Below are 63708 nucleotides of genomic sequence, written 5' to 3'. Positions count from 1 at the left end.
TCTTCCTTTATTCCATTCTCATCACTTACTAGAGTTCCATCTCGACATCGTATATCTTTCATTCCATTTATCACCTCTCTAGTACTGATAGCGCTATGATAAGATTTATTGTTCTGGTCACCAATTTTCAACCAATGCAACTTTGATCGTTGCTTGAGGAAGCTCTCCTCTAATCCTGCTACAAACTCCCATCGTGTAAGGGCTACATTCTCAGCTTCCAAATGCTCAGGGGATGGAGAATATAGGTTTAATTCATGTTTCTTGCAGAGATCTTCATGGGCTTCTCGAGATTTTTTAACCAGATTTCCCATCTTTTCCTTCGCTAGAGTCCGTATCCGAGGCTTTAAGTTTTTAAGCTTCTTCGAAAATCTGTAGAGAGATGACGTTGAGAGGAAGATATCTTCTGTATTTTTCCAAAAGTCCTTAACCATTGGCAAGAACTCGCCAAGAGTGGTAACTGCATTGACAAACTTAAACGGCTGATTTTGGTTTTGGTTGTTTGATTGAAACCCGTGTGAAAGAAGAAAGAGTTCCAAGACTGGTGGGAACTATGTTTCGAGATTGGTCGATCTTAACGAACTATGAGCATCATAGGTTGGGAAAGATCTGGATATTTGGAGAAATAATGTGAGGCTTACTCCTTTCTTTAAAAGTAGTCAGCTGGTCACATGTGCCATTAAACTAGAAGCGATGCAAGAGGAGTTTTTTTGCTCCTTCGTCTACGCATCTCATCTAGATGAATGAAGGAAGGAATTGTGGAGAGATCTTTGTGATCATCACAACTCTCCGATAATTCGCTCAAAGCCTCTGATAATAATGGGTGGTTTTAATGAGACGTTAGACATGTCGGAGCACTCAAATTTTGATAGCTCGCCGACGATAACAGCTGGGATGAGAAGGTTCCAAGACACAGTAAATCATTGCTTTTTGTATGATATGGCTTATCATGGGCCTCTTTTCACCTGGAGTAATAAAAGGGGAGCTGATCTTATATCAAAGAAGCTGGATCGTGCTCTTGTGAATGAAGTGTGGAATCAAAATTACCCCCACACTTACTCTGTTTTTGAAGCTGGTGGCTGTTCTGATCACTTACGGTGCTGTATCCAAATGACAGCTCCGAATACTCAGACCAAACGGAAGCCATTTAAGTACATTGTACAGTTAAGATTAATGTGAATAACAAACTTTGTTTCGTTAATCATCTTCTCTAAATCTCAGTTTCTACATCTTGAGTTTGAGCTTGAATCTGATCTTAATATGGTATCAGAGCACTCAATTTGATCTTCCACTTCATCATGAGTGTTCCAATGATGCAGATTTCGCGATTTGTGATCTCGTTGCTTATCGCCATTGTTGATCTCGTTCGAGGTGTTTTTAGCTGTTTCTTCTTCGTTTTCCTTTTCCTTTCTCTTTGATTGACCTTTGCGAACGATTTCTTTTGTTTTTTGGATCGTTTCGTTCTTCTTTTTGGTTTCGGAATCTTGATTTGTCGATGGCGACTCCTGATTCTGAACCTCTTTCTCGTGGTGCGACGGCAAATCTTCCCGATCCTTCGCGATTTCAGGTGGATCAGTATGAGAATCCTTATTATCTTCATAATACTGATCATCCGAATCTTGTTCTTGTATCGGATCGATTGACTATGGCTTCGGAGTTTCATTCTTGGAGAAGATCGGTGAGGATGGCTCTCAATGTCCGCAACAAGCTTGGATTTATCGATGGTACTATGCCTCAACCTCCTCTTACGCATCGCGATTATAGGGTATGGTCTAGATGCAATAATATTGTAGCAACTTGGTTGATCAATTCTGTGTCTAAGAAGATTGGTCAGAGTCTCTTGTTCATATCAACGGCTGAAGGGATTTGGAGTAATCTGTGTACTAGGTTTAAGCAAGATGATGCACCTAGAGTTTATGATATTGAATAGAGATTGAGTAAGATAGAACAGGGATCCATGGATGTTTCTACTTACTATACCGAGTTGGTAACGTTGTGGGAGGAACATAAGAACCATGTGGAGCTTCCTATTTTTACGTGTGGTCGTTGTGAGTGTGATGCAGCTAATCTTTGGGAGAGACTGCAGCAGCGTAGCAGAGTGACAAAGTTTCTCATGGGGTTTAATGAGTGTTATGAACAGTCAAGGCGTCATATTTTGATGTTGAAGCTCATACCAACCATTGAAAAGGCGTTCAATATTGTTACTCAAGATGAACGACAGAGGGCTATTAAGCCTTCTACAAAGGTTGATAATGTGGCGTTTCAGGCCATGGCTCATGTTGCTCCTTCAGATTCATGTTTGTCCTCCATTGAGACTAATGCTTACATTGCAGCCTACAATACTCTGTGTCAAAATCAAAGACCGATTTGTGCACACTGTGGGAAGAGTGGCCATACAGTTCAGAGATGTTTTAAGTTGATTGGGTTTCCTTCGGGTTATAAGAGCAATGGTGCTAGTTATGGATCGAAGAATCAGCAGAATCAGAAGCCTTCTCAACATCAGCAGCAGACTCGTCCTGCTCAACAGATGCATATTACTTATCTTACTGCATCTCAACAAGCAAATGCAATTGCTAATGTTCATTCTGATGTTGGAGCTTCTACATTTGCTTATGCTCAACCTGGAGCTTCTCAACTTACTAGTGGTGGTGTGCGCACAACATTACAGGAGTTCTCACCACAACAAATTCAACATTTGATATCTCAGTTTAACTCTCAGGTTCGACTTCAAGAGCCTTCGATTCATTCCTCACGTGCTACTATCACGGATCATGGTGTCATAGCTTCTACGTCTTCTTCGGGTTTTATTCCTTTTCCTTCTACCACTCTCAAATATGAGCACCATATTCTTACTTTTCGTGATCATTCCCTTTCCACCATTCCTTTTTTTCTTCCACATGATGCTTGGATAATAGATAGTGGAGCTTCTAGCCATGTATGTTTGGATATATCAATGTTTACAGAGCTTACACCAGTGCATGATGTTATGGTAACATTACCAAATGGTACTAGAGTTCCTATCATGCATACTGGCATCATTCGCTTATATGATTCATTGATATTGTACAATATGTTACAAGTTCCTAATTTTCACTTTAAGTGTTAGTAACCTTTTACAAACATTGTTTTGTGCTGCCCATTTTTTCTCAAATATTTGTTTGTTACATGAACTTACACAGGACTTGATGATTGGGAGGGGTAACCTATTTCACAATCTTTACACTCTTGAGAAGCCATCCCTTTCAACATCATCTCCTACTACTGTTTTATGTGGCTCTGTCTTGTCTGATGAGCATCTGTGGCATCTTCGTTTAGGACATCATGCACCTGCTACAAAGGATTATACCAAATATGAAGTCTTCTTCGTTGTCTTTAGAGTCTCATTGTTCTGTCTGTCCTTTAGCTAAACAAAAAAGGTTAGCTTTCATTTCAAATAACAAATTGTCGCCTAAACCATTTGATTTAGTTCATATTGATGTTTGGGGTCCTTTTAGCACTGAGTCTGTTGAAGGTTTTCGTTATTTCTTTACTCTAGTTGATGATTGTACTCGGATGACTTGGGTTTATATGTTGAGAAATAAAAGTGATGTTTCAGTCTCTTTTCCTACGTTTCTTAAGCTTGTTAACAGTCAATATAACGCCAAAGTTAAAGCTATACGTTCGGATAATGCACCAGAATTAGCTTTTAATGATCTTATCAGGAACATGGCATGATTCACTATTATTCTTGTGCATATACTCCTCAACAAAACTCTGTGGTTGAACGTAAACATCAACATTTGTTTAATGTGGCTCGTGCATTGTTATTTCAGTCAAAGGTTCCATTGAAATATTGGAGTGATTGTGTGTTAACGGCTGTGTTCTTGATCAATAAACTGTCTTCCCCATTACTTGATTTTAAATCTCCATTTAAACTTTTACTTGGAAAGAAACCGGAATATGCTATGCTTAAAATGTTTGGTTCTTTATGTTATGTTTCAACCTTATTAAAGGATAGAAATAAGTTTAGCCCGCGTGCAAAATCTTGTGTTTTCGTAGGCTATCCAGTTGGTTACAAGGGGTTTAAGGTTTTGGATTTGGAATCTCGATCAACTTCTATTTCTCGGAATGTTATTTTCCATGAATTTTGTTTTCCATTTAAAAGTGATGAGTTGACTTCGACTGTTGGTGATATGTTTCCAAATACTATTCTTCCCTTGAATGTTCCATTGCATTTTGTTGAAACATATCCTTTACCATTGCATTGTCATACTGATTGTTCACATCCTTTGAATCCTTCTGAAGTTGATACAAAAGATCATAATTCGGCTTTGCATAATGATAGTTCTTTAGGTACAAATCATACATCTATGTCTACTGCTCATGCATCATCCTCACATACTGATCATGCATCATCTACTGGTGTTGGCTATGTACCTTCTGATAGACCCAAACGACAGGTTAAGCCTCCTACCTATCTTTCGGAGTATCATTGTAACCTCTTACCATTCAATTCTTTTTCATCCTCTTCCTTTCCTACTGAGCAGAAAACCCCTTATCTAATTTCCTCTGTTTTGTCTTATGGCCGTCTTTCTCCTCATTTTCAAGCCTCTATTCTTGCTTATACTCTTGAAACTGAACCTAAGACTTTCAAGCAAGCTATGGCATCTGAGAAGTGGAAATAATCTGTGAAAGTGGAATTTGATGCTCTTGAGGAAAATAGAACTTGGGATGTTGACACCTTACCTCATGGTAAGAATGTTGTTGGTAGTAAATGGGTGCACAAGATCAAGTACAATGAAGATGGGAATCCAGAGAGGTGTAAATCTCTCTTGGTTGCTCAGGGTTATACACAGCAAGAAGGACTAGACTATGTTGATACCTTCTCTCCTGTCGCCAAACTGACGAGTGTGAAGCTTTTGCTAGCTTTGGCTTCTGCGAAAGGATGGGCATTGAATCAAATGGATGTTTCTAATGCATTTTTGCATGGAGATCTTGAAGAAGAGATATATATGAGCTTACCTCAAGGATACACACCTCCTCTTGGTACTACATTGCCTCCTAATCCTGTTTGCCGACTCCGTAAGTCATTATATGGATTAAAACAGGCATCTCGTCAATGATGCAAGAGGTTCTCTTCGGTTTTTCTTGGTGCGAATTATATTCAGTCACCAGCTGATAATACTCTCTTTGTAAAGATCAGAGCTACTTCTTTTGTAGCTGTTTTGGTGTATGTCGATGACATACTGTTTGCTAGTAACAACAATGAAGCGTTGGTGGAGTTACAGAATCTTCCGAAGTCAGAATTTAAGATCAAGGATCTTGGTGTTGCTCGGTTCTTCCTTGGTCTGGAGATTGTACGGTCGTCGAAGGGTATTGCAGTTTGTCAACGTAAGTATACATTGAACTTACTTGAAGATTCTGGTTTGTTGGGATGCAAGCCTAGTTATGTTCCTATGGATCCTACCTTTCATTTGTCAAAGGATCAAGGAGTTCCATTACAGAATGCTACTTCATACCTTACTATAACAAGACCTGACATTACTTTTGATGTACATCAGTTGAGTCAGTTTCTCTGGCTCCAACAGATATACACATGCAAGCTGCTCACAAAGTACTGCGTTACTTGAAGAATATTGATGCTTTTGGTCTCTTCTATCCAGCTGATACTGATGTGTGTCTAAACACTTTTGCTGATGCGGATTGGGCTACTTGCACGGATACTAGACACTCTGTTACTGGCTTCTGTGTTTTCTAGGGCACTTCATTGATCTCCTGGAAGTCCAAGAAACAATCTGTCGTAAGCATGAGTAGTACAAAGGCAGAATATAGGAGTATGGCGCTTGCTACATGTGAGTTGATTTGGTTGCAGCAGCTGCTTAGGGATGTTCATGTTCCGATCACCACAACAGCTAAGCTCTTCTGTGACAACAAATCGGCCATTCATATTGCCATGAATCCAGTCTTTCACGAACAGACGAAGCACATTGACATTGACTGTCACACGGTTCGTGATCAACTCAAGGCTGAACGCTTACAGACGTTACATGTTTCTACGAGCAATCAGCTTGCGGATATTCTTACGAAGGCGTTACATCCCGGTCCATTCCATTCGCTCTTACAGAGGTTCTCAATGTCAAGTCTTTATCTTCAAAAAGACACAGAAGCTAAAGACTTGAGGGGGGGGGGGACACATAAGCTAAAGACTTGAGGGGGCGTCTTAGGATAGATGGTTTACTTAACTGGTTTATTTGATAGTTAGAGACTCGGTTCACTTGTAGATAACCAGATATGTATATAAGCAACATTAGCTTACATTATACAATTAAGATTAATGTGAATAACAAACTTTCTTCCTTTAATCATCTTCTCTAAATCTCTGTTTCTACATCTTGATTTTGAGCTTGAATCTGATCTTAATAGAGCTTAAATAATGTTGGAAATAAAATTAGCAATGAACTGATTGTTTTCTTTTTCTACAGAAATGGTTGACTTTGATTTCTATGGCTTTTCCCATATAGATGTATTTCTCGAGCACTATAGTATCTGCCATTTCTACATATTCGCACATCAAATCAACCACGTCAAAGGTAAATATAGGTTTTACTGTTATTTAAGGTTCTTTCGTTCCATGACAAATCTCTAATTCTATTTCACTTATTACTGGGTTCACCTCCCTAGGGTGAATCAGTAGGTTCACCAACCAACCAACAGAAAGTTGGTATTTTATATTCAGTATTTTAAAAAAAAATAAAATAAAATATTGTCAATTTATATCATGATTTTAAAATTAAAAAAAATAAAAGTAAATTAAAAAAAGTACTAGTTGCCAAAAAAAAATTTAAAAATATTTTTAATGCCGACAGTAAAACACTAAACACTAAACCCTTGGGTAAACCCTAAACCCTTAGGTAAACCATAAACCCTTAGATAAATCATAAACTCTAAATCAAAAACACTAAACACTAAATCTCAAAAAAAACAAGCTCAAGGGTTTAATGGTTAAGATTAAGGGTTTAGTGTTTTTAAGATTTAGTGTTTAGTGTTTTTGATTCAGGGTTTATGATTTATCCAAGAGTTTATGGTTTACCCAAGGGTTTATGATTTATCCAAGGGTTTAGGGTTTAGGATTTAGGGTTTAGGGTTTTGATGACGCGTTAAAAATATTTTTTTTTTGCAACTAGTACTATTTTATTTATTTTTACTTTTTTATCTTTAGCATACTCACACCCTTGAATGATTTTGAACTGGTCCAGGTCAACTGCAGAGAAGATCGCCGTAAGTGCTTTTGAGTTGAACTTTGATGATGCCTTCTTGATCAGTCCACCTATCTTTTGGCTTTGGAGCCAGTGTTTTGTCATCAGTCATCATCGTAGGAACATACCAGCCTTCTTCCACTGCAGTCCATGCATCCTCGTCAATTCCTCTGATCAACTGCCGCATTCTTGCCTTCCAATGACCGAAGTTACCACTGTCCAGCATGATAGATTTCTGACTTCCGAATACTTCCTTCATGGTGTCCATGAAATCCGCAGGATCTCAACCTGTTAGTAGTATATGATACCACAGAGGTTTCCTGCTCTGATACCAAATGAAAGTTCAGAGACTACCAGAAACAGGAACTAAAATACGGGAAACCAAGAACGCTTTCTTGTATATTAGAAATCTGTTAAACAAACTCCCTAAATCTGTTTAATCCGAATTACTCTTAGTCACACACGACTAGAGACGGACCAATTTCTAATCTCTCGAAATAGAAGCACGAGCTGCACTAACAGGTCACTCGTCTTCCTAATGCTGGCAAGAACAACCCTCTTACTCTAGCCACCTAATATCTTAAACGTTAACCTAAATCTCCCAAAGGTAATAAGGTTAAATACCCTTAACACAATATCCTATTTTCCTAATATTGTGATAAGCCCAAATCTTCCAGATCTTCTTTGCTTCACGCCAAAGTAATATCCTGGAATCAATGAGATACCGACACGTCATCATCTCATAACTGACTTGTAACAGCAAGTTACACATCCTTCAATGCGTGTAACACATCCTCTGTTACATGATCCGACAAGCTCCTTTTCTTGAGCTTACAGACTTTGTACAGTAAGTTGCAACAAGATATCGGCCTACAGTCCTTCATCTTTACCGCTTCAGTTTTCTTTGGTATCAAGGCCAATATGGTTGAGTTAACTCCTTTTGGAAGGAACCCCTTGACAAAAAAAGACTGAACTGCCACCACAAACTCTTGACCAATGATTCCCCAAGTAGATTTATAGAACTCCGCGTTATATCCGTCCGGTCCTGGCGACTTATCGCTGGAGATAGCAAACAGTACGGCTTTGAATTCTTCTGGCGTTACTGTCTGGATCAAAGCTTGGGCGTCATGATCTGTACATCGGAAGGATAGGAGCTCCCGAAGATGCTCCACATCCATTCCTGTGAAATCTGGAGGTTGATGCTGTAGGAATTCTTTGAAAAAACTCTCAGCTTCTTCCTTTATTCCATTCTCATCACTTACTAGAGTTCCATCTCGACATCGTATATCTTTCATTCCATTTATCACCTCTCTAGTACTGATAGCGCTATGATAAGATTTATTGTTCTGGTCACCAATTTTCAACCAATGCAACTTTGATCGTTGCTTGAGGAAGCTCTCCTCTAATCCTGCTACAAACTCCCATCGTGTAAGGGCTACATTCTCAGCTTCCAAATGCTCAGGGGATGGAGAATATAGGTTTAATTCATGTTTCTTGCAGAGATCTTCATGGGCTTCTCGAGATTTTTTAACCAGATTTCCCATCTTTTCCTTCGCTAGAGTCCGTATCCGAGGCTTTAAGTTTTTAAGCTTCTTCGAAAATCTGTAGAGAGATGACGTTGAGAGGAAGATATCTTCTGTATTTTTCCAAAAGTCCTTAACCATTGGCAAGAACTCGCCAAGAGTGGTAACTGCATTGACAAACTTAAACGGCTGATTTTGGTTTTGGTTGTTTGATTGAAACCCGTGTGAAAGAAGAAAGAGTTCCAAGACTGGTGGGAACTATGTTTCGAGATTGGTCGATCTTAACGAACTATGAGCATCATAGGTTGGGAAAGATCTGGATATTTGGAGAAATAATGTGAGGCTTACTCCTTTCTTTAAAAGTAGTCAGCTGGTCACATGTGCCATTAAACTAGAAGCGATGCAAGAGGAGTTTTTTTGCTCCTTCGTCTACGCATCTCATCTAGATGAATGAAGGAAGGAATTGTGGAGAGATCTTTGTGATCATCACAACTCTCCGATAATTCGCTCAAAGCCTCTGATAATAATGGGTGGTTTTAATGAGACGTTAGACATGTCGGAGCACTCAAATTTTGATAGCTCGCCGACGATAACAGCTGGGATGAGAAGGTTCCAAGACACAGTAAATCATTGCTTTTTGTATGATATGGCTTATCATGGGCCTCTTTTCACCTGGAGTAATAAAAGGGGAGCTGATCTTATATCAAAGAAGCTGGATCGTGCTCTTGTGAATGAAGTGTGGAATCAAAATTACCCCCACACTTACTCTGTTTTTGAAGCTGGTGGCTGTTCTGATCACTTACGGTGCTGTATCCAAATGACAGCTCCGAATACTCAGACCAAACGGAAGCCATTTAAGTACATTGTACAGTTAAGATTAATGTGAATAACAAACTTTCTTTCGTTAATCATCTTCTCTAAATCTCAGTTTCTACATCTTGAGTTTGAGCTTGAATCTGATCTTAATATGGTATCAGAGCACTCAATTTGATCTTCCACTTCATCATGAGTGTTCCAATGATGCAGATTTCGCGATTTGTGATCTCGTTGCTTATCGCCATTGTTGATCTCGTTCGAGGTGTTTTTAGCTGTTTCTTCTTCGTTTTCCTTTTCCTTTCTCTTTGATTGACCTTTGCGAACGATTTCTTTTGTTTTTTGGATCGTTTCGTTCTTCTTTTTGGTTTCGGAATCTTGATTTGTCGATGGCGACTCCTGATTCTGAACCTCTTTCTCGTGGTGCGACGGCAAATCTTCCCGATCCTTCGCGATTTCAGGTGGATCAGTATGAGAATCCTTATTATCTTCATAATACTGATCATCCGAATCTTGTTCTTGTATCGGATCGATTGACTATGGCTTCGGAGTTTCATTCTTGGAGAAGATCGGTGAGGATGGCTCTCAATGTCCGCAACAAGCTTGGATTTATCGATGGTACTATGCCTCAACCTCCTCTTACGCATCGCGATTATAGGGTATGGTCTAGATGCAATAATATTGTAGCAACTTGGTTGATCAATTCTGTGTCTAAGAAGATTGGTCAGAGTCTCTTGTTCATATCAACGGCTGAAGGGATTTGGAGTAATCTGTGTACTAGGTTTAAGCAAGATGATGCACCTAGAGTTTATGATATTGAATAGAGATTGAGTAAGATAGAACAGGGATCCATGGATGTTTCTACTTACTATACCGAGTTGGTAACGTTGTGGGAGGAACATAAGAACCATGTGGAGCTTCCTATTTTTACGTGTGGTCGTTGTGAGTGTGATGCAGCTAATCTTTGGGAGAGACTGCAGCAGCGTAGCAGAGTGACAAAGTTTCTCATGGGGTTTAATGAGTGTTATGAACAGTCAAGGCGTCATATTTTGATGTTGAAGCTCATACCAACCATTGAAAAGGCGTTCAATATTGTTACTCAAGATGAACGACAGAGGGCTATTAAGCCTTCTACAAAGGTTGATAATGTGGCGTTTCAGGCCATGGCTCATGTTGCTCCTTCAGATTCATGTTTGTCCTCCATTGAGACTAATGCTTACATTGCAGCCTACAATACTCTGTGTCAAAATCAAAGACCGATTTGTGCACACTGTGGGAAGAGTGGCCATACAGTTCAGAGATGTTTTAAGTTGATTGGGTTTCCTTCGGGTTATAAGAGCAATGGTGCTAGTTATGGATCGAAGAATCAGCAGAATCAGAAGCCTTCTCAACATCAGCAGCAGACTCGTCCTGCTCAACAGATGCATATTACTTATCTTACTGCATCTCAACAAGCAAATGCAATTGCTATTGTTCATTCTGATGTTGGAGCTTCTACATTTGCTTATGCTCAACCTGGAGCTTCTCAACTTACTAGTGGTGGTGTGCGCACAACATTACAGGAGTTCTCACCACAACAAATTCAACATTTGATATCTCAGTTTAACTCTCAGGTTCGACTTCAAGAGCCTTCGATTCATTCCTCACGTGCTACTATCACGGATCATGGTGTCATAGCTTCTACGTCTTCTTCGGGTTTTATTCCTTTTCCTTCTACCACTCTCAAATATGAGCACCATATTCTTACTTTTCGTGATCATTCCCTTTCCACCATTCCTTTTTTTCTTCCACATGATGCTTGGATAATAGATAGTGGAGCTTCTAGCCATGTATGTTTGGATATATCAATGTTTACAGAGCTTACACCAGTGCATGATGTTATGGTAACATTACCAAATGGTACTAGAGTTCCTATCATGCATACTGGCATCATTCGCTTATATGATTCATTGATATTGTACAATATGTTACAAGTTCCTAATTTTCACTTTAAGTGTTAGTAACCTTTTACAAACATTGTTTTGTGCTGCCCATTTTTTCTCAAATATTTGTTTGTTACATGAACTTACACAGGACTTGATGATTGGGAGGGGTAACCTATTTCACAATCTTTACACTCTTGAGAAGCCATCCCTTTCAACATCATCTCCTACTACTGTTTTATGTGGCTCTGTCTTGTCTGATGAGCATCTGTGGCATCTTCGTTTAGGACATCATGCACCTGCTACAAAGGATTATACCAAATATGAAGTCTTCTTCGTTGTCTTTAGAGTCTCATTGTTCTGTCTGTCCTTTAGCTAAACAAAAAAGGTTAGCTTTCATTTCAAATAACAAATTGTCGCCTAAACCATTTGATTTAGTTCATATTGATGTTTGGGGTCCTTTTAGCACTGAGTCTGTTGAAGGTTTTCGTTATTTCTTTACTCTAGTTGATGATTGTACTCGGATGACTTGGGTTTATATGTTTAGAAATAAAAGTGATGTTTCAGTCTCTTTTCCTACGTTTCTTAAGCTTGTTAACAGTCAATATAACGCCAAAGTTAAAGCTATACGTTCGGATAATGCACCAGAATTAGCTTTTAATGATCTTATCAGAAACATGGCATGATTCACTATTATTCTTGTGCATATACTCCTCAACAAAACTCTGTGGTTGAACGTAAACATCAACATTTGTTTAATGTGGCTCGTGCATTGTTATTTCAGTCAAAGGTTCCATTGAAATATTGGAGTGATTGTGTGTTAACGGCTGTGTTCTTGATCAATAAACTGTCTTCCCCATTACTTGATTTTAAATCTCCATTTAAACTTTTACTTGGAAAGAAACCGGAATATGCTATGCTTAAAATGTTTGGTTCTTTATGTTATGTTTCAACCTTATTAAAGGATAGAAATAAGTTTAGCCCGCGTGCAAAATCTTGTGTTTTCGTAGGCTATCCAGTTGGTTACAAGGGGTTTAAGGTTTTGGATTTGGAATCTCGATCAATTTCTATTTCTCGGAATGTTATTTTCCATGAATTTTGTTTTCCATTTAAAAGTGATGAGTTGACTTCGACTGTTGGTGATATGTTTCCAAATACTATTCTTCCCTTGAATGTTCCATTGCATTTTGTTGAAACATATCCTTTACCATTGCATTGTCATACTGATTGTTCACATCCTTTGAATCCTTCTGAAGTTGATACAAAAGATCATAATTCGGCTTTGCATAATGATAGTTCTTTAGGTACAAATCATACATCTACGTCTACTGCTCATGCATCATCCTCACATACTGATCATGCATCATCTACTGGTGTTGGCTATGTACCTTCTGATAGACCCAAACGACAGGTTAAGCCTCCTACCTATCTTTCGGAGTATCATTGTAACCTCTTACCATTCAATTCTTTTTCATCCTCTTCCTTTCCTACTGAGCAGAAAACCCCTTATCTAATTTCCTCTGTTTTGTCTTATGGCCGTCTTTCTCCTCATTTTCAAGCCTCTATTCTTGCTTATACTCTTGAAACTGAACCTAAGACTTTCAAGCAAGCTATGGCATCTGAGAAGTGGAAATAATCTGTGAAAGTGGAATTTGATGCTCTTGAGGAAAATAGAACTTGGGATGTTGACACCTTACCTCATGGTAAGAATGTTGTTGGTAGTAAATGGGTGCACAAGATCAAGTACAATGAAGATGGGAATCCAGAGAGGTGTAAATCTCTCTTGGTTGCTCAGGGTTATACACAGCAAGAAGGACTAGACTATGTTGATACCTTCTCTCCTGTCGCCAAACTGACGAGTGTGAAGCTTTTGCTAGCTTTGGCTTCTGCGAAAGGATGGGCATTGAATCAAATGGATGTTTCTAATGCATTTTTGCATGGAGATCTTGAAGAAGAGATATATATGAGCTTACCTCAAGGATACACACCTCCTCTTGGTACTACATTGCCTCCTAATCCTGTTTGCCGACTCCGTAAGTCATTATATGGATTAAAACAGGCATCTCGTCAATGATGCAAGAGGTTCTCTTCGGTTTTTCTTGGTGCGAATTATATTCAGTCACCAGCTGATAATACTCTCTTTGTAAAGATCAGAGCTACTTCTTTTGTAGCTGTTTTGGTGTATGTCGATGACATACTGTTTGCTAGTAACAACAATGAAGCGTTGGTGGAGTTACAGAATCTTCCGAAGTCAGAATTTAAGATCAAGGATCTTGGTGTTGCTCGGTTCTTCCTTGGTCTGGAGATTGTACGGTCGTCGAAGGGTATTGCAGTTTGTCAACGTAAGTATACATTGAACTTACTTGAAGATTCTGGTTTGTTGGGATGCAAGCCTAGTTATGTTCCTATGGATCCTACCTTTCATTTGTCAAAGGATCAAGGAGTTCCATTACAGAATGCTACTTCATACCTTACTATAACAAGACCTGACATTACTTTTGATGTACATCAGTTGAGTCAGTTTCTCTGGCTCCAACAGATATACACATGCAAGCTGCTCACAAAGTACTGCGTTACTTGAAGAATATTGATGCTTTTGGTCTCTTCTATCCAGCTGATACTGATGTGTGTCTAAACACTTTTGCTGATGCGGATTGGGCTACTTGCACGGATACTAGACACTCTGTTATTGGCTTCTGTGTTTTCTAGGGCACTTCATTGATCTCCTGGAAGTCCAAGAAACAATCTGTCGTAAGCATGAGTAGTACAAAGGCAGAATATAGGAGTATGGCGCTTGCTACATGTGAGTTGATTTGGTTGCAGCAGCTGCTTAGGGATGTTCATGTTCCGATCACCACAACAGCTAAGCTCTTCTGTGACAACAAATCGGCCATTCATATTGCCATGAATCCAGTCTTTCACGAACAGACGAAGCACATTGACATTGACTGTCACACGGTTCGTGATCAACTCAAGGCTGAACGCTTACAGACGTTACATGTTTCTACGAGCAATCAGCTTGCGGATATTCTTACGAAGGCGTTACATCCCGGTCCATTCCATTCGCTCTTACAGAGGTTCTCAATGTCAAGTCTTTATCTTCAAAAAGACACAGAAGCTAAAGACTTGAGGGGGGGGGGACACATAAGCTAAAGACTTGAGGGGGCGTCTTAGGATAGATGGTTTACTTAACTGGTTTATTTGATAGTTAGAGACTCGGTTCACTTGTAGATAACCAGATATGTATATAAGCAACATTAGCTTACATTATACAATTAAGATTAATGTGAATAACAAACTTTCTTCCTTTAATCATCTTCTCTAAATCTCTGTTTCTACATCTTGATTTTGAGCTTGAATCTGATCTTAATAGAGCTTAAATAATGTTGGAAATAAAATTAGCAATGAACTGATTGTTTTCTTTTTCTACAGAAATGGTTGACTTTGATTTCTATGGCTTTTCCCATATAGATGTATTTCTCGAGCACTATAGTATCTGCCATTTCTACATATTCGCACATCAAATCAACCACGTCAAAGGTAAATATAGGTTTTACTGTTATTTAAGGTTCTTTCGTTCCATGACAAATCTCTAATTCTATTTCACTTATTACTGGGTTCACCTCCCTAGGGTGAATCAGTAGGTTCACCAACCAACCAACAGAAAGTTGGTATTTTATATTCAGTATTTTAAAAAAAAATAAAATAAAATATTGTCAATTTATATCATGATTTTAAAATTAAAAAAAATAAAAGTAAATTAAAAAAAGTACTAGTTGCCAAAAAAAAATTTAAAAATATTTTTAATGCCGACAGTAAAACACTAAACACTAAACCCTTGGGTAAACCCTAAACCCTTAGGTAAACCATAAACCCTTAGATAAATCATAAACTCTAAATCAAAAACACTAAACACTAAATCTCAAAAAAAACAAGCTCAAGGGTTTAATGGTTAAGATTAAGGGTTTAGTGTTTTTAAGATTTAGTGTTTAGTGTTTTTGATTCAGGGTTTATGATTTATCCAAGAGTTTATGGTTTGCCCAAGGGTTTATGATTTATCCAAGGGTTTAGGGTTTAGGATTTAGGGTTTAGTGTTTTGATGACGCGTTAAAAATATTTTTTTTTTGCAACTAGTACTATTTTATTTATTTTTACTTTTTTAATTTTAAAATCATGACATAAATTAATAATATTTTGTTTCTTTTTTTTAAAAAAAATATTGAATATAAAATAACGATTTCCTATTGGTTGGTGACCCAAGAATAATTTTTTGTATTTTTATTGTAGAAATCAGTTTGTATGTATCATGTTTACGTGTCCGGATCTTTATGGTCGAGTGGGAAAAAGGCAGACTTGGGATGCAAACACATTTCCAGTTCGATCCAATTGTTGTACGAAACTAAGTCAAATTGTTCATGGATATCCACACATATAAGCATTTGTTTTCGGATCATTTGTATACCCCAAAAAGCGAAAGTCTATCACTAGGTTGCACTTCGAATTGATGATTAGTATGAGTTTCTCTATAAATCTGGAATACCCTCAGATTAATTAAAAAAATTATATGCTTAACTAATTCTTTATCACTAATTAGAGTTTATAAATTAAAATAGCTAAGAACGTAATATTTTCTCAGTTTATAAATTTATTAATTGAAAGTGAATTTTATTTCTATATTTGTATTTGAAAAATATTTTTATTTAAAATAAGAAATATATAATTGTATGACATTATGTATTGAACAAACGTAAATCAAACTCAATGAAAACAAACTAAGCAAAACGATCTGAAGTAAATACCCATTTAAATTTTGTATATTATTATGTGAATGAATAACTTTACAATATTTTAAACCTATATTTATATCAGCTTCAAAACCCCCATTTCATTTTCCCTACATGAATACATACTTATCCCAAAAAAAAGATTCCTAAACCGAAAAGGTATACCGTACCCAACAGATGTTGGGCTTTTACTGGTGGATAAAGATTTAAAACAATTTCAGATGGAACATATTATATATTCTTTAAATTTTATTTATTTGTCTTTCAATTTTGCTAGAATATTTGTTTTTTTTTTTTGAAACAATTTGGTGTATAGCTCTATCATATATGTATCCTAAAATGTAAATGTCTTTTAAATATAATTCTACCTATAATACACAAATACTGTAAAATAATAAGAGAAATTAGAAAATTTTCATTTCTAATGATTGATTATGGAACCACCCCCACGCATGCAATACCAGTCGAGTCTTTCGTATGATATGTGGTCACCTCTAGATATGAATATGGATTTGACAGATTCACGAGTTTGTGTTGATCTAGGAATTCATAAACACTCTCATGTGAGTGATGTTATAGCTGCTTACAGAAGAAGGCACTGACTTGGTTTGCTGAGTCAAATTCATGATGTGATGTTGTGGATATGCAACATCACGCATGCAATACCAGTCGAGTCTTACGTAAGATATGTGGTCGCCTCTATATATGAATATGGATTTGACAGATTCACGAGTTTGTATTGATCTAGGAATTCATAATCACTCTTATGTGAGTGATGTTATAGCTGCTCACAGAAGAAGGCAATGACTTGATTTGCTGAGATAGATCATAGGTTGTTGCCAACTGACTTTGAGCATCAATAATTCCATAAATATATTCTCTTCTGTTTTTAATTTTTCCGTTGTTTCGTGCTTGTCTCTTTGCATAAGAGACATATATCTCTAATGGTTAAACTTAAATCTACCATATAAGTTATTGGCACATGTCTTAATTCAATTATTTATAACTACATCTTTTGTTCGCGCAACGCGCGGATTGTATCTTATAAATTTTTCTCTAATTATTTTGTTTACATATATTTTAAATTGTTTATAAAAATTTTGTAGCAAAAACCAAAAGATGTACAGTGATGAATTTAGTATAAGAAGATAACGACTGACATAACCTAAATTAGATTATTCTCTATCTAGAACGTAAATCTTAAATCCTAAATCATAAGTCTAACTTTTTTATTATAGATGTTTCATTATATTCAGTGTTACAACTAAAGAAGTAATTTATAAAAGAATTATTTATGGTTGATGGAATTATACTTGATTGACATGTGTTTTGTACATAGTATTTGGAAAGAAATGGTTTGAATATACTCTTTGCTTGTGTTTTGGTTTGGTTTGGTTTTTTGTAACTATCCCTTATATGTGAATAGAGTTATACATTTAATTCTAACCTTCCTTCAGTCTTATCGGATGCATGTCTCCATAGGAAGTTGGCCTTCCTCGTTGGTCATGTATTTTTCCTTTCGAACCATTTTTTTTTTAAATGAACATCAATGTAATTATGTTTTCTAAAGATAGAATCAGTATGAAAATGTAGGGAGTAGAAAATTTGCATACTGTATAGGGAGAAAATATCAAATCTACTTGTCTAACTTATATTATATATATGTATTAATAAGTAATAAATGTTGGAAGAGGTTTTAGACATCGTATAAGATGATATAAAATCATAAAGTTTTAATGTCGAAGCTGGTTGTTCACATAAACTCCTGGTTGGACTGGATAATTTTTTGTATTTTGAAAAATAAAGCTTTATATTATTAAACATTTACCCCTGAGACGTATAGTTTAGATATAGATTTGTATTAGGAATAAAAAAATGAACTACAAATAGCTTACTCTCTATATATAGGGCTGGCCCTGACCTAAAGCCGAGTGCTTTAAACACCAAATCAAATTGAAAATCTACGGGCATCGCAAATTCACATCACAATTACCAAAATTTGTATATAGTCTAGCGGTTCTGCTGTAGAATATTCGGTCTAAGGTACGCGTTCCGAATTATAAGGGGTGCCAGATATTTATTTCGCTTTAGGCAGTACAAAGTACTGGGCCAGACCTATATATATATATATATATATATATATATATATATATATATTATCTAACTAATTATATGGAAATGTGTACATACATTTTGATTTGTTTCGTGATCCTAATGATTTTCCTCGTTTCCTTAGTTGTGTATTTGTGTTTATTCCTTATATATTTTTCCTATAATTTTTATTAAAATTTTTTATTTATTTTACATTTGATTTGAATATATATATATATATATATATATATATATTATAAATGCTTATAAAAATGTAAATTGCTACACAAATTACAAATATTTTTATTTATTTATTTTTGTCCAACACATTTAAAATAGTTAGAACTCAAAATTTGTTGTTTTATATTTGTCTTAAATTATATATGCATATAGTTGTAAGAAATATAAATTTATTTTTAACTTTAAAACAACTGTTAAATTTATTACTGACTAATACTTTGTTATGGTTTTAGAGTAGGTAAATTTCTTTTTTTTTTGTTCGTCGTTAATACAAACCGCTACTTAGATATTTTTCACAACTTAAATTTCTACCAATAATTTATGTTCGTCAGTCTACTTAAAATTACCAAAATTCTTTGAAAGATACATGCATGGTTCCCAAAAAACTACCAAAATTCTTTGAAGGATACATGCATGGTTACCAACTGTAATCTAGAGATATTTTCATGGTGCAGGTGGGTTGATTTAGGACTTGATTGGTAGAGCATTAGCATTAGCACTAGCAGTATGCTATAGAAGCAGTATGCTATAGGAGTTGTATGTTTTTGCTAAACTGTTTAATAAGATGATTGGTAGAGCAGTATGAGTATGCTATTTAAAATTATTATAAAAATTAGTATATAATATATAATATATCTATTTTTAATGAATATATTTCGAATATATATATAAATATATTAGCATATAAAATTAAAAAGATATATAATTAATTTATTTTATTTAATAACTTTAAAATAATGCTTATCGAAAAATATTATTTTAAAATAAATTTTATAATTAAAATATCAATTTTTAAAAATAATATTTCACATTTAAAATAAATTAAATTAAATTATCTAAATTAAATTATATTTTAAATGTGAAATACTATTTTTTTATTAAAAAATATTTTTATTGTAAATTAATTTTAGAAATCAAAATTTTATTTTTTGGATATAAAAATAATTTTCTGATATTATTAAATAAAATAAATAAATTAATTATATATTTTCCTTAATTTTATAAATTATAAATGCAAATACTCTTCTAAAAGCTTCATATGAGAGCATTGACCATAGAGCATTTGGAGAGCATTAGCATTTAGTAAATGCTTCTTAAATGTTTTTCTAACAATTGTTGATTGGATAATGTAGAGCATAATTAATGCTAATACTCTACCAATCAAGACCTTAGTCTTTCTTTTTAATCTTTTTATTAGTTTGTTTCTTATCAGATGTTTTATTTTCTATTTAAGAATTATTCAATAATAAAATAATTCTCCATTTTTTATATCAATCAAAGTCTCTTTCTTTCCTTTCTCCACGTTGATACCATTCTTAACTACTATAATTACATTTGATCAGGTGCCGTTAAAAATACATGAGTTCTTGATTGTTGATAACCGATGTGTAAACCATGATCCGGTCCACTGTATACTGAACCACATGGTCTGTCTAAGCATCATTGTATCATAGCCCTGCAATAGTGAATACATCTTCAGTTTAGTATGAATCAAGAAATTAGGACTGCACATTTGATCAGGTGCCGTTAAAATACATGTTGTTATCCATTAACGATGCCATGAACATTAGGTATATCAGTTGCATATACGACATTGGTTTAAGAAGCATCTCCTCCTTTTTCCGCAAGCAATGTTTTCTCTGATAGTTTCACTGAACAGAGCTGGTTCTTGGCTCACCATACCGGGTTGCCGCGGTGGCCATTCCAGCTGAAGGTATTAATCTCAAATCCATCAAAAGTGATGACCTCATCAGGATTGTAAAACTTCCGCAGCAGCTCAATTACTGTTGGTTTCCCGGTTCCGCTCTCTCCAGCCAAAGATAACGTTTGAACAGAGAAAAACAAAAGAGCAGAATTTAAGTCATTGTTTGATGGGATATTAAAACCTACATACAAAATGGCTGCATAAGAAGCGAAGAGAACGAAGAAAGAAACTACGAAAAGGATACCACTAACTATGCCTTGACGCATTCTTGCTTTTGTAGAACCTTGCAGATTTCTTCAAATATGTTTTCATCAGTTTCTCCTAAGAATGAAGGAACCGTTCGTATGCTCATGTGCACATTCATCTCTTCTGGACTTGTTTCCTCGTACATTCTCCTCCTACAGTTTTTCAATATTTTCATTAGACAAAGAAAACACAGAAACTTTGGGCTGAAACTAACTCTAAAGTGGACATAAATGAACCTTAAACCACAATCCGTAGCAGCATCAGCAGAAAGCATAGCTCCAATAGCACCACTTGAGTTCTCAGTCTCTTGAACCATCCCACGTCGGATCTAAATGGAGACGGTGGAAACGATCAGAGAATTTAAGGTGTTTAGTAATTCCAACAATATAATTGGAAGTATACAAAAAAGGTCAAAAAAAAAACGCAAAGACAAATAAATACCCACAGTTGACACTTGCGACGGCCTCCTGATAGTTTTCTCATGCAATCGTCAGACTCCATAGACTTTAGTTCCAAATGTAAGCTACTGGCTGGCGATAAAGAAAAGATTGTGACAAAAGAAAAAAACTTCAACATTTTTTTTTGCCATTCATACTCAAAAAGTCTTGCAACAAAGAGATCTCAGAGTCCTCTGCTTTGAAAGTTCCTCAGCAGCATCCATACTAAAGTGATCCTACTTCTCACGATAAAAGAGCTCACTTCTTAATCATTCAACATCAGCACCTCCCAATAAGAAGGACGTTGGTGCATCATCTCCAAGCAGCGGAATATACTCTGATCCACGCACATGAACGCTAAAGCAAGCTAATACACAAAACAAACCAAATCAAGAATTACATATAATAACATAAAGCTAAGAAAAATACTGCTAAGATAATGTACCATTCTCAATTTTGATCACACTTTGAAGCATCACTTCCATCTTTGATTTCATGTCATAACTATCATCCATCTGAGGCACGACCAGCAACAGTTCCCTGTGAATCTGTCTGACAAACTGACAAATCCTCTGCGCAAACTCGACTTCACCATCTGATAAACTACCAATCGCCATCCTCATTAGCTCTCCAGTCAAATCTGCGAGCTGCACAAGTAAGCAAACATAAACTGAGATCTTTTTAACAGAGTTAAACATTAAATCAAGAGAGTCTACAACATACCCCGAGAATATAGTCAAGGATGTTGATCTACAGTGGCTCTAGAGAAGGGTCACTAAGCGGTAAAAGCGTAGAGTTAATCTCATCTAGATTAGAGAGTGTTCCGGACACGCAGAACTTATAAAACGTTGCAGCTTCAACATATTCCTGCACCTGTAAGTTAACCCACACACAATCATGTATCAGTTAAACCAAAATGGTTTTAGAAAGATGAATGATTGCTTATGATCCTCTGACAGACCCTGGGGAGTAAGCTCGCCGGAGCTTCCAAAAATCAGTGCCTTGAAGCTCTTTCATCAGCCGGGCAAAGTGTTGTTCCCTCACTGCTTCTAAATCTGTCCCTGCTTTCTCCAGATACTCTTCTTTGTTGTCTTTACTGAGTCTGCCACACATAAAAAAAAAAAACATTATCACCCAAAACAAAACAGAGCATAAGAGTTTGATGTTGTTACCTGTGAACTTGAAAGATGACTTTTTTGCTGTTCATAGTGATATCACGACTTGCCTTCACCACTCTCTCTCTCGTTTCTCATTCTACAAAAGAGACCACATTGTGAGGTTTAATAAACAAAGATACACAAAACCACTCTTAGCAGATGAAGAATCAGAGTTACCAAATTGAAAGTTCATTCCTTTAGTCTCTACCTATAAGACTCAAACCCACTCTCAGCAGAAGAAGAATCAAAGTTTCCATATCGAAAGATCGTTCCTTTAACCTTCGACCTCCTATAAGACTCAATCCCTAGACGCAAAGGTTCAATCTTTCTTGACAGGAAACAAAAACCCATAAAGCATCGAGCTTTTCTACAGGGAATAGAGGAAAGAAGACTTACGAAGTTGTTGAGATAATCAGCATATAGAGAGAAAGCATCTTTCATTGAGGATTCGGTAGTCATCGTCCTTGCTTTCTTAACCAGTTGCTCAGCACCAGTCTCTGCAGCTACACAAACATCCAAACCCTCAAATCATACATAATATGGTGTTGAGAAAGACGATAGATGAGCGTAGGATTACATACTTTGATGGAGTCGCTGAGGTTTTAACTTGGGAGCCATGAACATTAAAGAGGCTACTCTTTGGAACGCCGACGAACAACGCAACATCTGTCTGCTTTCTCCGATCCTCTCGCTTCAAGTCCCCCTTCCCTAGAAAATTGGGGTTTGGAGAAATGAGAAAGGGAAACGTCTAATCTCTCGATTTTCAGATCGTGAAAGGTGAAACGTGAAACGAAGAAGGTGAAGAGCAAACGGAATGGGCTTCCTGTGCCATTGACATCACCATTTGGGCTAAAAAAAAACCGAACCCAAACATTACCAAAGCCGTAATGGCGTGTCAAAACTCTTTGATCGGACGATTTTCCTATCCTAAGTGGACAGCCTAACTGTGGCTTATATTCTCTTTTTATTATTTGTTTGATTATTTCATGTGCGACCATTGTAAAATTTATCTCATATATTAACTATAAACTATAAATAAATTAAACTATGCTCATGAAAAATACTAAGTCAAAAATAAAATTATTAATTAAATTGGTCCTAAATTTTCATAATTTTTGTTTTTAATTTCAAAATATTTGTACGAGATAATTCTGAAAACCTAACCGACTAGTTCACTGGGGGCTAACCACCGGCGCCAGCCAGATCTCAGGTCTTTTAGGGATACTTGGGATGCCATGGACCAGTCGACCACACCCATGTGGTTAATTATTTACTGTCTAAAATACCTAGTAATAAGTATTTTGAAAATATAACACTTAAATTTGATTTTTATAGTGAAACAAAACGATATTTTAAAACACTATATATATATATATATTTATGCTTAATGTCTCTTAATGTCTCTGACAATAATCATTCATCCATCCATGATCTTTAAGTAAAATTGTTCGATAAGAAAGACGAAAAGAAGATGACGACAGCAGTCGAGATGGCTTCACATTCTCAGGTCTCTTTTCTCCTGTTTGCTACGCATCAACAACTATCAATTCTTCTCCTCTCTCGCTAAATCAATTTGATCAACAGGTTTTAGTGGAAGATAAATCTAGTCTTAGAATCTTGACACTAAACAGACCAAAGCAAATGAATTCTCTGTGCTCCAACATGGTATTGGATCTTTTTTCTCTTGTTGTTTCTCCCAACTTTTCGTGTCCTAGTTTACATATTTGGCTTGATGAATTAATCTTCTCTAGATCACTCGGTTGCTACAATTGTTCCTTGCATATGAGGAGGACCCTAATGTGAAACTCCTCATCCTAAAGGTAATAAATATCTTTATCTCTTCTGGTTTGTACAAACTGAATATCTTCACCACAGGGTCAGGGAAAAGCCTTTTGTGCTGGTGGCGATGTTCGACCTGTTATTTGTGACATCGTACAAGGTATATTGCACACTCCCATTTTTCTTTTCCTGCTTACTTTCAGATTCTAAGTATTCTTTTCTATTTTCGAGGACTAGGCAAATGGAGACTCGGTGCCGATTTCTTCTCATATCAATACACGCTCAACTATGTCATGGCCACATATAGCAAAATTCAGGTATGTTAAGGTTGAAATAATTGATTTTGGGTCCAAATACAGGATATGGGTAGTTCCAAACAACTATCTATTATTATAAAAAACAGTTTTCTCCATCCTGGTTGCATTATGTCAGCTGCCACCTAGATAATTCGCTCTCTCTCGCGGCGACATGTGGCAGCGTCCGTGTGAAACTCGGCGTTTCATTTACTAGTTAAAACGTACCGGGCTTACTTCGTGTTTCATGATGGGCTATAGAAATGTTATACTCCGCGGCCCAAAATACACAACTCGCCTCTAACCCTACTTTTGATCTATCCCGTGAAAGCATTTGGATCATCTATTTCTGCGGCGGCGACGGATGACGCCTGCGTTTCCTTTCTATCGTCTGAAACGGCCGGAGTAATGGATTCGTCATTATTCCAATTTAATATGATCGCCCACCACAGACCCTTCGATGCGCCGTTCCTATCTCCTGAGCGATGAAGATCTGTATAAATACGTAAGTACTTCTTCTTATCTCCATCTCATACCCTTTCTATCTCTTGAGAAAATTTGATTCGTGTTATTATGGCTATTTTGAGAATCTTCTTCTCTGACTTGAAGTCCGGCAACTGCTCTTTCGTCGTCGAGGCAAGGCTGCTGCGATATTGGGAGGCGAGGAACGTCAAACGCGGTGGTGAGCTGATGTGGATCGATATGCTGCTTATGGACGTCAATGTAATGTAAGATCTATTCTTCCTTTTAATTTTTTTTATTTGGATCTGTTTCGATCATCGTCTAATTGTTTAGATCTTATTTGTTTCAGTCGACTATAATGCAAGCTACTATCAACGCTAACCGGGTTTCAAAATTCCGAGAGAGGCTCCCCACAGGATCGATGTATTCTGTCTCCGGCTTCGACGTTGCTCGGTGTGCTCAGAACTTCCACCTTGCAGACTCCCCCTTGATGATCCGGTTTAATGATTCAACTGACTTTGACGTGTTAGTCAATCCGGTCTCACCGTTACCGGAAGAGGGATTCCGGTTTTGTAATCAAACCGAGTTGGTCGGATTAGCCAACACGAACTCTCATCTTCCTGGTTCGGACATGATTATATAGATGGTCTTTTTATGTATTTTGGTTTAGTGTTATATGGATTGGTATCTGTTTAAACATGTATCGTCCTAATATTGCTATTGAATTGCGTAGATGTCATTGGTGAGATCACGGCCGTGAAGAGCACCGTGTGTGAGCCTCCGGAGGATAAAAACCGTGTCATGGTGACCGTTAGATTGGAAAAGTAATTTTATTCTGATTTATAAACTCTTCTTTATTTTCTAGAGATGCTTAATTATTTAAACTACAAAATAATGGCTGTTGCGAATATGCAGTGATGTGTCTGTTACTCTTAGCCTGTTCGACGCTCAAGCTGTTTCGTTTCACCAAAAGCTTGAAGGCATGCGTGTTGATCGTAAAGTGATTGTTGCCACGAACATAAATCCGTAGATGGTTGGAGGTATTATGTAGTTTCATTCCGTGTGATGTCATATGATATTACGTAATCTTGCATTTCATTATTTCACGTTGTGCTATGTAGGTCGTTTGTTCCTCAACGCAACATCGGGAACGCATGTTTATTATGATAAGGAAACTAATGCAGGAGAATCTTTCTTCTACAGGTAATCTTCGCCGGTATATAGTTTGTAAGTATTTATTGACAGGTTTAGTAACTGACATTTGTGAGATTTTGTACAGATTGGTGGCTAGGGACACTGGTCTTCCATCTGCTGCACCCCTGCTAAGGTCATATGGAAAGGTTTAGCCCATGACAATTGCTGAGCTAAATGATTTTATCATCACTGCCCCCTCTCAGGTAATGGTCTAACCAGTGAAAAATTAGCGCTCTTACATATATATATATATAGATGGTTTTTATATAGTGGTCTGACTGGATGTGATGATGGTTTCTCAAATGTAGGACATCGACTTTTTATGCACCGGGAGAGTCTCGCGTGTTGAAACAGACAATGGGTGGTGTTACGTTGCATGCTCTAAGTGCAGTAAGAAGTTGCAGAGATCTGTCTCTTCGTTCGAGTGCGTGCGTTGCAGTAATCCTAATGCAATCGGGTCTCTGCGGTATGTAACTTAAGTGGTATACAATATTAGTTAGTCCCGTTTTCAACACATGTGTCTCGTAAGTTTCACTTTAACTTTGTCTTTTCTTTAGCTATCGTGTTGAGATGGTTATAGCGGATGATACTGCCGAAGGGACATTCGTTTGTTTCGATGGTGTAATGACAAAGCTACACAATCTCATGGCAAGTGAGGCTGTTCAATTGTTGGTAAGATATACGTGTGATTTATACATGATTAACACATAACGTTACTAACACGCTTCCTACTACCATCTGACAACAAGGCTGAAGAAGGGGTGAATCCTGAGGACTCTATGATGCCCCCGTTTGTTGCAGCTATGGAAGTCAAGACTTACACCTTTCAAGTTCGAGTCACATCGTACAACTTCACCGTCAATCATAAGTCATTCACCGTCAATCATAAGTCATTCACCGTGTCTCGCATCATCAATGAGATTGACCGTGTGCCAGCCCCTGACTTTGTCGATAACGTAAGTTTAATATGCATTATGATGCTTCTCTATTACCAAATGCATGTGTGTATAACATTCTGAATGTATCAGGGAGGTGATGACAATGATGATGACGATGCACCAGATAGCACAGTAAGTCACGGAGAATTTGCTCCCGGCAAGGACGGTTGTGATACATCAAAGAGTGCTGGAAAGGAACAAGTCGGTAATGCGCGTAAGGAGGCGCGTGTTGAAAAAGATGGAGTATCAGTAGTTATCTTTTCATGTTTTGTGTTTTAATAACGTTTTCGCATTCTACTTCTTTTCCCGAATTATCTATCTATGTTATGGATATCTTCTGTTTACGTTTCCTTGCTTTTACTTTGTGGATTTTATGAATATTTCGTTATGGACCATTTCGTATCTGTCTTTATCTATCAGTCATATTGGTATTTCGAATAATCATATTTATATACTCACAAAAAATGTCATAATAATTGGTATAGGTGTGCTACAAAATTCAGGGTTTTAGGTTGCGTGCATACTTATACATCCATATCTATTATTATAAAAAAAATTACATAATATGATAGGTTTGTGTTGCATCTCGACCGGCTTCAAATTGATTATTATTTTTAGGAGTTGTAGTTTGACTATTCACGAGTTATGTGGATATAGATTCTTTAAAATCCGAGTAATGTAAGAAGTATAAACAATATGGGCCTAAAACGCAAACACTTGAGATAGTTTAGTATTCCACAATTTATATGAATAGCGGACCGGTACTCTAGATTGGTCAGAATATGTATTGTTAGATAAGACAAAACGAAAAATATTCTTTGGATATAGTAGCATCGTGAGTTACTCATTGTCGTACTTCACTTGATTGTCTCATTGTGATACTCACAATAAAGCAATGCTATATCAGTTGGTTTAGTGAAACACAAGATTTAAGATCATTATATGTATACGATATTTCCCCACGTTTATATTTGATGTATTGCGGTTATAATAAACATTATAATACACATTATATTTTCTTGGAACACAAAATTTAATTATATCATAGCTATAAAGATGAATTCCAAATGTTGTTGTTAGTTTAATAACTGAAAATGTTTATTATTGTGTGTACCGTGTCATATACGGAAAGTGGTTTCAAGGCCACACGTGTATTAGTTTATTTTGAAAACATAACATTTGATGTATCAATGATCTATCAATGCAATTATAATTGATTTAATATTCAGATATTTAATAATATTATGGCCTAATATTTTCAGCAAACAATTTCTATTTTTATAAATGGGTTTATTTTTATTATTATTTTATTTTATTTAAAAAATCCATTATAGTTGCATTGCTAGATCATTTACATCATGCTTATTGTCAAATAATAAAATTCGCCACATTCCTAAATTATTTTCGATACAAAATTCACGTGTATATATATGCAACATGAAAAAAAGGGGGCATGAATAACTTTAAGGATGGTTTGAATTTTTGAGTCATATTCATATAAAACATTTTATAAGTGAGTCTAATGAAGAATAAACTAAAACTAAACTTTTGAAATTCAACTAATATTAAAAATACAATGCTATTTATCAAATACTAGTGAAGGTTACTGGGGAAAATGGGCATTTAATTCCCGAAGTATTCGAAATCGGCAGTTTTAATACTCAAGTATTGCTTGCGCATATTTATTCCTCAACTAATAGTTGACTGCGCAAAATTGGGATCAAAATAGTCATCGGTTAACTGATAAACGGAAAATAACGGTTTCTGTCAACTTTTTAACTGTAGAATATTCTAATCATGATTTTGCGCAGTCAATGATTAATTGGGGAATAAATATGCGCATATAATACTTGAGTATTTAATTTACCGATTGAAAATACTTGAGGAATTAAAAACTCATTTTTTTCTTTATATTTCGTATAAGATTGAAAGTCACTAACATCAATCCCTTTAAAAAAAATATAAGTAAAAATATTTTCAAGTTAAATAAAATCATTATACGAGATATTTACCTTTAGAAATGGATTGTTGATTTTTTACAATGACATATAAAATAATACAAAATAATTACAATTACATCGTATTGTTGATGTACTTCATGTTTATATCGCTTTAGATGATTTTTAAAATAATTCATAGTTAGAAAGATTCATAATTTGAAATAATATACAAGATATTTAATCCCGGAAAATGATTTATTTAGTTTATAAAAGCATATAAAATAACATAAGATAATTACATTTGCATTGTATTGCTGATGTACAATATATGAATGTGTAAAGTACATATAATTATATATGATCGTCTAAAGTAGAGATCCAATGTACAACATATAATTGTCTAATAGATAAAACTCTCGTATATTGGTTATATCTAACTTGAGAATATTTCAAATTATGATTTTCTAAAAAAAAAAGAGTGTTGTTTTTAATTCCTTAAGTATTTTCAATCGGCAAATTAAATACTCAAGTATTATATGCACATATTTGTTCCTCAACTAATCATTGACTGCGCAAAATTATGATTAAAATATTCCACCGTTAAAAAGTTGACGGAAACCGTTATTTTTCCGTTCATCAGTTAACGGTTGACTATGTTGTTCCCAATTTTGCGCAGTCAACTATTAGTTGGGGAATAAGTATGCGCAAGCAATACTTGAGTATTAAAACTACCGATTTCAAATACTTCGGGAATTAAATGCCCATTTTCCCAAGGTTACTGTCATAGTAATCCAAAACAATAAAATTAATTATACTGATCTCATAAGTCTTTCATTATTGGTTCGTTTATAATATGACAAAGTAAACACATAACCAGTAAAATACTAAAGTTTCATTACTATTCCATTCCAGATATAATTATGATCTGAAACATATATATTCTTTTAGAAACTATTAAATTCAGTTATGACATTGTGTTTTAAGTGACGCAGCTTGAAGGTAGCCAAATTTATATCCTGGAATAAATAATTTGTGCACAAGTTTTGATTTTTTTTTAAAACAATTCCTAAAATATTTTTAAGAATGATGAATAATCAAGGATACTATTGTTTTAGTTTAAAATATTTATTAAAATTAAAAATATGATTTAATAGTTCTTATTAGTGTTTGTTTGTATATGATATCATTTTCTATCATAATTATTAATTCTTCATATATTAATATAAATCATATGAAATAGTTTTTATTATAACTTCCCGCCCGCAGGGGGCCGACCCTAATTATATATATTATATAGTTTTTTTACAATAGCTCTTTTTAATTTATTTTCACAAGAGAACCCTAAAAAAATGACCAAAAGATATTTCATTAAAGAGTAAATATATATTAATATATTAGGGTTAACTAATTTAGAGTTATGGTTTAAAGTTAACAGGTGAGATTTTGGGGGATTAATATATTAGGATTAACTAACTCGAGTAGGGGTTTAGATTCAAAGGGTGAGATTTAAAATGAAAAAAATTTAAAAATTTTAAAAATAAAACTTTAAATAGTTTCAAAAAATATTTTCGGACTAAAAAAATAGAAAATAAAATTAGAAAAAAAGTTTTAATTTGAATACATATAATTCTAAATTATATAAAAAAAATATTTATTTATTTATATTTATATATCTATAAATCAAGGGATATAATGGTCTTTTATCTTTTTAATGAACCACTTTTTGGCCTTTTTATCCCTGTGAGCTCTTTTTGAGACAAAAATTTCAAAATGGACTATTTGGGAGAATTTCCCTTTAAAATTAAATATTTAAAAAATAAAATAAAAATTAAAAATAGTATCAAAAAGCATTTTTCTAATTTCAACAAGAAAATTAAAAAAAAAATCTATAAAAAAGTTCGAATTTGAAAATATATAATTTGAAACTAGAAAAATTTATCAATTTATTTATTATTTTTTATTTATATATCTACAAAGTAAAGGGTAGAAGTGTCTTTTGCTTTTTTAATGAAACATATTCTGGTTATTTTCCTCCTTGAAGCATACGTTGGTGACAAAAAATTTAAAATTGGTTATTTGAGAGAATTACCCATATATCTATTATAATAAAGTTGACAAGTCTCACTTCTCATGAAGCCACCACAGCGAAAGGGGTTCCAAAATGCGACACGTGTCATCTCATTATTTATTCATTTCACGTTTTTGTTTATGTTAACGGACCAAGTGTTCTATTTAGTAAGTTATTAGGCTTTTATAATGGACCAATGATTTCCACCTTTTAGACGTTGGAGATGCAGAACAAAGCCGCAAGATCGCGACGCCTCGGAACAACTCCTCTGTAACAGCTGCAGTTTCATTTATTTGCTACTTCAATTCACCATTTAAGTTTCTCAGTTACACCATTAAATCTACTCTTTCCACTACGTCGTATTCAATATCTCTACTCTTACTCAATAGTTACTGAGGAAATTTGTATCTATAAATAAGGATGTATTTCTCCGTGAAACTCAATCCTCCTGCTACTCTGAAACAGCCACCTTGACCTTTTGTTATCCGACTTGAAAGCCAGTTGTTGTGCCAACACCGTTGAAGCCCGACTTTTTCAGTTTACCTGCTCGTCATCAGAGAAGATAATTACGATGAACAAATAAAATTTATGGTTTTCTAGAAACAACCTAAGCTTATCCACTTTCAAACACATGTGAGGGTTCAATCTTCTCGATTAACAAGTTTGATATCACACGGATTAACAATAGCTCTGTGACTCACCTCTTTCCATAAGCTTCAGTGACTTACTGCTTTTGTTGAGATACTTTATCATGAAGATCATTTTTGAAGATTAAGATCCAATGTATTTATCTGTACAAAGACAGAGATTGGTGAAGCTTGAAGGGAAATTAAGAGAAGAAGAGCGTCATTATAGAAAAAGGGAAATTTAGAAATACTTTATTCTTACTATTTTTGAGTGAGAACTATGGAAAAGAAAAAATGAATAAGAAATTTTTTTAGAGTCTTACTTCTGAAATTAGAGAGGAAATGAAGTTCTAAGAAAAATGTTGAAAAGCCAAAAAAAGTGAGGAGAAAGTCAAACAACAGAAGCAAGATGATGGAAGAAAAGAAGAATGGTGACATGTCCATACTTGTGCACTCACGTGCTCTGTTTACCCACTCTATACTTTTCTTCTTCATTATTAGAGAGAAATGCTAATAGTTTATCACAAAAAAAAAATGATAATAATAATTATTTATATTTCTACTTTTGTCTTTTTTTTCATGACTTTTGGGTATTTATAGAAATATTTTCTACAGTAGTCTATTTATATTACTCTAACATTTCACCAATTAAATCTGATTTTATTTTAATAAAAATATCTATATACAATTAATGGCCTGTTTCTATAAATACAAGAAGGCATGTGTTAAAACCAGAGCTTAAATATTAGCTCATGCGTGGATGGGTGGACAAGAAAACCGAACTAACTGAACCGAAACTCATCCAAACCAAACCAAACCAAAATCTATTATTAAATAGTTCGGTTTAAAACTAAAGTCACTGTTAGCTTTATTAACAATGTTTTTTTTTTAATTTTCTATTTAGTTTAGTTAACTTTGGTTTGATTGTGTTCTTATAAACTTTTATGATTTTTAAGGTTTTTGTTTCAGTTTTGTATTAGATTTAATTTACATAGTTTATTATTAAGAGACATTATTAGCGATGTTTTTTTAATTTTCTATTTATGATAGTTAACTTTGATTTGATTGTGTTCTTATAAACTTTATGGGTTTTAAAAAGATTTTTGTTTAGTTTTACATTGGATTTAGTTTACATAATTTATTTTTTCATAGTAACCAACATGATGATTTCGTGACCATGCGTTTATGTTTTAAAGCATGATTTCTCTTAAAAGAACTAAGCTACGGGAACCCGATTGAACGGAACCGAAACACAAATCAAGCCGAATACAAACCGAACCGAAACCGATCCAAACCAAACTAATTATGGTTTACTTCAGTTGGAAAAATTTTAGAACCAAATTAACGAGACCGAACCAAACTCAAACCAAATCGATAAAATAACCGAAGTGCCCACCAATACAGAGGAAAAAGGAACAAAGAAAGCGATTTTGTACCTGGAAAATGGACAACATTCAAGCTATTGACTCTGTGCTAGCCTCCAAAACGAAACCAGCCTATCTATGCAAATTGATCTTTTACATGCACACACACATACATATATATACTCGCAGGTTGTGTTCCAAAAAAAAAAAAAAAAATCTCGCAGATTCAACATAGACCGTTTATGGGAACTCATGCATCTTCTACTTATTCTTTTAAGGTTTTTGTCGATGAAGAAGAATGAATTAGTTGACAAATTTTAAGTGTTTATGCATAAAGACGGAGATGTTTCGTTTCTGAATTTAAATTATGAAAATTCAGTAAAGCAAGAAGAAGTTTACAAAAAAAAAAAGTAAAGCAAGAAGAATTTTTCATCGTCATTTTCTACCACGAGTGATGGCCATGAGCCATGAGATTAAGAAGTAATAATAAAATTCATGCTTTGTTCATTAATGAAGACGATCATACTCAATTGGTGCACCAACATATTTTTAAAAATGTTATAAGATTTCACATATATATTTTTCTTCTTATTATTTGGCCAAATATACATATAAATACAATATTTTATAGTATATATATATTTATAATCAATGAAGTATTTTTGAAATCAAATTAATTTTTAATTTTTAAAATCATAAAGATTAGTTATATTAATATCTTTATATTTTAATATTTTAAAATTACGTTTATTTATTAAAATAATTTACCATTATTATGAGAAAAAAATCAATTTATGTTATATGTTACTCTTACTTTAAATTTCAATTTTTGTTTAGTATAAAATGTCAACCCCATCAAACCACATGAAATGATGAAGTTGTGTTTTTTTTTTTTTTTTTCTTTTTACTTGTGTTTTATTTAATCACATAAACATAACAAAATGTATTAAAATAGTTAAATGCGACACTATGAAAATGAATGTGTCATAAGATGAAAACTAAACCTTTTTTTTGTTCACCTATGAGAGAGCATGTAAACTAAGACCATATCCATCCCTACTCCATATAAGAATATCTTCTAAAAAATTTCTAAGCCATTCAGCTTCTTCTGATGCTTTGTCTAAGGCTATGAACTCAGATTCCATGGTTGATCTGGCTAACACTGTTTGTTTGGTAGATTTCCATGATATTGCTGCTCCTCCTAGTGTAAAGACATATCCACTTGTGGATTTTGAGTTTTTAGAATCTGATATCCAGTTAGCATCACTGTATCCTTCTAAACCTGCTGGTTCTTTACCATAGTGAAGCCCAAAATCTTTGGTGTAGCGCAAGTAATTGAGTACCCTCGTTATAGCTTTCCAGTGTGTATGACCTGGATTACTTGTATATCGACTAAGTACGTTTACTGCATGCGCTAGATCTGGTCTAGTACAATTGGTCAAGTACATGAGACTTCCGATCACACGTGCATACTCGTTTTGTGAAACCGCTTCACCTGAATTCTTTGTCAAGTGCATTTGGGGATCTAACGGAGTTTTTGCCGTACTATTAGAGTAATTTTTAAACCTCTCTAATATTGTTTGAGCATAATGAGATTGGGTTAAGATAATTCCGTTTGAATTTCTTGTGACTTTAACCCCGAGAATTACATCTGCTAATCTCAAGTCTTTCATCTAAAATGTCCCTTTGAGCATGTTTTTTGTTTGATTGATAATGTCTTTATTGCTTCCAATAATGAGCATATCATCTACATATAGACATAGCAAAACATACGCATTTTTTGTAGTTTTGTAATATATGCATTTGTCACATTCATTTATTTTGAAACCATTTGACATCATCATATTGTCAAATTTTTGATGCCATTGTTTAGGAGCTTGCTTAAGTCCACAAAGTGACTTTACAAGTCGGCATATTTTGTCTTCCTGTCCGGGAACGACAAAACCTTCAGGTTGTTTCATGTAAATTTCCTCTTCTAAATCACCATTTAGAAAAGCGGTTTTTACATCCATTTGATGGATTTCTAGGTCTCTTAAGGTTGTGATTGCTATCATCAGTCTTATTGATGCTATTCTCGTTACTGGAGAAAATGTATTAAAATAGTCCAAGCCTTCCTTTTGTCGGAATCCTTGAACTACAAGCCTAGATTTGTATTTTCCACCAGGTTTTCGTGTCATTATCCATTTATTTCCTAATGCTTTGTAGCAAGGTGGTAAATCTGTTATGTACCATGTATAATTTTGCATGATAGAATCAAATTCACTCCTGGCAGCTTTGTTCCAAAATGGAGCTTCAGGTGAAGCCATGGCTTCTGCCAAAGTTTTTGGAACATTTTCTACTAAAAAAGCCATTAGGAAATCTTCACCAAAAGATTTTTCCTTTCAAGCTCTTTTGCTTCTTCGAGGTTCATCTTTTTCTTCATTTTCTGAAATATCATTTGTAGAAATCTCGACGTTTGTCTCAGTTTCTGAGTTTTTGACATTATCTCTTTCTTCTCGAGTTCGTTTTGAACCTTGTTTTTCTTTATATGGAAAAATATTTTCGAAGAAAGATGCATTTCTTGATTCCATGATTGTATTTTCATGAATGTCTGATATTGCAGATTTATGTACCAGAAATCGATAAGCATTACTGTTATGTGCATATCCGATGAAGATGCAATTCACTGTTTTAGGTCCAATAGTGACCTTTTTTGGTGGCGGTACCGCAACTTTTGCCAAGCACCCCCACACTTTGAGGTATTTATACGAAGGTAAATTACCTTTCCATAATTCATATGGAGTTTTGCTAGTTACTTTGTGTGGAATTTTGTTGAGGATATAGTTAGTGGTAAGCAACGCTTCCCCCCACATGTTCTGGGGTAACTCAGATTCCTGCAACATTGCATTCATCATCTCTTTTAGAGTCCGATTCTTGCGTTCAGAAACTCCATTAGATCCTGATGAGTAAGGAGCTGTAGTTTTATAGATTATTCCATGTTCTTTACAGAATGCATTGAATGGACCATCATACTCGTCTCCTCTGTCGCTTCTAACTACTTTAATAGTTGTTTTAAGCTGATTTTCGACCTCGAGTTTAAATTCTTTAAATTTTTCTAATGTTTCGTCTTTGCTATGTAATAAATATACATAACAATATTTTGTGTAGTCATCTATGAATGTCACAAAGTATTTTTTCCCACCTCTAGTTTGTATGTATTTTAAATCACATAAATCGGTGAGAATTAAATCTAGAGGTTTATTAGTTCTTTCAACACGAGGTGATGGTGTTTTTGTGAGCTTAGCCTGTACGCATACTTCACATTTTTGTTTACTTGTTTTTCATTTATGAATTAGATTTAAGTTCATTAATCTTTGTATAGATTTGTAGTTTACATGGCCTAATCTTTCATGCCATATATTAAAAGACTCAACCAAATAAGCAACTGGCTCTTTCTTATTCATTGAAACTTTTGGAGCTACCACTTTCGGAGGGACTGTCATTACATTCAACTTGACAAGTCCACCCTTAACATACCCCTTTCCCAAATACATCTCATTCTTCCTAATCACGAGCTTGTCCGCCTCAAAACTTATGGCGAATCCATTCTTGCTGAGCAAGGTTCCCGAGACCAGGTTCTTCCTCATGTCAGGCACATGCTTCACATTCGTCAGAGTGACCTCATGTCCAGCTGTCACCTTCAAAATCACATTGCCGCGTCCTTCAATCTTGGAGACTGCAGTGTTCCCCATCCTGAGCTTCTTCTGAGTCTCGCTTTTCTGATAGGTGCTGAACATCGCCCTATCGGTGCAAATGTGGGTGGTTGCACCCGTGTCATACCACCATTCCTTGGGGTTGTTGCTTTAAACCATGTTGGCTTCAGTCACCACAGCAACGAGATCCTCCTCAGTGAGATTTGCCTGAGCCTTCTCATCCTTGATCTTTTTGTGACACTCAACAGTCTTGTGCCCCACTTTGTGGCATTAGTGACATTTCCCCTTGAACTTCTCCACATTCGCATTCATTACCTTTGTTCTTGAAGTTTTTTCCAGAAGCCTTCAAGGCTGCAGCAGTTTTGGAAGGCTTGGTAGGAGAATTAGTGTGTGCCTTTCCTTTGCCTTTGTGCTCAGCCATGTTGACACTGTGCTCCTTAGCAGTGACCTTGTCAGGAGTTCGGTTTTTGGATTCCATCTGAAGCGTCATAATGAGCTCCTCGAGCCTCATCTTCTTCTTCTTGTGCTTCAAGTAGTTCTTGAAATCCGCATAGCTTGGAGGAAGCTTTTCAATGAAGCTGAGAATTGTGAATGTCTCTCAGATGGACATTCCTTCAGCAGCGATTTCATGGCAAATGAGCTGAAGCGCTTCCACCTGATCCATGATGGGTTTTGAATCCACCATTTTGAAGTCGTGGAATTTTGAGACCACATACTTCTGGCAGCCAGCGTCCTCACCTCTGTACTTCTTGTCCAGTGATCTCCATAGCTCTTTCGCCGTGGGGATCTCACAGTACACACGGTACAATGGATCAAAGAGACGACCCAAAATGTAACCTTTGCAGATGAAGTCGGAATGCACCCATATGTCAACAGTTGCGAGACTGTGAACATCATCAATCCCGTAAGGAATAAGGGGCTTGTCCTCCTGGATGAACTTGTCCAGCTTCATCGTTGTCAGGAAGAACATCATCTTCTTCTGCCACGTTTTGAAGCCTTTGCCATCAAACTTGTCTGGCATCAGTCCTTAAGTGAACACACTAGGGACAGCCTGAGGAGTTTGAACTGCCACCGGACCACTTGCAATTGCTGAAACTGAACCCGTATGATAAAGACCAGCACCGAATAGACTCCGGCGAGTGGTTTCATCAGCAGCATTTCCCGCAGGGAGGATAGTGCTTGTTGTTGCTGCAGCGTTTGACGCTGTGATGTTTCCAACGGTTGCCACAGTTGCATCAGTGGCTGCAACGTTGAGTCGAGTTGTTGTGACATCAATGGGGGTGTTGTTATCGTTCGTCATTTTTTTGTAGAGAAAACATGAAGACGGATTAGTACTCCAATCAACAAATAACATATTATTTTTAAGCAAAAAATAATAGTCTAAAATCGATTTTCATTTTTAGAGTTTGAACCAAATCATATCGATATAAGTCTTGAGAAAAACGTTTTGCAAACTCGCTTTCGCAGAAATCGTTTTGTATAGACTTAGAATGTTTCACAAACTCGCTTAAGAAAGCGGTTATTGAAAACGATTCATGTAAATAACATATTGTTAATGTATCAAAAACGTTTCGCGATAATGCTAGAAAGCAATCCGCAAAGCGTTATGAAACAAATAAGAAATGTTTCGCGGAAGGGCTATAAAGCAAATCGCAAACTCGTTTCCAAAAGAACATAGAAACGTTTCGCGGATAAGCATATAGCAAATCGCAAACATCGTTTGAATGAAACCATAACAGGTTTGTATGAATTGTATATGAATAAACGTTTTTCGGTAGTGCTACAGAGCAAAACACAAACCGTTTATGAGATATATTACAAACGTTTCGCGGAAGTGCTAGAAAGCAAATCGCAAACACGGTTCCAAACCCTTTTTTATAGATCGTTCTTCAATCCGATCAAACGCTTTAAATAGAAAGCGAAATAAGAGTTAAGATTGTAGAAGCCAGAAAACTGGATCAAAAGAAACGATATAATATAAACGATGTTAAGGAAAATATATAGACGATTCGAAACCGCAATGAAAATGAAAGCATGGAGTCGAGACGAATCTCTTTCCTTAACTCTTAATATTCGCTCTGTTAGTGCGACGGATCTATACGAATATGAGTCCCAGGATAAAACCATGATAGGTTATCACGCGGCACTCGTGAAGAACCTCTACGAACTAATATTTGTACGAAACACTCTCTAGAACTTACGCTAAAGGATTTGCTGGTTTTGGTTGTGAAAAACGTTAAAAAATGAAGAAGGAAGAGATTTGATATATAAAGAGGAGACGAGGAGCGGTTTTTCGAAACTGTTGCCAACGTTTTCCGAAAATCTCTCAAGGATTTCGGAGTGGAACGTTGAGCAACTTTCTCCGCAAGTTTCTCTCTTGTTGACTCGGTTCTGATCCATTTCGAACAGATAAACTTTGTGTCGTTTTTAGACAAACTACATGTCGTTTATACACAAATGTCATGCTGTTTTTTAGAAATGAAATGGCAAAAACGTTGAGCTTAACTTGGTCCAAAAAGAATCTTATTGGGCCGGAGGCCCTCCACTAAGGCCCAAGGCCCAAAGCCCAAAGCCCAAGCCCACGCTGAGCCGAGCCGAGCCGGCCGTACGGCGACGGCGGGGCGCGCGTGGAGAACCTTCCTCTCTCTCCATGCTGTTTAAGCCATGGTATATGAGTGACCATATTTATATTGCTCATTTCTCCTACTCTTCCCCGATGTGAGACTCTTCCTCATCTCTTCATTAAAGCTTCAATGGGCTGTTTAACGTAATAGCCCAAGTCATTTGCTTTTCACCATTTTAATTAAAACCCATTTTGTTTAATGGATCCAACAGATAGAGCCACCTTCCATCGATACAACCCCTCCAACAGAAGAAATAAAGACAATGCTTCCAAATCCAGAAGCTTTTAGGAGAGGATGTGAAAGTTGGCTATTGGCCATATAATTGTTATGTTATATTTCCTAATGTATAAAGGAAACATTCTATGGTATCTTAGGTTTAGCCGAGTTAAGGGTTTTGTATATATACGTTTGTATGGCAAAGGTTAATAACAAGTCAATTTGATATCAAATCTTCACGGTATTAGAGCAATAAACACAAAGTTTATCGTCTCTAGTTCTTTGGAAATCTTGTGTCGTTAGTAATGATGGAAACCGGTGCAAAAACTGATGAAACTTCATCAATTTCACCATACTCGTTGTTTGTTTCAGACAACCTTGGAGCCGTCTAACCTATGTTCAGTTGAATGGAAACAACTACAATGAATGGTCGTCGGAGATGCTGAATGCCTTGCAAGCAAAGCGTAAGCTAGGGTTCATCAATGGAACACTGAAGAAACCAGCTGAAGGGAGTCTAGACCTAGAGAACTGGCTCGCAGTGAACTCTATGCTGGTAGGTTGGATTCATATTTCCATTCAACCAAGGGGGCGTTCAACGATGACGTATATGGACGCGCATCAACTTTGGTCTAATTTTAAGGAGCGTTTCTCGGTGGGAAACACAGTGAGGATTCATCAGATAAAGGCTCAGTTAGCCTCGTGTAGACAAGAAGGTCAATCCATGTTGGATTATTTTGGTAAGCTCTCAACCCTGTGGGAAGAGCTGCAGTCGTATCAACCCATTCACGTTTGCTCTTGTGGAGCTGCGACAGTGATCGCAAGAGAAAGGAAGCAAGAGAAGATACATCAGTTTGTGATGGAATTGGATGATGCAAGATTCAGAGCCATCTGTACAACCATCATTGGTAATGGATCCATTGTCGTCGTTAGGAGAAATCTATAACAAAATTGTACGAGAGGAACAGAGGATCGTGGCAGCTCGTGGTCACGAACAGCAACAAGAAGCAGTTGGGTTCTTGGCTCGTCATGATGTTTCACAGCCGAACAATTTGGAAGCGAGACAAGAGAACTCACTTTTAAAGCCAAGAAACATGCTCTGTTCTCACTGCGGCAGATCTGGTCATGAAAAACGAGATTGTTGGCAGATTATTGGGTTCCCGGAGTGGTGGCCTGATCGTAACAACAGTGGAGGCCGTGGTAGAGGTGGTCGCAACGCTGGCTCGGGTGGTTCAGGTCGTGGACGTGCACAAGCAACTGCTGCACACGCTACAACTGCACATGCTACGAGCTCTAATACATCATCAATCCCAGGGTTAACGTCCGATCAGTGGAAGATTCTCACAAAAATGATTCAAGAGAAGTCTGGTAGCAACAGTTCAGATAAGTTGTCTGGTAAGAAAGAACTTGGTGATGTTATTCTTGATACAGGTGCCTCGCGCCATATGACAGGGAATTTGTCGCTGTTAACAAACGTCAAGAACGTGCCTCCTTGCTCTGTCGGGTTCGCGGATGGTAGCAAAACCTTGGCTACGAGCGTTGGAGTGTTTCCACTGTCTGACACAGTCTTGTTGGATAATGTGTTATATGTCCCTGCATTAAACTGCACATTGATATCAGTATCTAAGTTACTAAAACAGACAAATTGTCTTGCAAAACAGATACGGTTTGTGTTTTACAGGACCATTTTTCGAGGACTTTGATTGGAGCCAGTGAAGAGCGTGATGGGGTCTACTATTTTATACGGATGTCGAGTCATAAAGCAGTTGGAGGTTCAGATCAAGCTTTGTGGCATCAACACTTAGGACACCTGTCGTTTTCAGTGCTTTCGGATTTGTCTTTTTCTTCTTCTAAAGTAGCTGGTTCTCGTCCTTGTGACGTTTGTTGTAGAGCCAAGCAAACACATGAAGTATTCTATGATAGTATGAATAAAACAAAGGATTGTTTTTCTCTTATTCATGTTGATGTTTGGGGTCCCTATCGGGTTCCTTCCTCTTGTGGCGCAGTGTATTTTTTGACAATTGTAGACAAATTTTCTAAAACAGTCTGGACGTACCTATTGCTAGCGAAATCTGAGGTGAAACAAGTCTTGTTACAGTTCTTTGCGTACACAGAAAAACAATTCAACAAGTCTATTAAGATGGTGCGTAGCGACAACGGTACGGAGTTCATGGTCATGTCCCCGTATTTCCGAGAAAAAGGAATAGTCCATCAGACCAGTTGTGTTTCTACACCACAACAAATTGGGAGAGTTGAAAGAAAGCATAGGCATATCCTCAACGTGGCACGCACAATTATGTTTCAAGAGAGCATGCCTATCAAGTTCTGGGGTGAAGCCGTGTTAATCGCTGCTTACTTAATAAATCGAACTCCATCCTCCATTCACAAGGGAAAGTCACCGTATGAGATACTCCATGGCGTGAAACAAGACTACAAGAAACTGCGACTTTTCGGCTCAGAATGTCATGTTCATCGAGCATCATGCGATAAGGATAAGTTTGGTGTGCGTAGTCCCGTGTGTGTGTTTGTTGGCTTCCCGTTTGGGAAGAAAAGTTGGAAGGTCTACAACATCTCGAGAAACCAAAAACTCATTGTTCTCTATATATCAAGACTTGAAATGCATAAGTATTGAAATGTGAAATGTGAAATGTGAAATGTGAAATGTGAAATGTGAAATGTGAATAGTAAAATTAAACTTTAATTCAAAAAAAAAAGTTAAATATCAATCTGTAATAATAGATTATCGATAACAAAAATAAACTAATACCGACCAAATGACAACAACTAATTTAGGTTCTCTTTCTCATCTTCCACTTCATTTTTTTTCAAACGCCATAGATCTTCATCAGAATCTTAAAAAAATCACAAATAAATCACAAATTAAATAGTGTAAATGAGATTCACGAAAAAAATCAAAAAAAAGAATGAGATACATAGTCGATATCCGACAGCAGAAAAAAATATTACTAAAATCTGAAAATCTCACTTTTTTATTTGAATAAAAAAATAAAATTTAATAACATAACTAAGAAATCTAAAAAAAATTACTAAGTGGTTAATCCGGTTGTCGGGTTCCGGGTTTTAGTGATTTTTTGCGGGTTTTACTGGGTTTTTAAATAATAGGTTTTTCAAAAATACTCAAACCGGATTATATTCGGGTCACCGGATTTACCGGTTCAACCGCGGGTCTGGGTCGGGTTTCAAAACACTGGGTAAAACTAATCATAAAAGACCAACATTCTATCTGAGTTAAAGGTAAACCTAATCATGTGATAACAATCGATTATTGACAATTGATTGTGTTATCTTATTGAAAACTAGGGGTTGGTCCGCCCTACGGGCGGGTAGGTTTACAATAAAATATTTTATATTAAAATATATTTTAATTTTCTAAAACATTTAAAACTACTCTAAACCGAATATAATAAATATTTTCTTTTCTAAGATCATATTGTAAATTTTATTTGTTAACATTTAACGTTTGAACAATTGTTATAATTTCTTTTCTAATATCATTACCTTATTTGTTATTTGAGTTTTTTTTTTTTAAAAAATTCTTAGTTGGTAGTGCATTAGGTTTGGATTTGGAATTAATATGTGTGATAATGATGTTAGCTTTTTAAAATGTTGTACGCCAGGAAGTGATTGCATGAGGTCACTTGGAGGAGGAACTAAATGTGATGTGAGTGAGTTTGTATGCTTCTGAAACTGATTTATAGTATATAATACTGGTAAATTTGATTTGTATGAACAATTTTGACTGGAGAAGAAGTGTTCGGCTAATATATTTCAAAAACTCTATGGGCTTTCAAAGATTTTGTGTTGTTGGTCGTTTAAGTTTGGAATCCATAGTCCGTTGAGTAAATTATATTTTGCGTTTAGGAGTTTGTCATTGTTTTGCGTGGGGTATTTTTTTCAAATTTTTTTAAAAATTATGTTTAAACATTTTGGCCTCACGATGTTTATTTTAGCTATTTTAATTTCATAGTGATGATTTTTTTTTTGTTTTATACAAACAATTCTCATAGTTTAATGTGGGTGACATTTATCCTACATTTATCATTTATAATCACTTAGTATATTTTTCTCTTTTTCATAGTGGGATGATTGGTTTAAGGAACCTTAATGGCAATTGAATTACGTCAATTGAATGATGATCTAAGGCATAACAAAGTCGGATTTAGAAAGGTGGTAAAGTCTAGATTTAGCTAGGGCAATGATAATGTTAAAGCGATGGAGGCATTAGGAGAAAACATTTGTTCAGCTGTGTAAGGTGATAAAAACTATTATCGTTTTAAAATTGTTTTTATGTCCAGCTGTTTTGTTTAATTTCTTTTTGTCAAACATTTGTTCACAATGTCCCATTTTAGTTAGTGTAATTTATCGGATGTGGTTGGATTTTTATCCTGCATATAAGTTTTAGTGGAAGTAATGTCCATTTTGTTTATCTTGTACTCTCTTCATTTTTTCTTGAAAAAATCTTGTCATTTCTTCCTCATACGGTTTTATACTACTTGTGCTTCTCCTAATTTTTTTTAGCGGATGTTAGTTACATATAAATGTGACTGGAGAAATTGGTTCTCTTTGTTCATTGAATAATGAAGTTTGTGTTTTAGATATTTGATTGGGATACAATATTCCAACAACGTTTACACAATTAATCAAATTATGCAAATTGCACCTTGTCTTCTCGATGAGTTAGTGTTATTGTGTATCTCTCCTTCACCTTGGGAATATTTGTGGTTACAGTGTCTTATATTTGTGTGGTGTCGCCAACGGGTTGGTGCTTCTCTGCCGATATCATTGGTTCACTCATATTTGTTCAAATTCATTTCATTCAGCCGGTTTTAAAATTTTAATACTTTGTTGATTGTTAACTGCTGCGTCATTTGTGGATACTCACGTGTTCCTAAACTGATATAGTTTTGTTTCATTCAACCAAGTCATGGTTTAGGTATATTTAATAAGTACCACACTGCTGACTATATCTGTTAAACATAGATACTATGACTCGATTGGACCTGGCTCTAAGGGTGTGCCAATAGTAGTAACCCATAATTTTCTTTTCTTACATTTTTTAGAGATCTAGGGCCTTATATTTTTAGAAAATGTTTTTCCAACATATATATGGAGTCTGGAGAAAATATACAGATAAATGTATAGCATTGAGAAAGAAAAACATAAACACATGGTGTTACCTTAAATTGTAGAATAAGATTATATTTTTAAGCTTCATTTGATATTTCTCAGTCCACATATTTTAACACATTATGACATTTTAACTGGATTTTTATTCGTTTATTCATTATTTTAAAATTTAAATTATTTTAATATAAAAACATGGCTCATATAGACTTTGATCCGGGCCCAATGCTTTAAAAATCGGATCGTGACTCTATCTTCTAACCGGTGCTAAGTTGTGATAAAAGTCGGATTTGAGTTAAACCGGTAAACCCGGTTAAGAACCAGTCAAACTCGGTAAAACTGGGTCTTAAATTAATTAGTTTTCAAGTTAAAATTATCTTTCAAAATAAAATTATCTTAAACTACAAATTTAAGAACATTTCATTAAAAATCACTTTTCATTATATCATTGTTAGTTAAATTCTAATAATTGATATAAATTTTTAATAATGATATAAAATTTTAGCATTATTAGTTAAATTCTAATAATGATATAAAATTTTATAAAAATAATTTTATGATTATACATATATATATAATTTAAATTTAGACTAAAATTTAAAACTCGGTTGAATTGGTTGCACCGGTCTGATCATTGACCGAGCTACAATGCCGAGTCAATGTCCGGTCGGTTTTCAAAACATTGACCGGACGAACTCTACTAAATGTCTGTATTTTTTTTATCCCCAACGACAGCCAGACGTTGCACCAACTACAAAATAGGCTGCCCCATAGTTAAATACTTTTGGAGCTTGAATGAAACGACCCATGATCCACAAATGTAAAACTCGTGAGGACCTCACCAAAAAATTGACCAAAAAGAATTGGTCGATAAATTATATTTATTCTCACCTGCAAGAACCAAGAAGCCATAAGTACATTACCGTAAAAGAAATACACATTTATAGAGAGCAACATACATATATGAATAAATAAAATTCCATATGCCTTCTATCTTTGTCTTCTTTAACCATTCCTCCTCCGGGTGAGCGGTCCATCGCCAGTCTGATTGTGCAAGTTTGGAGAACTCTCTTTCCATTGGATAGATGTGAGTTCCATAAACGTAATCAGCTTTTCCCTTAAATATATTACGTTTCTGTTGGGGACAAATCTCCCGCTTCCGTCGACAAGGTTTCCATATGATTGGCTCACATCTCGTTTAACTGCATCCATATCAAGAAACGGAAAGTAGCTATCAAATAAGACAGTAAACTAAACAGTTCTCCTTTATAAATAGCTGAAATGATGCAAACATGGAACACTGCAACGAAACTAAAGAGAAATATAGTAGTGTCTCCACGTCTTGAATTGTTTATAAAGCAGATTGTAAACGCTATTTGAGTTATGTTTGAAGTTTAAAACCAGGTCAAGCAAAGCATATGTTTATTTTTTATAAAAAAAACAACATTATAGTTAAGCTCCAAAGAAATAGTTTACAAATGAAACTAAATACTGAGAATATATTATGTATTGTTAATAGCTGAAGATGCAAACATGGTTTAAAGAAACAAAATACTGAGAATATTTGGGGAAAAAACATTGCAATGAAACCAAAGAGAAATACTATCGGCTCCACGTCGATTGCTCTATGTGCCTCTTGTTGGGGGTGTTTCTTTCAACTTAAACTTGGTCTTCCCCTGGATTGCTCCCCTCACAGTTGTGCTGTGCAGCCACCGGATGGGGGTGTCTGGTTTGAGGTCCATCAATCTCGTTGCTTTGCTCATCACCACTTAACCTTTGTCCATTAGAGCATTTGCAGGAGACGCATGTACACCAGGAATGTCATCTCCAAGGTAGTCGTTCCCTCCACGTCCATTGCAACCTAAACATGTTACTTTCATGTTAATGTGGAAGAGCGGAAACTATGGGAAAAATAAGTATTCCATGAATTGCAAAAGTTGCTGCAGCTGGACAGTGATGGCGATAAAAGATGTGGGACACAGGTCCGATGCCTCGTGGAGAAATTGAAATTAGTAAGATTAAGCTGGAAAGTGTATGCCAAAATCACTTAAGACACACAACTGTCAAACTGTATTGAAGTGTAGATGCAGATTTAAAACAAAAGGATGGAATAGGAAAAAAAGCAGTGTAAATGAAATAGGGTTCTCACCTGTCAACCTGGAGGTCAACCATAATGGGTCGAGCACTCTGCTCATGGTCACTAAACGTAGAATTGATCACACCAACGAACCTTAAGACGTCTAGGAAGCAAGTGGTTGAGTTGGTTAACGCTGTATGGCTGTATGCTAAATCACAGACTTTTTGAGTTAATGAAAGTAAACTGATTCACCTGGAAACTGATGGTTAGTATTGAGTATTGCAATGAGCTGTCCGTAGTCATAGAACCTAAAGAGCTCAAGAGGTATTGCAGGAGGAGTTGTGATTTCAACAAACTCCGTATGATTTTTGAAGCGAATGACGACAGGGAATCTGACAGCTTGCAGTCCATGTTACTCTTGTAAGTTGTAACATCAAAACCACTGATCTCTTGAGCGACGCCCTCTTCCAGAAGGTGTGTAAAAGTGTTAAGCCGATGCACAATGATAGACGCTTGCAGAAGAGTGGACTTTGAAGAGTGAAAACATGAAACGCCTCTGTAAGTATATGTTGACGAATAGGAAAAAGATAATGCGTAATCAATGAGAAAATATGAGCCTAACCTTCTCATCAAGCAGAAGAATGCCCCTCGTTGCTCGACATTCCGATCTACAGAGAAACCCAGAAGAAAGTTACTACCGTTTGAGAACAATGACTGGACTTCAAATCAGTAATAAATGTATGGGATGGAACCATTTTAGGAGGTTGTTTTGTAAGGAAGGAGAAGGGTCCAACCATGTGACCCTGTGAGATTCTGAGTTTGCTGCATCTATATTTGTAGTGGAATAAATTAGAGATTAGCGATAGAGGTTAGGAAAGGTGTGATAAAATTCAATGTAGTGGGAGAGCTGGAATGAGAAATTTAATGGCAAATCATATTGATAAGTTTCAATATCGAAGAAAAGCGTTACAGTGGAATCGAAAAGGGAGACAACCGTCAAAGGAGGAGAGAAGTTAGCTAGGGCTTTTCTGTTCAAAAGAGATTTTGGGTCTCGTTATCTCAACCAAACATAGACGGCCCAAATTGAAATCAAGAGAGGTGGCTCACGGAAATTAGATAAGGACAGCTGGACAGGTGTCCAAATTTGCCCTATGCACATTGCTGATGTGGCTTCATAAGGAGAGAGACAAATCGCCTTTATTGTTATAGATTGGATATAGATAATGAAATCAGAACATATTTTTGATTTATTAAGTAATTATCTCAATTAATTTGGTTACAGCGTGTTTAAACCGACACAAACAAAGAAAAGGAAACACGAGTTAATGAGAGAAACAGAGAAAAGGAAAATACGAAGAGCTGTTTTCTTATAAATAGGTGTCTAAGGGACTGCGATCCAATAACTACAAATCCGTTTTGTTCATTCAATAGTTCGTGTGATATTATGGGAGAACGCAAAGTCCTGAACAAGTATTATTCGCCGGATTTTGATCCAAAGAAGATACCTCGTCTCCGGAAACCGAACAACCAGCAAAAGAAGATTCGATTTATGCTTCCGGTTCGTGTTCGGTGCAACACATGTGGTAATTACATGTCGGAAGGCACTAAATTCAATTGCCGTGAAGAACAAGTCATGAACGAGATGTACTTAGGGATTAAAATCCACAGGTTCTATATCAAGTGCACCAAGTGCTCGGCAGAGATGACAATCAAAACCGATCCAAAGAACTCGGGTTATGTTGTCGAATCAGGTGCAATTGGCCCTTATAATGGACACGAGGAGGAGGACGAGAAGCATGAGGTAGCTGAAAACGCATTGGATTCGTTAGAGAAGAGAACTAAGGTATCTAAAAGAGAGATTGAAGTTATGGCTGCGCTTGATGAGATGAAGTCTATGAAGTCTAGAAGAGCTTCCGTGAGCGTAGACTCAATGCTCGAGGCATTGAATAGAAGAAAAGAACAAGAAGAAGAGAACGTGGAGGAAAAATTTCTTATTAAGTCGATAAAATTTGGTAAGCGGTCTACGATTGATCAAGAGAAAAACGATGAGGTTTTGGATGAGAAAAAGAAGCCTAAGAAACGTGTCTGCGGTACATCTACCGCTCATATCTCTTCGGTTCGCATAGTCGCAAAGAAGACTGCAGAGCTACTACGGGAACTCGAAGCATTGTGTCACAACTATGGCACAAACAGCGACGAGGAGAAGTGATTCGGTTTTGCTCTAGCTATTTTAATTAGATTTTGCATAGATATTTTGTTACTTTTATTAATAAAAGCCTTTTAATAAATTTTGGGGAAATTGTTTTTTAGTCCAAAATAACACTTACATTGTCCCAACAGGCGAGCCTAAAACCGATTTTGTAAAGTTTTTTCCTTTAGTGCAATTTCTATTTATCAAAATAAACCAAATGAATAGTTTTACAATCCAAATTTTTTTAGGAAAAATAGGAACTATTGGAAAATACATATATTAATGTAGAGGTACTTTTTTTGTTTATAAATATGTTTGAACAAAAATTTCATAGTATTCTGCGGAATACGGAATTTCCATTCTACGAACACTACAAGAAAACGCAGCAGTAACAACGACGGTTTACGACGAAATTATTTCCTCGTAACTTTACATGGGCTTTACAACGCAATTACGACGAGACATTATTTCGTCGTAAACTCCATGGTAATTTACGACGAAAGGATTTCGTCGTAAAGTCAATGTAAGTTTACGACGAAAGTACGTGGAATGCGAAATAGTTGTAAACGTTACATCGACATTACAACGAATCATGTTACCGTTATATAAAGGTGAAAACGTGTATTCAATGTGCTTTAACTTACCTAAATTCGTTGTAAAGTCGTTGTAAATGTTCCATGTAAAATCCATGTAAAACTTTTCTTGTAAAATCATTGTTATATTTCTCTATATATATATGTCATTTCCCACAACTCTCTTCTTCACAACACACAACTCTCTTCCTCTCGAACCTGATGGCGTTTAGACTCTGTTCCTCATTCAGCCACCAATTACTATTTCGAAGATGACGATAAGGAACATGAGTCATTCGTCTGTCTGCCAATTCAGTGGAGCGACAAGGAGAAGTGGACGGAAGTGCAGTTGGTTTATACTTGAAAGGAACCTCCGACCATCGTCAAAGGTTCCTCTCAAGTACAAACCAGCTGCACTTCCGTCCACTTTCTCCTTGTCATTCCACTGAATTGGCAGACAGACGAACGACACAGGTTCCTTATCGTCGTCTTAGAAATAGTAACTGGTGGCTTAACAACGCAATTACGACGAAACCAACGAAACCAAATTTCGTCGTAAACGCCATGTAATATTACGACGCAAGTACGTCGAAAAGTAAACTTTACATCGACATTACAACGAATCATGTTACCGTTATATTTAGGTGAAAACGTGTATTCAATGTGCTTTAACTTACCTAATTTCGTCGTAAATTCGTTGTAAATAATATGTTAAAACCATGTAAAATCCATGTAAAATATTCCTTGTAAAATCGTTGTTATTTTCAACTACCCAACTCGAAAATTTCTCTATATATATGTCATTTCCCACAACTCTCTTCCTCACAACACACAAACGGGAGAAAAAAAATCCGAAAAAAAATCAGAAAAAAAAAGATTTGAAAAAAAAATCTAAGAAAAAATGGCCGGTGGCGGTAGTATTTACGAGTTACGGAGTTGGATGTATTTGCACAAAGATTCCGACGGGAGGGTGACAAACGCATTTCTGAGCGGGCTAGAGACATTCATGCACCAGGCGGGCTGTACACCGATCACACAGGAAAGCGGTAAGATGTTCTGCCCCTGTCGGAAATGCAAGAATTCAAAATTTGCACGTAGTGAAACTGTATGGAAGCATTTAGTAAACAGAGGATTTACACCACAGTACTACATTTGGTATCAACATGGAGAGGGTTATGGGGGAAATGAAGCTAGTAGTAGTAATAATAATTTTGAGGATGGTCATCATAGTGAAGAACCGAATCATTTGCATAATGAATATAATTATCATCAAGATCATGAGCAGATGGTAGATCATGATAGGGTTCAAGATATGATTAGTGATGCATTTTTAGAAACAACTACAACAATAGCTGATGGAACTGGAAATGTAGAAGAACCTAATTTGGATGCAAAAAGGTTTTATGAAATGCTAGATGCTGCAAATCAACCAATCTACACTGGTTGTAGAGAAGGTCTCTCTAAATTGTCTCTAGCAGCTAGGATGATGAATATTAAAACGGATCATAATTTACCTGAGAATTGCATGGATGCATGGGCGGAGTTGTTTAAAGAGTATTTGCCAGAAGACAACGTGTCTGCTGAATCTTATTATGAGATTCAGAAATTGGTTTATAGTCTTGGGTTGCCTTCGGAGATGATTGATGTTTGCATCGACAACTGCATGATCTACTGGAAAGAAGATGACAAGTTAGAAGAGTGTCGATTCTGCAAAAAACCACGATTCAAACCGCAAGGCCGTGGGAGGAATAGGGTACCGTACCAAAGGATGTGGTACCTACCAATTACAGACAGATTGAAAAGATTATATCAATCTGAGAGGACTGCTGCATCGATGAGGTGGCATGCGGAACATGTCCAGAGAGATGGTGAGGTTGCACATCCATCAGACGCAAGAGCGTGGAAACATTTCAACAAGGTACACGCAGATTTTGCTACAAATATTCGGAATGTCTATCTTGGGTTATGCACCGATGGATTTTCTCCATTTGGAATGTCTGGTAGACAATATTCTTTGTGGCCAGTCATTCTTACGCCGTACAATTTACCGCCGGATATGTGCATGGAACAAGAATTTCTATTTTTGACCATATTAATCCCTGGGCCGAAGCATCCAAAACGGTCTCTTGATGTTTTTCTTCAACCGTTGATAGAAGAGCTAAAGCAATTGTGGTCAGAAGGGGTGTGGACGTACGATTGTTCCTTGAAAAACAATTTTACGATGCGAGCAGTTCTGCTGTGGACGATAAGTGATTTCCCTGCTTATGGGATGTTGTCTGGCTGGACAACACATGGAAGATTATCTTGTCCATATTGTCTTGGATCGACGGATGCTTTTCAACTGAAGAATGGTAGGAAGAGTTGTTGGTTTGACTGTCATCGTCGCTTTCTTCCACTTGCCCATCCGTACAGAAGAAATAAGACATTGTTTCGGCACAAAAAAATTGTCAGAGACGGTCCTCCTCCATATCTCACCGGCCAGCAGATCGAAGCAGACATTGATTATTACGGAGCTCAGGAAACAGTTAAAGTTGGAGGAAATTGGCATGTTCCTGGAAATATGCCTGATGGATATGGTGTGTCTCACAATTGGCATAAGAAGAGTATATTTTGGGAGCTACCCTATTGGAAGGATCTTCTCTTACGCCACAATCTGGATGTCATGCATATTGAGAAGAACTTTTTTGAGAACATCATGAATACATTACTTAACGTCCCTGGGAAGACAAAAGATAACAAAAAGTCAAGGATGGACTTACCTGATATTTGCTCAAGAAGTGAGTTACATATCAAGAGCAATGGAAACGTTCCTGTTCCCATCTTCCGGTTGTCATCAGAAGCCAAAACAACCTTGTTTGACTGGGTTGCATCAGAAGTTAAGTTTCCTGATGGTTATGTTTCAAATCTGTCAAAATGTGTTGAACGAGGTCAAAAGTTCTCCGGAATGAAGAGTCATGATTGTCATGTGTTTATGCAACGACTTCTTCCATTTGCTTTTGCCGAGCTCCTTCCAGCAAATGTCCATGAAGCACTTGCAGGTAATTATAAAACGTTAATATATATACATATGTTATGAAATGTTATTAATTTGATTACTTTTGCAATATACAGCCATCGGCGCTTTTTTCAGAGATCTCAGCACACGTACGTTCAAGGAAGAAGTCATCGAACAACTTCATCATAACATTCCGATCATATTGTGCAACCTGGAGAAGATATTTCCTCCTTCATTTTTTGACGTCATGGAGCATCTAGTTGTCCACCTACCATATGAAGCATTGCTTCGTGGACCTGTTCACAACGGATGGATGTATCCGTATGAGCGACAGATGAAACATTTGAAGGGGAAAGCAAGAAATCTTGCAAAGGTGGAAGGTTCAATAGTTGCGGGAAGTTTGACAGCCGAAACATCTAACTTCACATCATACTACTTTGCTCCAACTGTTCGTACGAGGAAAAGAGTTCCTAGAAGATATGATGATGGTGGAGTACCGACATCATATCCAATTGATGGTGTTCCTGACATTTTCTGCGAAATTGCAAGGTTTGGTGGTAAAACGAAAGAAGTATGGTGGTCATGTGAAGAGGATAAACATAGTGCCCACACTTATATTCTGCTCAACTGCGAGGATGCAATGACCCGTTACTTTGAAAGGTAAATATTTTTGTGAATGTTAATTATATGAATTGCAGTTAATTATGTATGACTTGATTATTTGTTTAATTTGCAGCATGTTTGTATCTCAAGTTGAAGAAGCAATACCAGGAATATCTGCAACTGATGTGGACACACGTAAAGATAAGCACTTTGTCAAGTGGTTAAAATCACAGGTACGTAATATATCTCATACATTGATTAATTAAGTAAGTGTTTTGATACTTCAATATTAATTAAGAATAACTGCTTTTTGCAGGTTGATTACGACGATCCTTATTATCCCGTATGGTTTCACGAATTGGTTCAAGGTCCAGTTGCAAAGGTCACCACATCACCTATGTATTTCACACGAGGATTTACCTTTCACACATACGAGTATGGGAGACATCGGGCAACGAGTAACTACGGAATATGTGTGAAAGGTGAAACGGACTTTTACGGGATCTTGCAGGAGATTATTGAAGTGGAATTTCCGGGGTTATTGAAGCTAAAATGCGTCCTCTTCAAATGTGAATGGTTCGATCCTGTTGTGAACCGAGGGATTCGGTATAACAAATTTGGTGTTGTGGATGTCAATTTTGGGAGAAGATACAACAAATTTGAGCCTTTCATTTTAGCTTCACAAGCCGAGCAAGTAAGCTTCCTTCCTTATCCTCGGCTTCGAACTTCCGGGATAAACTGGTTAGCTGCTATCAAAATTACACCTCGTGGACGCATTGTCGCTGGAGAAGAACCGCCCTTGCAAGAAGAAGACGCTATCAATGAAGTTGAGGTACCAGAACAACCAACTGATGAAATCCTTTTGATCGACCCGTAAAACTTTCAATATGAAGATATTCCGAAGATGCGACAGATGAAGCACGTGAAGACGAGTTCGAGAGAAGCGACGATGATGATTGTAATGATAGTGATGAGAACGAAAACGATTTAGAGTGATGTAATATTGATGAGAACGAAAACGATTTAGAGTGATGTAATATATGTCTCTGATGTTGTATTTCTCTATTGTAACGTATGTTTAAAGAAATATTGTTTTTTTACCATCCTAATGTATGTGTAACAAATGTTGTTTTATATAATATGTATTTGTGTTAATTTTAAAAAAATTATTTGGAGTTTTAGGGTTTTAGAGTTTAAGTTGGAGAAAGAGCACAAAGTAGTAGAGAAGAAGAGATATGATGTTAGATGATATGTGACTTTGGGGTTTAGGGATTTCATTCTCGGTGTTTAGGGTTAAGCGTTGTAAAATCGTCGTAAACCGATTTTTCGACGTAATTTCGTCGTAAATGGAAAAACGCGGGCCTGGTAACTTCGTCGTAAACGTGGGCCTTGTAAATTCGTCGTAAACCAATGTTTCGACGTAATTTCGTCGTAAATCGAAAAACACGGGCCTGGTAACTTCGTCGTAAATTAAAAAACACGGGCCTGGTAACTTCGTCGTAATGTTACGAGGAAGTTACGAGGAAACCGTTTTTATATATATGGGAGAAGTCTTTCAGACGAGCACTGCTCGTATCTTCCTCCCTAACTCCTCTCCCCCTCTAAGGTAACTTTCTCTCTCTATCTTTTTTTTTTTTTTTATAGTTTAGGTTGTTAGTTTAGGTGATTAGTTTAGGGAATTAGTTTAGGTGATTAGTTAACGGAATTAGTTTAGATGATTAGTTTAGAAAATTATTTTAAACAATTCGTTTAGGATATATATTAATTTAATTTTTTTAAATTTTCTAGATGGCTCCTAGACCGAGACCAGCAGCTCCTGCACCTACGTATGCGGATTTGTTTGGCGATGGATCTTCCTCTAGCGGTCCATCGTCTTCTTCCGGGACAGTTCCAGACTCTCACACATCTCGGAGAGTTCCTTCGACCCCTCCTCCTCTTCCATCTCAGATGCCTCCCCCACGAGCTCCACCTGTCGCCCCGGATCAGCCTGCCCCACCGGCTGCAGTTCATCCCGATTTGCGGGTGCCAGCTCATGCACCATTCGCAAGATACACCGTCGAGGATTTGCTTGCCCAGCCCGGACGAGAGGGTTTACACGTTCTGGACCCCGATAGACCCCCGGGTACTTATTGGTAAGTACATAAAATTATTAATTTTAAATTTAAAATCTTTGATCAATTTTTTTAACAAATTTGTTATATTTGCAGGTTTGGGGCTAACAACCGTGTTAGCCGGAGCGTTTCAGAGACGATGAAGGGATATTATGACGGCCCTTATCCCAACTGGACCATGACTCCCGATCACGTCAAGACGACGTGGTTTAAATGTTTTGCGGTAATTATATTTACATATTATTAATATTTATATTGTTAATTAAATAATTATTTTTTTTTTTCTAATCTTTTAAAATGTTTGTTTTTTCAGCAAAGGTGGAACTGGTCCGTAGGAATCACCGAGAGGGTGAAGAGCGAATTTATTGCAAAGGCGAAAACTCGTCTTTGCAACACCGTCTCCGATTGGAAGGACAAGTGGGAGATTTACGGCTATGAGGGGAAGCCGAGCGGGGTCACAAAGGAAGCATGGGATGGCCTCATCACCTATTGGAACGAACCCAGCTCCATCCGCAAAGCCAACTCCTGCTCCGCTTCCCGAAGAACGAGGGATAAAGATGGCCATTTGCCCATGGTTCATAGATCCGGCCAAAAACCCCATGCCGGAATTCGTCTCGAAGCTGTAAGTTTTATTTAAATTTATAATTTTCATTATTTTAAACTTGTATTTATTAATTATATTTAATTTATTTATTATTGTTGTTTATTAGTTGGAGAAGACGGGAGTTTTGCCATCTCTCTCGGACTTATTCAAGATGACTCACGCCTCACCAGATGGGGTTTTTGTGGATCCTGCATCCGAGAAACTCTTCAACGCTGTGGCGTCTCGGGTTGAAGAGCAAGAGACGCAACTTACCCAACAGTCTGCAGATGGATTACCCGTCAAGTTGTCAACCGTAGAGGTCGACCGGATCTTCGAGGAGGTAAAATTTAATAATTTTAATTTTTTTTCTTTATTTTATTATTAACTCTAAATACGGTTTTATATATATACATATAGGTGGCTCCTAGAAAGAAGGGAAGGACGGTTGGAATAGGTTCCGTTAACGAAGTTGCAAGGGCGACTTCGTCATACTATTCGAGACGGGACCAGGACAACGACCGGATGCAGGCTCGCATGGATACCCAGCAGCAGCGTTTGGACTCTCTCGAGGGTTTGCTGGATGTGATGGCGGTGGGAAATCCAACTTTGCAGAGAGCTTTGGCGGAGAGACGAGCAGCTCTCGGGATGAGCCAGCCGGATCCCGAAGCAGGAACGTCTACAGACCCGAACCCCTCAGCCAACTACTTCGATGACCATGATGTTGGCCTTTAGTTTCCTTTTTTAATTTCTTTTGTTTTGTATAAAAAAATTAAATTCTATTTAATTAATGAATTTATAGTTTTTTTAAAAAAAATATTTGGTTTCATATTTAATTTTATTTCAAATATTTTAAATTTTAAAATTATTGTTTTATAAAATTTATATAATTATTATAATTAATTAATATTTTAAATATGGAGATGTAAATTCGTTGTAAAATTCCACGTTAAGTCCTCGTAACGTTTACGAGGAATTTACATGAAGTCGTTGTAAAGTCCTCGTAAAATTTACATCGACTTTACGTGGAAGCCTTACGTGGCTTTTACAACGAACTATTACGAGGTATTTACATCGTCATTTACGAGGGCATTACGACGAATAGTTTCCTTCCGCTTTACGAGGAATTGACTTCCTCGTAAACGTAACTAGGACTTTACGACGAAACCTCCGTTACGACGAGCGTTTAACAACGAAACGCGTATCGATGTTAATTCGTCGTAAAGCCCCTATTACGACGAATTTACAACGAATACCGCCCTCGTAAAAAATATGTTTTCTTGTAGTGGAAGTGGAAAATGAAATTCATGTTTTTTATATCTACTAAAATTAGAATAAGTTATCTGCCTAAATAAAAGTAATCTAAAATATTTGGAATACACGTTATGCGCTTAATCTATCATTCTAAAATTTGTAGAACAAACAATCTACCCATTATTCAAAATCTAAAATCTGTAAAAGATAGAGTTCAAACATATGTTCTTATTTCTATATATATATATGTATATTCTATGGATAAAAATGAACAGTTATGAAAATATTTTGCAAATATTGTGTTTCCATTAATGTTTCTTCTTTAAATACCTAAGTTTTTCCCTTGATCTTTCACAAAGTTTTTTCGGTGATGCATATCTCTGTATTTGGTTGGGTGCAGCTTCAGGTTGGAAATTCTCTGTCGACGAAAAGAAAGGAGGAAAGTTACATGCTTTGGAATTGAGCACCATGCTCACACCATGAGGATATGGGTTTCTAACTCCGGTCCTTAGCTATGTCTCAAGTTTAAGCCACTTCATAATAAAATAGTTGTAATGTCTTGCAAGACAATGATACATGATAGAAACATACATCTTACACAGTCTATCTACAAAATATTGCAATGTGAAACAAACTCAATAGTACAATGAATATCGATTCTATTACAAGAACCAAAACCATGAACTGAATAACACGCTAACACTCCAACCTTTTTGCTTCCGACATGCCACAACGGGTCCTTTTGTTCTTCATATATCATCTAACGACCTTTAAGGTTTCCAACTGTGAGTTCAAGATCCTCCATAGCCGCGTCATGAATCCTCTCCCCTTCCAAGGCTTAACTTGCCTGTTCTCAAATTTGAATTCCGAGCTTTGACTTGAGCTCTTCGATCACCAAACTCGAGTAGAAGCTTAGATTTTCCAGCAACACACCGATGCCTTGCTGCGTTAGTAGCAACCAAAGATGCGTAATTGTTGAGATTGAGAAAGGGAGTTTTCAACAATTGCACAACCTAAGCAACCACAATAAAACAGAAAACTGATGAAACCTGACCAATCAATTCAAGGTAATGAGAGAGAGATAAAAGACAACAACTCACAGCACCATGACCTTCGATCCTGAGTAAAGGCACTTTAGGGAACACAACGAAAATGAAAGCATGGAGTCGAGACGAATCTCTTTCCTTAACTCTTAATATTCGCTCCGTTAGTACGACGGATCTGTACGAATATGAGTCCCAGTATAAAACCATTATAGGTTATCACGCGGCACTCGTGAAGAACCTCTACAAACTAATATTTCTACGAAACACTCTCTAAAACTTACGCTAAAGGATTTGCTGGTTTTGGTTGTGAAAAAACGTTGAAAAATGAAGAAGGAAGAGAGTCGATATATAAAGAGGAAACGAGGAGCGATTTTTCGAAACTGTTCCCAACGTTTTCCGAAAATCTCTCAAGGATCTCGGAGTGGAACGTTGAGCAACTTTCTCCGCAAGTTTCTCTCTTGTTGACTCGGTTTTGATCCATTTCGAACAGATAAACTTCGTGTCATTTTTAGACAAACTGCAAAAACGTTGTGCTTAACTTGGTCCAAAAAGAATCTTATTGGGCCGGGGGCCCTCCACCAAGACCAAGACCAAGACCAAGACTGATGTGCCCTGGTTCGTGGATCAGTCCATTGAGCCAACCAGCATGGAGATCAGGACGTTCTGAACAATTTGACCGAGGTTCGTTCTTTCGACCGTACTGATCAGACTGACCGAGCCGTCCCGCGTGCGTCCCGATTGGAGCTTCGGCTGGAACCACGTCCAGACGACCTAACCGACCGAACCACAGCCCGTCTTCCCTGACCAACTCGACATTCTAAAACCCACGGTCGAGCCAGAATTAGCTTGGATCGTGAAGAAACCAAAGACGGACATGCATTCTTATCTGGCGGACCATCCGGACAGTCCCGCAAGCGTCCTTATCTTTACCCCGTGCATCCATCTGGTTCGGATGAACCTGGACAGTAGCCGAAGGGTTTCCTTGACCAGAACGTGAACCGAATGGTCATCTTTGACTAATCTGCATGGAAGACTGAGTCTTTGACTCATTAATAATATTCTAGTCAATGTTTCTATTTTCTATGCCTTGTTTTCCCACAATTCTCTTTAATTCTCTTTGACTACAAGTAGTATAAATATGTAGTCCCTTTGATGAATAAAATCAGTTCATTTTGGTTGTTTATTTTCGATTCTTCTTTTCTCTGAGTGAGAGAGAGAGTTCTTAGCTAGTTCATCGGTTTGAACCAGCTTGTTGATTTGGTGGTCAGCCAATCATCTTTTGTGTCGTTTGGTGGTTAGCCAACACACCTTCATCGTTTCTTAGGTGGTTAGCCTTAGATCGTGGTATATCAAGAGTCATTCCGCATCTCTTGACGATCCATTCATTCCATTCCAGTTCCAGAAGTGCCATCGCCTTCTCGGTTCATATCAAACACCCGGCCAAAGCCATCCTTCCCGTTTTGGGCGTATCAAAGACCAAGACCAACACCAACACCACGCCCACGCCCACACCCACACCCACGCCCACGCCCACGCCGAGCCCAGCCCAGCCCAGCCCTGCCTAGCCGACCGGACGGCGGCGGCGGTGCGCGCGTGGGGAGCCTTCCTCTCTCTCCAAGCTGTTTAAGCTCTCATAGTGAGAAGGCATATTTATATCACTCCAATTCTCTCCTCTTGGCTGATGTGGGACTCTTCCCCTTAGCCATCTTTCATTTAATTGACATTAACTTGGGTTTATTATATCTAAAGCCCATGTCATTTACATTCACAATTTAATTAAAGCCCAAAGGCATTTAATTGATCCAACAATCCCCCACATGAATAGAAATGACTCTAAACATATGCAGACTAAATGCAGACTCGATAGACTCTAAAAAATATACTTATTCTAATCCTGACTAGACTAGACAGACTTATCGAGAGTGTTTGCGAAAAAATTCACTGTGTTTGAGTTGGTGGCATTTTTAAGCCTTGAACCACTCATAGTTAATATCTGTCGGGTTTACTTTACCAGAAGGTGAACATGATGTCTTGAACCAACCGGTGTTTTATGTAGACCGAGACAACATGCATAACGCAACTTCATTTTCTCGTAGAACTTAGTTCTCTATTGTGTTCATTTTAGCCCTGAACTATTCCTGGTTTTCATGAGTGAACTTAGAGAATATAGTCTTGCATTCATTCTCCTAGAAACGGCCCCATTTCACACTCATTAGGTGATTAACCATGAAAAGTATTGAGTAATACTCCGCTTAGAAGCTATGGAATCATTAAAAGTTTATGCTTATCCTTCTCACATTTGTTAGCACTTTTATCATCTTAGGAGCTGGGAAGAGACTATCGTGTCTCAAGTGCTTTGGTTAGATTCAGTTTGATTTTGTTTTCCCTTTGAACCTACGTCTTGGGATCTCCAGTCATAATATATAGGGTTGCAATCAAGCATCCTCATTCGTTATAGGCTTTAAACCCATTCCTTTTGATGATTTAGCAACAACATCTCGTGGCAAACCTTTTGTAAATGGATCCGCTAGGTTGTCAGCCGATTTGATGTAGTCTATTGTGATTACACCAGTTGAGATAAGTTGTCTAATGGTTTTATGTCGTCTTCTGATGTGACGAGATTTACCATTGTAGAGATTACTCTGAGCCCGAGCTATAGCTGATTGACTATCACAATCTATGCATATAGCTGGCACAGGTTTCTCCCACATAGGAATATCTTCCAAAAAAATTCTAAGCCATTCATCTTCTTCTGCTGCTTTGTCTAAGGCTATGAACTCCGATTCCATGGTAGATCTGGCTAACACTGTTTGTTTGGTAGATTTTCATGATATTGCTGATCCTCCTAGTGTAAATACATATCCACTTGTGGATTTGGAGTTTTTAGAATCTGATATCTAGTTAGCATCACTGTATCCTTCTAAAACTACTGGTTCTTTACCATAGTGAAGCATAGTGAAGCCCAAAATCTTTGGTGTAGCGCAAGTAATTGATTACCCTCGTTATAGCTTTCCAGTGTGTATGACCTGGATTACTTGTATATCGACTAAGTACGTTTACTGCATGTGCCAGATCTGGTCTAGTACAATTGGTCATGAGACTTCTGATCACACGTGCATACTCGTTTTGTGAAACCGTTTCACCTGAATTCTTTGTCAAGTGCATTTGGGGATGTAACGGAGTTTTAGCCGTACTATTAGAGTAATTTTTAAATCTCTCTAATATTGTTTGAGCGTAATAAGATTGGGTTAAGATAATTCCGTTTGAATTTCTTGTGACTTTAACCCCGAGAATTACATCTACTAATCTCAAGTCTTTCATCTCAAAAGTCCCTTTGAGCATGTTTTTCGTTTGATTGATAATGTCTTTATTTCTTCCAATAATGAGCATATCATCTACATATAGACATAGCAAAACATACGCATTTTTGATAGTTTTATAGTATATGCATTTGTCACATTCATTTATCTTAAAACCATTTGACATCATTGTATTGTCAAATTTTTCGTGCCATTGTTGAGGAGCTTCTTTAAGCCCATAAAATGACTTTACAAGTCGGCATACTTTGTCTTCCTGTCCGGGAACGACAAAACCTTCAGGTTGTTTCATGTAAATTTTCTATTCTAAATCACCATTTAGAAAAGCGGTTTTTACATCCATTCGATGGATTTCTAGGTCTCTTAAGGTTGCGATTGCTATCATCAGTCTTATTGATGTTATTCTCGTTACTGGAGAATATGTATCAAAATAGTCAAAGCCTTCCTTTTGTCGGAATCCTTGAACTACAAGCCTAGATTTGTATTTTCCAGCAGGTTTTCGTGTCATTATCTATTTATTTCCTAATGCTTTGCAGCCAGGTGGTAAATTTGTTATGTACCATGTATAATTTTGCATGATAGAATCAAATTTACTCCTGACAGCTTGGTTCCAAAAGGGAGCTTTTGGTGAAGCCATGGCTTCTGCCAAAGTTTTTAGAATATTTTCTACTAAAAATGCCATTAGGAAATCTTCACCAAATTTTTTTTCCTTGCGAGCTCTTTTGCTTCTTCGAGGTTCATCTTTTTCTTCATTTTCTGAAATATCATTTATAGAAATCTCGACGTTTGTCTCAGTTTCTGAGTTCTTGTCATTGTCTCTTTCTTCTCGAGTTCGTTTTGAACCTTGTTTTTCATTATATGGAAAAATATTTTCGAAGAAAGATGCATTTCTTGATTCCATGACTGTATTTTCATGAATGTCTGATATTGCAGATTTATGTACCAAAAATCGATAAGCATTACTGTTATGTGCATATCCAATGAATATGCAATCTACTGTCTTAGGTCCAATAGTGACTTTTTTTTGTGGTTAAGAAAGCGGTTATTGAAACGATTCATGTATATAACGTATTGATAATGTATCAAAAACGTTTCGCGATAATGCTAGAAGGAAATCCGCAAACCGTTATGAAATAAAAAAGAAACGTTTCGCGGAAGGGGTATAAAGCAAATCTCAAACTCGTTTTGAAAAGAACATAGAAAAGTTTCGCGGATAAGCATATAGCGATCGCAAACATCGTTTGAATGAAATCACAACAGGTTTGTATGAATCGTATATGAATAAACGTTTTTCGGTAGTGCTACAGAGCAAAACGCAAACCGTTTACGAGATAAATTACAACGTTTCGCGGAAGTGCTAGAAAGCAAATCGCAAACACGGTTCCAAAACCCGTTTTTATAGATCGTTCTTCAATCCGATCAAATGCTTTAGATAGAAAGCGAAATAAGAGTTACGATTGTAGAAGCCGGAAAATCGGATCAAAAGAAACGATATAATATAAACGATGTTAAGGAAAATATATAGACGATTCGAAACCGTAACGAAAATGAAAGCATGGAGTCGAGACAAATCTCTTTCCTTAACTCTTAATATTCGCTCCGTTAGTGCGACTGATCTGTACGAATATGAGTCCCAGGATAAAACCATGATAGGTTATCATGCGGCACTCGTTAAGAACCTCTACGAACTAATATTTCTACGAAACACTCTCTAGAACTTACACTAAAGGATTTGCTGGTTTTGGTTGTGAAAAAAACATTGAAAAATGAAGAAGGAAGAGAGTCGATATATAAAGAGGAGACGAAGAGCGGTTTTTCGAAACTGTTGCCAACGTTTTCCGAAAATCTCTCAAGGATCTCGGAGTGGAACGTTGAGCAACTTTCTCCGCAAGTTTCTCTCTTGTTGACTCGGTTCTGATCCATTTCGAACAGATAAACTTCGTGTCGTTTTTAGACAAACTACATGTCTTTTATACACAAATGTCATGCTGTTTTTTAGAAATGAAATGGCAAAAACGTTGAGTTTAACTTGGTCCAAAAAAAATATTATTCACTACAAGAAAACACAAATTTAACGACGGCCAAAATCGTCGTTATTTCCTCGGAAAAGAAGGCTTACGAGGAAATGGCGATGAAAGGCGTTTCGTCGTTATATGATTGTCGTAAGAGAAGATTCGTCGCCATTTCCTCGTTAATTAGCGAGGTTATATTCTCCTCGTAAAGAAGAATTAAGTTTTCGTCGTAAAGACCACGTGGGGTTTCCACGTAACGCGGTCGTTGTGCTTCCTCGTAAGAAACTCGTAAATGATTCGTCGTAAAAGACACGCAAAAACCTCTAAATAAATTCGTCGTAATAAAAACGTAAGAAACACGAAAATAATTCGTCGTAATAGAATCGTAAGTAAATCCACGTAAAATCCTCGATAATTGTTCCTCGATATTTCGTCGTTAATTTTCCTCGTTAATACATCGGG

At 36.5% G+C, this 63708-nt stretch overlaps 4 protein-coding genes, 1 long non-coding RNA gene and 1 pseudogene across 6 annotated transcripts; 4 read left to right on the top strand and 2 right to left on the bottom strand.

Moving 5' to 3' along the window:
• Nucleotides 1-20035: 20035 nt before the first annotated feature.
• Nucleotides 20036-22983, bottom strand: LOC111205236 (annotated as a pseudogene).
• A 546-nt stretch (nucleotides 22984-23529) lies between these two features.
• Nucleotides 23530-27211, top strand: LOC111205153. Of its 2 annotated transcripts, XM_048754865.1 has the most exons (15): nucleotides 23530-23657; nucleotides 23735-23815; nucleotides 23902-23970; nucleotides 24026-24089; nucleotides 24554-24727; nucleotides 24832-24945; nucleotides 25034-25307; nucleotides 25418-25508; nucleotides 25600-25724; nucleotides 25806-25887; nucleotides 25964-26081; nucleotides 26187-26344; nucleotides 26436-26550; nucleotides 26628-26834; nucleotides 26907-27211. In XM_048754865.1, exons 11-15 carry the CDS (start codon nucleotides 26034-26036, stop codon nucleotides 27093-27095), a joined length of 717 nt encoding a protein of 238 aa, XP_048610822.1. In that variant the 5' UTR covers nucleotides 23530-23657; nucleotides 23735-23815; nucleotides 23902-23970; nucleotides 24026-24089; nucleotides 24554-24727; nucleotides 24832-24945; nucleotides 25034-25307; nucleotides 25418-25508; nucleotides 25600-25724; nucleotides 25806-25887; nucleotides 25964-26033; the 3' UTR covers nucleotides 27096-27211. The 2 variants fall into 2 exon arrangements, with proteins under 2 accessions (XP_048610822.1, XP_048610821.1); XM_048754864.1 differs by having other exon boundaries at nucleotides 24554-24945.
• A 12574-nt stretch (nucleotides 27212-39785) lies between these two features.
• On the top strand, nucleotides 39786-41975 carry LOC125585833. The gene is made up of 4 exons (XM_048755528.1): nucleotides 39786-40251; nucleotides 40304-40962; nucleotides 41025-41115; nucleotides 41389-41975. The coding sequence occupies exons 1-4, from the start codon at nucleotides 39786-39788 to the stop codon at nucleotides 41973-41975; spliced, it is 1803 nt and encodes a 600-aa protein (XP_048611485.1).
• Nucleotides 41976-47923: 5948 nt separating this feature from the next.
• LOC125585562 (splicing factor YJU2-like) lies at nucleotides 47924-49112 on the top strand. Its single transcript, XM_048754863.1, has one exon. The coding sequence runs from the start codon at nucleotides 48010-48012 to the stop codon at nucleotides 48772-48774; it is 765 nt and encodes a 254-aa protein (XP_048610820.1). The 5' UTR covers nucleotides 47924-48009; the 3' UTR covers nucleotides 48775-49112.
• Nucleotides 49113-54607: 5495 nt separating this feature from the next.
• LOC125585561 (inverted formin-2-like) lies at nucleotides 54608-55581 on the top strand. The gene is made up of 2 exons (XM_048754862.1): nucleotides 54608-55058; nucleotides 55134-55581. Exons 1-2 carry the CDS (start codon nucleotides 54715-54717, stop codon nucleotides 55282-55284), a joined length of 495 nt encoding a protein of 164 aa, XP_048610819.1. The 5' UTR covers nucleotides 54608-54714; the 3' UTR covers nucleotides 55285-55581.
• A 1805-nt stretch (nucleotides 55582-57386) lies between these two features.
• LOC111205866 lies at nucleotides 57387-58022 on the bottom strand. Its single transcript, XR_007322550.1, has 2 exons — nucleotides 57972-58022; nucleotides 57387-57884 (listed from the first exon to the last, which is right to left on the bottom strand). It is a non-coding gene; the product is annotated as an uncharacterized LOC111205866 (long non-coding RNA).
• Nucleotides 58023-63708: the final 5686 nt, after the last annotated feature.

This window comes from Brassica napus, chromosome C4, assembly GCF_020379485.1.
Source record: "Brassica napus cultivar Da-Ae chromosome C4, Da-Ae, whole genome shotgun sequence".
NCBI lineage: Eukaryota > Viridiplantae > Streptophyta > Magnoliopsida > Brassicales > Brassicaceae > Brassica > Brassica napus.
Note: the sequence above shows the minus strand (reverse complement) of the source record. Positions and strands in the feature narration are given on the sequence as shown.

Excerpts from the sequence above, each read along its gene's own strand:
- LOC111205153 (XM_048754865.1), top strand. The coding sequence starts at position 26,034 with ATGACAATTGCTGAGCTAAATGATTTTATCATCACTGCCCCCTCTCAG. Across the intron at positions 26,082-26,186 it reads TCATCACTGCCCCCTCTCAG|GACATCGACTTTTTATGCAC; the intron begins GTAATGGTCTAA and ends TCTCAAATGTAG. Across the intron at positions 26,551-26,627 it reads GTGAGGCTGTTCAATTGTTG|GCTGAAGAAGGGGTGAATCC; the intron begins GTAAGATATACG and ends TCTGACAACAAG.
- LOC125585561 (XM_048754862.1), top strand. The coding sequence starts at position 54,715 with ATGGCTCCTAGACCGAGACCAGCAGCTCCTGCACCTACGTATGCGGAT. Across the intron at positions 55,059-55,133 it reads AGACCCCCGGGTACTTATTG|GTTTGGGGCTAACAACCGTG; the intron begins GTAAGTACATAA and ends TTATATTTGCAG.
- LOC125585562 (XM_048754863.1), top strand. The coding sequence starts at position 48,010 with ATGGGAGAACGCAAAGTCCTGAACAAGTATTATTCGCCGGATTTTGAT.
- LOC125585833 (XM_048755528.1), top strand. The coding sequence starts at position 39,786 with ATGCTGAATGCCTTGCAAGCAAAGCGTAAGCTAGGGTTCATCAATGGA. Across the intron at positions 40,252-40,303 it reads CATCTGTACAACCATCATTG|AGGAACAGAGGATCGTGGCA; the intron begins GTAATGGATCCA and ends AAATTGTACGAG. Across the intron at positions 41,116-41,388 it reads GAGTCATAAAGCAGTTGGAG|TCTGGACGTACCTATTGCTA; the intron begins GTTCAGATCAAG and ends TTTCTAAAACAG.